The sequence below is a fragment of the Galendromus occidentalis genome, unplaced genomic scaffold (assembly GCF_000255335.2).
Source record: "Galendromus occidentalis unplaced genomic scaffold, Mocc_1.1 scf7180000077469, whole genome shotgun sequence".
NCBI classification, from domain to species: domain Eukaryota; kingdom Metazoa; phylum Arthropoda; class Arachnida; order Mesostigmata; family Phytoseiidae; genus Galendromus; species Galendromus occidentalis.
Genome location: NW_003805457.1, coordinates 234,054 through 304,018, shown reverse-complemented (window position 1 = coordinate 304,018; position 69,965 = coordinate 234,054). Strand labels below are relative to the sequence as shown.

Here is a 69,965-nt window from a genome sequence, read left to right as displayed (position 1 = left end):
TCGATCCGATCGGATAACTTTGATCTAGTGATCGCCGCGCGATGTTTATTCGGCGTTCCCTCTCACTGTCTTTGAGGCTGCTGAGCTCGCCGACCGAGCTCCCTTCTTATCGCCGTGCTCAGTTTGACTGGAGGGCGATCGACTTCGGAGTGGGGGCGGCAGATGACCAGACGGTGAAACGGTCCAACCGACCGCTATATTTTCGTCCCCCCTCTTCATTCCGTCGGTGCTGCGGATGCCACTACTAGAAGGCTCATATCCACTCGGAGCGGAGGGGAAAAACGCAGTTGTCATTCATGATGCAATTTGACGATCACTTTCCTAAACATTGCCGCAGATGTCTAGGAACGTTGCCCATAATATTACTTTGGTGACTTTTCCGCATTCGTAAAGCAGAATCGGTCCCGGCGAGAGCTCCAACCGATGAGAACATATTTTTGTGAAGTGACTCCTTGATCGTTGTCTACAGCACGCTTTTTAACTGGAAATCCTCAAGTCATCGGAACTGTAGCCGTGTGTGAGTGCGGCTAGCCAACGCTTCAACTCTTTAACCCCATTAACGCATCTCATCCGGAGTTCTGTCGGAAGACAAATACTATTTCCGGTTCCTCTTCACCGGGACCCAAACGGGCACTGGGCATTTCAGTAGATGGCTCCATATTCCATTTGCTTTGGAAACGGCTATCGCTGAGGAAACAATTCCGGGCGACCGTTCTCCCACAGATCCGGCAACTTGCCAACGTCAGCCCAAATAAATTCCGCCGCGCGCGAAGAAATGTCTGATTAGAGTGAAGTCCGTTATCAGCAAGAGCCGGGCTATCCGACGACCTTGTGCAGGTCCTGTGGCTGAAGTACCATGTACCGGCTCAATGTGGGCCTTAAGCGATCGTCTTGTGTATGATTGTGCGTTGCGTGGAATCTACAGCCTTGTCCCTCGAGCATCAATGACTGCGATGATCCGATTCCGCGAAAGTCAACTGACCCGCTCGGAGACAGCCGTTGCCCGAGCTCTGTCGGAATCCGGGAACTCTGTTCTCAGACACAGGTGGATCCCCCCATGGATTCGATGCTACCCAACTCAAACCATGTGGAGCAGCGGCAGTGAAAGGAAAAGATGTCCCCGGTTTTTCGCATCTGCTGAAATGCTGCTTTCACGCTGGGGAGGTTCCGCAAGCGATGAGCGGACGGTTTCTTTTCCACCTAATTGCCATCGGAATCACGGAGAGTCATCGATCAGCTGAGCGTTGGGATCGGCTCTGAAAGCGATTGATGATGGCACAGAAACTTGCAGAAGAGTATATCCCCGCCCCGAGCTGGTCAACAAGCATGGTAGGGACGAACGTGGCGTAGCAGTCCGGAGCCGGCTCAAGTCCGCGCGAAGCACTGACGCCGGTCGGCTTCGATCTTTCCATCCCACAGGAATGATGCCTCGGATTCGATCTTCATTCGTGTGGCGAAGCGCGTCGGCGCCTTGTGGAAGATTATTCCAAGTAGCCGTCGCGATGGAATTACCCGACGTTGATTTCTCTGGATGGGAAGTACGCCGGGCGATCCGTTAGGACCTTCGGGAAAGTTTGGATTTTCTTTTTATCCCGGATATCACAGAATATTTCGCGTTCGCTGTAGACCGCTCGCTAAACAGTTGAAAGCGAGCAGCTGGCCATTCCGTCAGAAGATCTGATGTCGACTAATTGCATTTCAATTCTACTTCATTCGTCTCGGAAGAATGAGAATAAAACCCGTGATTATCGATGGAGCTAACGCGGAGCGCGTTACTTGTGAGAGGAACCTTGTCCCTCGATGAGCTGAATGCGAAGATCTTCTGCGAAGACGCCTCTTGTTTTCTCCTCATCCTGAACAACGACAGAACAATCTGTTTTTAATTCGTCCACAATCGATATTCCGGTTCCCCGTACTTTTATAGAACTCATTAATTAATCAGCTCCTGAAGGGAATAACCTCTGGGCTCATGAAGACTACGACTGTATTCATCGCCAGTGAGGAGGATCATCAAAACACAGCACAGGAATCGAGTCAAGAACGGTGAGGCAGAACATTCTCTCACGATGAAGAGCTTCGTTTCCTTAATTTCGACATTGAGAGTCGCTCATCGCGATGGAGAATCGATTCATGGCTCTTTTTCCGCTGGAGCTAGTCGTTGAAAGCCACGAATTTCTCACGCAAATGGGTGTCCAGTGTTGTGAAAATCGGCCCGAGTTTCATCGATTGTCTTGAAAGGCTCCTCCCCCCCCTCTGGAAGCGATGACAAAACCTCCTCATGGAACCATGATGTTCTGTCGTCGCTAGAATAGAAAGCGAGGAAAAAATTGTTCGTGGTCAGCTTCAAATGGCACTGCGACTGGCAGTGAGTGCTGGTATCGCTGCTTGTGCTGGTAGCGGTCTGGGCTTCTTCTTGTGCCGGAACCCAATGAAGAAGGGGGCCAAGGCTTCGGTGGACCGCTGAGCGCCGATGACGCTGTGGACTAAGATGACTGCAGTTAGCCTTGAGCTCCCGAGCTACGGGTTCTTGATGCCTGCTGTCTGCTACAGGGTGTTCCGAATGGGATTCAATACCGAAAAAAAACTGGAATCCATCGGCTGCTTCGATCGTTAGACTGTTACGATTGCTTTCTGAAACTGCTTCAGAAAAGCGTCGACTTCCCAATTTCGTATGCACAGCCGTCTGCAGCCACTTACGGAGGGAGCTGCGCAAATATCGCCGATCAAGCGGAAAACGCCTCGCGGTCTTTCTAGGCCAGCTGGAGACTCTCTTGACAGCGGGCAAGTCTGAGAGCGTCTCTCGACCGGATACTCGCTGAGCGGTACAGATCCTGTACCCGAATCCCTGGCCTGACCTAGACCGCGGATCGAGCCTCAAGCCGAGGGGGAATTGGATGTTCCTCGACGTGCACCGAGAACTTCAAAGAGACCCAGTGGTGAGAGAACTTCATAATTGGCGAGAATGCACCTGATCCAGAGTCGTTCGGGCCCGCGATTGATGCTCGGAGCGATGCCCCTCTCCATCCGTTCGGAGCTGCTCCAGGATCCTCTCAACGAAAATTGGCACAAATGAGCCACGAAAACCTAGAAGCGAATCTTGGCAGGGTTCGCATCGATTCCGAGCATCAGATGTTGTTTTTCTGAATTTTCGACCGTCTACACCGCTCGCCAAGGTCCTTACGGAGTTTGACCCTTTGCTGCCACCGGGGCCAGTCGCGGACGAATCAATGCTAGGCAGCATCAAGACCGGCAGGACATTAAGTTGAGGGCTCATAGACACTAAACGGGTCGCGCATGATCGCTGCTTCAGCTATAGGAGTCTCCAGCTCCACAATCGACCCGCAGTATCTGGAATCGTCGCTGAAGCGTGACTTCCCACTAGGGAGCTGGAAGTTACCGAGGGAGATGGCGCCCAACTATTGCGTAGGGTTGTTGTAGAGAATCTTCTTTTGAATCAAGATTCGATGAGCCAATGAGTTGGATGGCTGTTCAGCTCCTGAGCCCCTCCTGAGTTACCGGTTCTGAGGCGTCTCGTTGACAATCCGGTTTGATTGCGATGCGATTTTCGCCCCGTCGTTCCGAGCTTTCCCATCCCGCGCGGGGGGTTGTGGACTAAAGAGACACCAGCTGGGAAAATAAGCACCGTACACCCGTCGTGCGATCGGAATTCTACCGATGGTCGTGTCCGGAAATTTAAGACTCTCGACCACTAATGATGGCTCTGACTTTTGAATTGAGGGCCTCATGCTCAATGACTGACTCTTCGTCATCATCTGACTGCGCATGTGTTCGGCGGCCGGGTGGTTCTTTCCCTCTTCAGCAAGTCGCCGAAGCAGCAGCTGATCGCCACCGCCGCAGCGTCCCCGCTCTTCCTGCTTGTGTCGCTGGTGGTGGGAGCCGCTCGCGAAGAGGCAACGTTGGCGTTGTCTGTGCTGTGCTTTGTTGGTGAACGCCGTTTGTGCTCCTGAAACATATTGTGATATCTTGGAAAATCGTTCGCGGAATACACATACTTCTACTGGTAGGCCGAATTTCGAATATTCTACTCCGGCTAGATCAGAAATCCAGGATTAACTGTGATGATCAGCTGACCGGGCTTCGGAAGACATCCGGGTGTCCCAATTCAGCCAGCTCTACCGCAGGTTTACGCTCGATGGACGACAAAAGTTTTTTTCCTCCTTGGGTCGTAGTATCATTGAGCGTGGACCCCGTCCCGAGATACAGAACTGAGCTGATCCGGTAAAGAAGCCTCAATGCTGACCGTCTGAACTCCGTCCTCCTTTGGGACAGGTGAAAGGCTTCACGGTTTAGATCGCCGTCAGAAAATATCTCCGGAAGGATCGGTTGGATATTCCGAGATCGAAATAATCCTTCTCCGCGAAACAGTACGACAGTGCGCAAGGCTGCCGAACCCTTGGCTGTCTCCGAGGAAATTCCACTGCCATGCAATCGTCCGTTGAGAGATGATCTGAAAGGTTACAGACCTCTTCCGCTCGGGACTCCCCGATGGCTGACGGATGCACCATGTTCAGTCTTCCGAGCTGGCCATGGGAGGAATTTTTTTAAACACAGCCACCTCCACAAGGAAAAGACGCAGTTCTACTATACGATGATTCGCCTCTGATGCGGACTATCCGTCCAAAGGCGATAAGACCTCCGCGAAAGCGAGCGCACGTCCGTAAACACCCCGGAATACGGAAAGCCTGCCGTAAAAAAAGCATTATCCCATATTTTCCTCTCTTGAGAGTCACCGAAGAACAGATCGCGGTTTCATTCCGTGATGTATGATAAAACTTCTGCCCGCTCGAAGTGTGTACTACCGAAGTGAGTACTGCGGGCCAGCCTATCCAGATCCGCTATCGCTTTGGTTTATCTTCTTCTTGAAGGAAGAGGTGTGCACTTAGCCCAAGTCGACATTGTCGTTATATTCGTGTCAAACGAAATCATCTCCATGGAATCTGTCGGATTTGAATGCGTAACAGCAGTCAGGGAACGATTTCCCCTGCTCGAAGCAATTCCGACGACAACAATATGTCGTCGTCGTTGTTGTTGTGATTATAGCTGCTGCTGACATGGGCCCACAGTTGGTCGTTGAACGTCGATGTAATCCCATCAAAGCCTAACATCCTTCCGAAGCATTGTTCGTAACCATCCTTGGCGAATTTCCTAATTGCGATTTTCGTTTTTGAAATCATCGGAAAGCCTCGCGTCGGTATATTGATGCATCGATGTGTCGTGCATGATCCGCAGCGAAGAGCATTCGACGATAACCTTCCGTTTCCGAGGAAACCCATAGTGGGCCCCGCATTTGGAGCAAAATAGCCTTTGCTGGCTGTCGGTCGGTGGATCCTAGCGACCGACCGACCGACGGTCCGTCGGCGTCGTCGTCGCTTGGTTCGTCTATTATTCCGAGCGTTCCGTATTATGAGCCTTTCAGACGTCCGGGTCTTTGTATTTCTGCTCGCAGTGCGTATTGTCAATATTTTAGACGAATTCCAGATAAGTCGCGCGTCTTGTTTCTTGCACGAGCCGCCCCCTCCCCATGGAAACCTCCCACGAATGTATCCGCTGAGACTCTTCCTTCATTGATTTCCTTCAATTTTCTCCTTCATTCCCCGAGCGTCCGTCCTCCCATTCTCACCGAGCTAGAATGTGGAACGGTCTACGTTCCTCTTTTGTGTCAAGCCATTGGATCGGTCCGCGGCCGACTGGAGATAGGGTAAAAGACGATGATGCAGAAGTTCGAGATAAAGACCGAACTTGGCAGGTGCGAACTTGTGTAAGTTCTGGTCCGCAATAGCTCGAATTTCTAGCGGACGTCGAACGCTCGGAGGATCGGTTAAGCATTTTGCACCGCCGGCACCGCTCCTCAGTCCGAACTGGAGAGCTCGGGTAGCTAGCCGACTGACTGACTGACTGCCGGTCTTGCCAGCTAACTATTCTTCGTTCGTCTTCAACATTCTTCAAGCCAAGCAAGTTGGAACCTGTCGGAGTGGTAGCTGTCGAGCCGCAACGACGATGGGGCTGCCGACTTCGCGGGGATTTCAACAGCGTTGCCGGCCAGCCGGCGAGCCGAATGAACGAGGCAACGTTCGTACCGAGCGCCGCGGTAAGCCGCTTGCGAAGCCGTGGCAATGTTGAGTGGCGGCGTTCCTTCATTCGTCGCTCGCTTCGTTCGCTGAAGTAGAAGACGCCCAACTGCAAGAGGAAATTCCAGAAACGAGGATTTTACCTGAGGAGAATTCCTGATCAAATATCTTCGGTTCAGATAATACCCGGCTACTTGTCTCTAAACAATGTCTACGCGTAGTATCGTCCATCGCCCCGTCATCGCATGACCACCGCTATCCAGCAGCTATCAACCCATAGCACTGGGAAATAGCATAAGATCCCCCGCGTACCCAGTGTATGTTTACGAGGAATACGAGCGGCGTCGCGACGAGCAGCGACTGACGAAGCTTTCGAAGCTCACTTGGATTTTATTACGGGAAACAGGCGTCCACAAGATTCGTTCCGTCGGAGCGATTTGACTCGATCCGTTCTTGCATCTATTCAGCGATGAAATGGGAAGTTGACGAGTGGAGGGTTTTCGGGGTGACTTGAAATGGAAGGAGCGATAGCATCGTTCCCAGGTGGCAGATCGCAAGTTGGGCTCCGGAGACGATTTTTTGACATGAGGCATGTATATGTCCAAGCCGCCGAGATTACGATTGCTGTGGGTGATTGAGGAAACATACCACGATCAGCTTGGGATCGATCGACCGCATCGAAAGTGCTGGATAAATTTTGCACGCATCGGTTCGGATTTCGGACGCTTCGAATCTAGTTCTTTCGGCTTCGACAGTGTAAGAGCAGCAGCTACGAATTTTTCTCGATCGAACGCTCATAAAAAGTTATCCCAAGAGAAATGCAAGCTAGAAGCGATTCCTACGTTGGGATGAAAAGAGTGGTACATCGAGAGAGATCGCTGCAAAGTCAATCGGTCTCAGCCGTACGTATTTCGGCAGAGCCAATTTAGAAAAATCAGGAGAAAGTTCGGCTTTTCGCTTTCAATCCGCCACGCACGTTTTCGATACATGATGATGAAAATCGTCTTCGCCGATCGTTGCGACGGCTCGGTGAGGCAACGATGCTCTATAGATCATGAATACAAACATAACAGCGTATGAAGGAAAAACACGGGGTCTTATGTGCTCGCGATTCCGGGTAAACAACATCATCGGCATTGAGAACTCGAGTGGCAGCAGCCGCTGTTGAAACATCGAATATCATCGGTACAGGTATCGCTCGCGGCAACTCGTATTTATTTCTTCCGACGACGACGGCTCGGCGGTAGACGACTGCGATAGCGATCTGACTTCGCGCGGGGGATCAGCTGTTCAAGAGCACTGAGACTGCCAAAGGGCAAAGGGGGCATTGTGTGCTCGGGCTGCAGCTTCCAAAAATATACAAACATATTTATTTTGGAACATAATTCTTTGGTTCATTCCGGATAATTCACTCTGGGGCTGCCGACTGAACCAAAAGCACCGCCGCTCTTTAGGTGACTTGCGGTTTAGTTGACCGCTTGACTGACTGACTGCCGGGCTGGCTGTAGACCGCTGTTAGCCGAGCCGTGGGTTAGTCCGCGCCGACGCAACGACCCCTTCTGCCGGAAACGCAGGCCGGAGTTAATTCCTGCTGTTCGATCGAGCAATACGTGCTTGAATGCTTGCCATTGTGGCAGAAGCTGTTCCGATAGCGAGCTCTTCGTTGTTCCACGTCTTGCTCGGCTCATCTTCTTCGTGTCCGTGGCGCACTCTTCGTCTTTAATTTTATGAATCCGTAAAGAGCTGCACAAACAGGATATCAAGCTGCTGAGTGAAAGTATTTTCGTAGCAGCGCAACAAGGCTATCATCGCGCCGCGCATGCTCCGGCCGGCAAGAAACGAACTTATCGACAATGGACGCGCATGGATAAACGCTTTTCCACAACTACGCGGCCGATTCTTGATATTTTCTTCAACCATCGACTGCGCAGATGCGTGCGAGCGATCGACCGCACGAGCAACGACTACTGTGAAAGTCTCGTTTATTACGAAGAAAAAACAGTCTGAGAGATCCATCTTATCGGTGATATAAGACAAGCGGTTGCGGAGACATTTTGCCAACCGAAGTCGCCGTCGTCGACGACGTTCGCAGCTGTATGGCCACAAACATAGTGGCCGGTTTTGGGCCCCTGCAAGTCGTTGTGAGGTACGGCTCCGCGGGAGTCGCGGGCTAGGCCAGGCCAAAAATCGATTCATCCGCGAAAGAAGTAGCATCATCGACAGCAACGGCATCGTGAGCCCATTCAGAGGAGCTGAATAGGGAAAATCTGGGCTCCGTGAATTTCACTTCTTCCGAATAATTAGCGACGCTCGAAACAGATGATACTTGAAGTGTGGAAACCGTTCCACCGGCGGGCGGGCGAGCGGAGCAACCAGCCCACCTACCCACCCTGTGACCGGTTTCAACGCGTGCGCAAGCACAGCTCTCACACACCGGCGAGCAGCCGACACACACAAGAGAGTCTATTGACCGCATTGTCTTCGAGGGTCGCGGCAGACTTTCGCAATTATCAATGGATGATTGACTGAAGTTGGTTCAAGTTCTTCTCCTCGCTAGAAAGTCAAATAGTCAGTCAGTGAGACGGACGGGCAGTCATCCAGTCGCTCAGTCGGAGTCACTATCGGCGACGGCACGCACGGCGTCGATGGAAGTCGTTGCTGGAAACTACCATGAGCGAAGCACGGGATACCTTAAGACGCCTACGGATGGGATCCACAATGGTAACGACAGATCCGATTGCGATCTGCACATGCGGATGGGAACGTTCCGCAAAGCGTTGTTCTTCCGCGGCAGTCCAGCAGTGCGAACACCGGCAATGAGCGGATTCGACTTCCCCCCCCCCTTCCCCGCCTTCCTCCCGTAAATACATCGACACGACAAAAAATACCGTTTCATTACTAATACGATCGGCTGATACCGAATTCCTCAACGGCTCTCCGCTCGTTGTCTGTCTCCGTGGGGACGAAGAGCGGAACATCTTGTTACTTCCTGAGATATTTTATAATGGCATTGTTTTTGCTCTGCCGGCTGCTGGATGTGGTATTCTCAAGTTTAAGAGCTCGTAATCAGCTTCGAATTCCCATAGTGTTCATTTCCTGGGACTGCGGGCAAAGTTTCTCTTCTCTATCTTAAGTTCTCGGTCCAGCCCTTCTAACTTCCTCTAGGGATATTCTGATGGGAATGGATAGGCGCTCACGAAGCGGGTAGAAATTCTCTGGGAGATTTGATTTCTCCCCTCTCTCTTCACTTTTAAAAGGCTGCCCAAGGCTTCACCAGTGCGAGCAACTAACAATTGTTTCCCTCGCGGCCACCACTGACTGACGCGGCCAGCAGCTAGTTTTCAATGACAGCCTCGCAGATCGACAGACTTCAACGATGGCTTGTTCATTGCATGAGAATCAGAGGGAAATGCTTTACACGAGTCACGTTCCAAACGGAATTCACTTCGCGAAATCAGAAAGTGAACGTTGCTATCGGGAAATGATTTTAAATCGCGGAAATCCCCTAGAAGAGCGGCCCGCCCATGCAGAGGCACGAGCTAGACCAGCCGGATGACGGAAAAGAGAGAGCAAGGTATTCCGATGAGCAGCGAAAGATAATTCAGCACGATCTCTACTCGTGAAAAAAACACTCCTTGTCGGGGAAAGAAAGTCAGCCAGGATCCCAAAGAAGCTCGCTCCTAGGCTGGAGCGCCCTGCCAACGATGCCTGGAAAAGGAGCAACAATCTGTTGGAAACTTTCGGGATAACGTAAGAGAATTCGTCGGCTCAAGAAGACCGACCGGCTCGGGAGATCGATGCTGTTCGTTGCATGTCGATGTTCTGGGCGCGGCAACGCCTCGCTAGATTCGATACGCGGCGCGCTGGAAAGTCCACGAAGCTGACGGGAGCTCACAACGTCGACTCTTGTGGCGTCAGCGCATCGCTCCCCTTCTTTACCAGTGTCTAATTCTCTTGCACAAGGACATACATATCTAGAACGAGCAGTATTATGTGGCTGCTCCCGCCGCTTCTGCTTTTGAAAGACGCACAGCCGTCATCGCGGAGCGAACAGAAAAAAAGCAGCTTCGCTGCATCCACCTTCAACCCGGCGGAGCGTTTGAGCTGTCGAATGGTGATTCCTTATGATTCCCGTTTATGCATGGCGACCAAAATTATTCGATGCTCGCTGCGAAACGCGCAGCTCGCATCCCCCGAAGACTCGGTGAAATAGATTTAAACTCCCGATCACCGAAAACGTTGAATGTTACGGAATGGAACGCTTTCACGAGGGAGACGTTGATCGAACCGCTCGCTCGCGCTGGCGTCGGGCGCGGATTCGACGGGGCCTTGCCCCTGTTTGACGTTGTTGACTGCGAGCGTTGAATAATTCTGGCTAAGCATCGAGTTTTTTGAGTTGATTTCAAAAAAAAATCGCAACTTTCACACTTTGACTGCTACTTGCCTCACTACGGGCGTCGCTCTAGTTTCTCACGAACAGCTGCTACACTTTCGCTGATTATTTGAATCGGAGGCGGAAATTTTTCTTCGCTTCCCGCGAGGGGAGGAATGGCCGAAGTGGTTGCGGTAGAAAGCTCCAGAGCCGCGGGAACGAGGGAAAGACTCCAGTCGCGAGTCGAGTCAAGGTTCGCCACCAGTCGACCCGCCGGCGTCGGTTGCGAGGCCCGCCGCACGTCCGAAACATCGCTATCGCTATCTACCGACGAGACATTCGGGGAGATAACCACCCAAGAATCGTGGAAATAAAAGAGAAAGAGGAACTGAGAATCCGAAAGGTGGGCGCTCAGTTGCAAATCGTTCGCGTCATCCTGACGCTTAACTTTTCGAAGATCAGATCCGAATGATTTCACTGCCCCGTTTTTTCATGGCTTTTCCACCTGGCGGGGTACTTAAGAGCCCCGGGGAGAGAGAAGAAAAAAACGTCGCATGCTACTTGCGAGATATTCCAGAATGAGGGGAAGAAAAAGACGACGAAGAAAAAACTGGAAAAAACAATGGCAGCTCTGGAACATCCACGACAGAAAGGCGAAGCATGGCAAACGCTCGTGAGACTGATGCGTTGCCAGGTCTGTTCGAAACAATTTGTCTTTATGTTGGCAGCGACGAACTGGTTGGCCTCCCTGCCCTGGCTTGCGACTTCCCACAGAATTCTCTCTCGTTTAGCAGCGGTAGTCTTGTCCCTGTGTTTACATGACGTCTTTTCAGTGAATGGTATCAAAGAGCACAGAAAGTTTCCCGGAACGCGAGCGACCCGACCAGAATCGAGCGGTGGCTGCCCTGACTCCATCAGATTTCCGATCGAGTCGCGAGGCTGACCGAGACCGTTCGCCGCAACGGCTCGACGTCCCATGAGCTCAACGGCTAACGAGCACTCGCAGACAGGATGACTGAATCACACAGAAAATGGCTCAAGTTTTTTTCCTCCCAAAGTTCCATCGCGTGCCCTTCACGGCCATATCCGATGATTAATCATTCGAAGCCAATACATGCGCCGATGAGCGTTCTCAGTTGCGAGCGATTGAATTTATTATCATGCCGCAGCAGAAAATCTATTCATCGCGAACCGTGACGCGAGAGTCCATGAATACGAGTGTAGCACAGCGACAGAGTTGCGCGCCTCTTGCCGCATACTATGTAGTTGACAGATTGTCGGCGTTGCGAATGCTTGCTCAACAATCAGCGGGAGCCAAATAGGTACCTAGTCTCACGCCGATAAAGCCAAAGAGGAATGAGCTGAAAAAGGGTAATAGGTAACTTGCTGGCCCGACGTGAAGAGGCGTTTCGAGCTCTCGGAGCATCCTCAGGAACTGAGTTTTTTTTCTCTTCTTTGCTCAGATCGGGCGCGTACTCAGAATGGCGTCCAGTAGGAGGGGCGCGGCTCTGGTCGTTCTGGCATGGCTGGCTCTCACCAATGCTCAGGAAGTGACGACGCAGACTACCAGCGTTCCAGACGTGACGACGACAACTTCAAGTGAGTTTCTTTCTATTGTCCATAAATTACAGCCGTGGCTCACTTTGCGGATGCGCATCTCTTCAATAGAGAATGTCACCATCAAACGCGACGGTCTATAATCGCGGGGAACGTCATTTTTTTCCAGGCGTAGGACCGACGTGCGCACCGCATACGTGCCGCATGCTTTGTCCCTACGGCTTCGAGACGGACGCTCAAGGATGCGCTCTGTGTGAATGCAAGAATCCGTGTAGAGACGTCGAGTGCCCCAACGGCACCGAATGCCAGGTGGACGACAGTGGCTGCACGGCCGGGGAGCCGTGCTCCCCGTCGACGAACTGCAGGAAAGCTCGGGCCTCGCTCGGGGAGTGCGCGTTCGGCGACCCTCTGACGGGAGCGGGTAACCGACCCCTTCTCTGCGGAACGGACTCCGATAAGCCCAGCTGTCCTTCGGGATACGAATGTTTCGTTCAACAGAAGGCCGAATACGGTCTCTGTTGCCCGCAAGAGCAACAGAACCGAGCGGCGGAATGCCCTCAGAGCGTTCCCGCTGATTTCCGCTGTGATAAGAAGTGTGAGTTTGACGCCGACTGCGAGGTCGGCATGAAGTGCTGTGATACGTCGTGCGGCAAGGCTTGCCTTTCTTCACGCAACTCGACCATCTGCGAACAACAGAGACGGCTCGCGCGTCTCTTCTCCGAAGGGGTTGACGCGCCCGGCTACTTCCCCCAATGCGACGAAGACGGTCAATTCCTGGCCAAGCAGTGCTCGACAAACGGGAAAGTGTGTTGGTGTGTCAACAGCGCGGGTCAGCAGATGAGTGGCTCGATGGGACCGGCTGCCGCAGTGGTTTGCGCTACCAAAGATCGATCGTCCTTCGCGCGGTCCTCGAAGCTCAAAGAAGACAGCCACGACTGTTCTCTGGTCATGTGTGACGTTCTGTGCGAATATGGATACAAGAAAGACGACAAGGGTTGCACTCAGTGCGAATGCGTCGATCCTTGCGAGTCGAAGACCTGCGAAAAAGACGAGGAATGCGTCATCGTGAAGGTGAGTATCTCTCGATCGGAGCTGGGAGTCCCTGATTCCCCGTGACTCATTGCCGCCAATTTCCATTGGAAATTGGAGGGAGACGGTCAGATTTCTAACTCTTAACTCGGGAAAAATCCAGGAGGAGCCATGCACCGGGTCCGTCTGCGCGGTTTCGGCCTCGTGCAGCAAGAAATCCGATCCCGGTCTCGTGTGCTCGTCGGGAGAGGCTCAGCTCAAGGACAACGCGACGGTCAGCTGCGCGAACGCTGAGCTCTGCGACGAGGGCTTCGACTGCGAAATTCTGCCCGGAGAGTCGATGGGTGTCTGCTGCCGAAGATCGCAGCTCGCTCCGAAAGACGCCGAGCGCGAAGAAGAAATGCCCAAGGATAAAGTCTCGACCATGTGTGAATACCTTCGCGAGTTGGGCTCGCGAGGAGAGAAGCTCGCCGTTCCCACGCCGAACTGTACCGAGGACGGAAAATATTCTCCAGTGCAGTGCGACGCTCAAGGGTGTTTCTGCGTCGACGATTTCGGTGTTGAAATCCAGAACTCCCGCAAGGAGAACCAGACGGCCAACGAGGTCGAGTGCCGCCAGATGCGCTCGGCCAAGCCCTGCTACAACCTCCTGTGTCGACTCGGATGCGAGTTCGGTTTCGAGTACGACGAAGAAGGATGCCCGATCTGTGCCTGTCGAAATCCGTGCAAAGCTGCCAGCTGCGGCGAAAACGAAGTTTGTCAGTTGGCAGAACCTTCGACCGCGTGCAGCAACTGGTGGTGTCCACCGGTGCCGAAGTGTGAGTTCTTCGTCGGACGACCACTGGACACCTTCGCCCATTATATTCCGAGTTGAACCCAATCCTAATATTATCATAATCGAATTATTGAATTTCCTCGCAGGTATCAGCAAGAAGGCCGCCCAGAGGAGCATGATGATGTTCTGTCCGGGAAGCTATTCGGGACCTTTCATGAACGCTGAAACGAATGAGGTCGTTCAGTGCTCTGCCGACAGTCGCGAGGACTCCTGTCCTTCGGGCTATTCCTGTATTCCAGTCGGCGACGATGAAGAATACGGACGGTGCTGTCCGGCTCGGGAGAACCGCGAAAACGACGACCAGTGGTCAGAGACCCGGGAGCAATCCGACGTCAAATCGGGCCAGTGTCCCTACCTCATTCCGTTCGACACACCAATGGGCGCCATATCATGCGAGGTTTGTGTGGATTATAATTCATTTCCTCTCTGCCGGTCCAGAGATAAATTTCTCGTGGAGCCCGATCCGCGAACTCTCCATCGGGCGGGGAAGTCGCTCGCGATGAGAACTCCGTTCGTGGCTTAGGAAATATATTCTGAAGAGAACCATTATTTCAGATCCAATGCGCTGACGACAAACGTTGTTCCGGTGATTCCAAATGCTGTTCGAACGGCTGCGGAACTCAGTGTATGCCACCTGTGCAGATGACTGGCTGCGAGCACACGCGCACGCTTCGCGAGCACCAGACACACGCCGGAGAGACGCGCTCCCAGAACCCACCGATACCGTCGTGCGATCCCATGGGACGAGGTTTCGAAGATGTCCAGTGCCACGGAGAGTCGTGCTGGTGCGCCGATGATGCAGGAATCGAAATCCCCGGAACCCGCGTCAACGGCGCTCCCACCCTGAACTGCACGGCAGTCCGCGAGCAGGGTCGCAACGTCAACACCACGTGCAATGTGGAGTGCAATGTCGACTGTGAGTTCGGCCAGAAGCTCGACGCGAAGGGCTGTCCTTACATGTGCGAGTGCGTCGACCCTTGCGCGGAGCTGAATTGTGCGATGAACGAGGAATGTCGCCTCGTTCCGCTTTCGTGCGTCGGCAAAGGACCCTGTCCCAGACAGGCGATGTGCCGACCGAAGATCGAGAACGTCTGCCTCGTGGGTGAGCCCCTCCTGCTCAACGAGACGCTCATTACGTGCGGACCCGGCGAGAACGTCTGTCCCACGAGCCACAAATGCCAGCTCGACATCTTTGGCGAATTCGCTCACTGTTGCCCGAAGCCGCGAGAGGTTTGTTTCGGCCCACCCCCGATGTGCGCCCGTGTGAACCACGAAGTGGAAATCGAGGAGCGCTGGTTCTACGATGAAATGACAAGACAGTGTCAACCGTTCCCCTTCAACAAAGATCATTGTCAAGGCGCCTTGAATCTCTTCTCGAGCCAATCCGAGTGCGAGGGTATCTGTCCAACGAGAACCGAATGTGAAGCCATGCGAGAAATCAAGAGCAACGAACAGTCGGCTTCGGCAGAGACCGCCACCGCCAAGCCCGTCTACGTTCCGAACTGCGACTACCGTCTGGGCACCTGGGACCCCGTCCAATGCATGCCCGAGCTCGGGCTCTGCTGGTGTGTCGACCAGCAAGGCAATCAAATATCGGGGAGCATGGTCCGAGGAACTCCGAACTGTTCCGAGCTACGATCCGAAGGCGATAAGATCCCGCCGCCGGCGATCTGTCCGAACGGGGAGCCCGTGCACATCTGCGATTATCGCGAGGTCTGCAGCCGCAACTGCGCTGCCCAGAACAACGCCACCTGCAGAGTCGATCCGTGCGGAGGTTGCAAGGCCGTATTCTACGACGAATCCAACAACGTCGTCGATTGCAAGAAGGGATTGACCGCCTGTCAGGAAGAATCGCAAATGGTCCGGAACTCTCGCGCGTGGAACAATCAGTTCTTCCACACCATCAGCAGCCTCATCCAGAGGGTCTACCCTGACAACTTGCCCGGATTCCCGGGAGGCAACGAGAGGAGCAACCGAGCCAAGAGAGAAGCACCTTCGGACGAAATTAGCGATTACGACGATCCGGCTGCGCGCGCAATGAGCGCCTACCACCAGAACCGCCGACGACAGTCCCAAGAACCGATCGCTGAGCTATCCGCGCCCCCCAAGGTCGTCGTCCCTCTCCGGGCCCCGATAATCATGATCGTCCACCGAAGGATCCACCAAACGCCCAACCCGCTGGAGATCATGCAGACGCTCTCGTCTGCAATGCCCCGCATGCGCATGATGGTTCAAGTCGCCGACGAACCCAAGGAGGAAGAAATCGTCTCCCAGGAGAGCGTCAACCCCATCGACCCGGCCCTGTTCATGAGCCACGTGACCGCCATGATGGAACGAATGATGGGCGGACAGCAAGTCCCGCAGCTCGCCCCGCAGCTCCCGGAGCCGATGATGCCTCAACCTCAGGCTTCGGAACGCTTCGTCGTCGGCCCCAACTTCGCTGAAGTCAGGATGACCATGAAGTCCGACGGACCCGTGCCACTCGCCGCCATGCGTCAAGTGGAACAAGGTTCCCTGAACCACCTGCTCAACTATCTATTCGGACACCCCGCGGACGCGCGAGAATCGCGTATCGTGGAGAAGACCGTCACGGTATCTCAAGACGATTGTCCCCCCGCCGGTATCGCAGACGCCATCAGTGCCATGATCGGTGGATGTCGCAACGAGTGCTCCGACCACTCCGATTGCTCCGGCAACGAGAAATGCTGCCGGTACGGCTGCTCGTCTTCCTGCACGGCCCCGGTCGCGCGGGAGGCTCCCAGCGACAAGACCAAACCAGGACACTGTCCCTTCCCGACTCTTAACCCGCAATGTCTGCTGTCCGAACAGACGGATCAGTGCATGCACGATTCCCACTGTCCCGGCGCGGCCAAGTGCTGTCCAGGTTTCTGCGGCTCGGTGTGCCGGGCTCCGGTCGAAGAGAACGCCGAGGAATCGATGCCGTTGTCGATGTACGTCGCCCCGCCGGTCTGCTCGGCGGACGGAGGCTACGCGGTCAGTCAATCGCAAGGACCGTTGTCCTGGTGCGTTGATCGATACGGAGTTCCGATCGATTCGACTCTCACCAAGGGATCCGTGGCGTGTGACGTCAACGGGAACATTACCAAGAGGGAAGCCGTCGGTGACGTCTGTCCGAAAGGAGTCGAGGCCCGGGTTTGTCGGGACGAATGCGTTTCAGCTGTTTGCCACAGCCATCCTTTCGCAATGTGCGTGGCCGACCCATGCAACAACTGCGAAATTCATTTCGTCGACGCTCTCGGTGATAAGGTGGACTGCAGCCCTGTCTGCGAGCAGGACTCTCACCAGTCGTCGGCCTGCGAGGAGAACTCGGGCATCCGGTCTCGAAAACGATACACTTTCAACCAGACATCCCAGAGGTGCGAAGAGTTCCAGTACGACTGCAACGGCAACGACAACAATTTCGAAAGCGCCGACGAATGCGAGAAAACATGCAAGAAGCCCAAATCCGTCTGCGATCTGCCCAGAGAACCGGGTCTCTGCAAAGCCAAGTTCCCGGCTTGGTACTACAATGCGATGACCCATCAATGCGAAGAATTCTCGTACGGAGGCTGCGGCGGAAACGCCAACAACTTCGAATCGAAGGAAGCGTGCGATCAAACCTGTCCAGACATGGTCCTCTGTCCATACGACACGATCACGAAAGAAGGCCTCACCCGAGAACCTTGCGATCGTATCGCGGCTTGTGCTGCTAGCGCTTGTCCTGGAAGCCCCAACGCGGTCTGTCGGGTGGATCCGTGCGAGTGCCGTGCCACCTGGATCGATCCCGAGCTGGACGAGCCAGCCAGATGCGAGAAGGAATTCGACCTGGTCGCCAAGGCCAACGAGGTCGAGCCGAAATGCAGCAGCCTTCAGAAGAAGAACGCTCTCATCGGAAACATCTACGTGCCCGAATGCGCTTCCGACGGATCGTTCCATCCGCTGCAATGCATTTCCCTGCCTTCGAAGAAGGAATGTTGGTGCGTCGACTCGGCCGGTCATCAGATCGGGGAGCCGTTCACAGACAAGTCGAAGACTTGCGGTGAGTAATCTTTTCCTAGACTCGAAATTCTTTCGAAGGGGCCAAAAGCCACAAGAGAAATGCCTAATGATTATATGATGTCCTAGTGGAATTTTGCATCGATAGTTAGAATCTGAAAGGGGAACTCTCTATCCACAGGTCCGATCAAGATATCTCGCGTCGATGTCGACATGGCCTTCAAGAACCCGAAATTCGAGAGCGCGGACAAGATGTACCTCTCAATGAAACTCGAGAGATTCTTGCGCTCAACCGACGCCAAAGCAGACGATTTGCGTGTCCTGTCGCCGGAGAAGAAGGACGATATGGTTCGCGCGAAGTTCTCGCTGACCAACGATAATTGTGCGGCGTTGGCCTACAAAATCGAACAGCTGGTGAGTGATCGATTCGAATGATCCTGTCTGTCACGGTCGAACTATGATCGTCGATTTCAATCATCCGTTCGATCTGGTTCGGAAAGGATCGTGCCCAGAATCGAACCCGCTCCGGGCGTGAATACCTAATTTCATTCAATTGTGTATTAGCTATGTCGAACAACAGTTCGTGAAGTAGAGAATCCTTGGCATTTCAGGTCATGGCGAAATCCTTCAAAATCGGCGACAACGTTGCCGATTTCAGCAATTCGAACTTCACCTACGTCGTGGAGGAGAAGAGCGACTCGAAGAACGCACAGGGCGTCGGCAAGGTGGAGGTCATCTACAGTGCGGACAAGAACGAAGTTCTCGCAATCAAGCGACTCCTGGAACCCCGTGCCGTCGACGCTCGAACTACAACGCTGGCCGCGGCCGTCCTCGCGGTGACAGTCGTCGTTTGCATCCTGCTCCTGATGACCATTCTGATGCATCGGAAGCAAGCTGCGCTGAAGAAGATGGCTGTTGTCGGCGCCGGTGACGCTCCTGGCACCATGGCTGTGAGTGGAATTCCCCCTCATCCCGCCTGCGCTGGTCCCTGAGTCCTTTCCCCGTGCAACGGCTCCGGAGCTTGTCCTTCTCGCTCTCCCTTTCCCGTCCTCAAATTTTTCCGATTCCATGAATTACTCTCCTCTCTTGTCCGCTGTCTTGGAATCCTAACCTGCATGCTGACACTCACTACCAATCGTCCAAACGCACCGCTTTAAGCCCAACCCCCGACCCCAGTTCCAGAATCCCGTCTACGTTCTGTGGACAAACCGCGTCATGAGCGCTGTCTGCAGACGTTCTCCCGCTCCTTCACCTCCCAAGTCACCCGACGACCTCGCCCGAATGGAAGCTCAGAACGAGAACGGTATCGAAGATATTGATGACGTTGATGATGAGTTCAACAATCCGAATTACGACGACGTTATCGATGAGCACAGTGTTAAATGGTAGGTCCCCGTTCGGGTTAGTTCTCGGCGAAGTCATTCCTTCCTCGCGAAATCCAACTATCGAGGTCGAGAACTCAAGGCCTGACATGAGCGCTTCCCTAATGGAGAGCTTTTGATAATTCCAGCCCAAAAATGTAATCACCGTCATTGAAGACCAAAGCGAAATTCGACTGAGGAATGCGGCCGGGGACGATTCACCTGTCGACCTATGGACTAGCGGAAACCCACCATCACCAACTACCCGATCGACCGACCGATGGCGCTACAGATCATTCTGAGAGTGCAATTTCCGAATTCACCATATGTTTCAATTATGGACTCTGATGATGATAATGGTGACGAGCGTGAAGAGATGTTGTTGTAAAAAGGCGAAGATTCAACTTCGAGAGATGTTTTATACGAGAATCATGACGGAGGATAATAATAATTATAATGATGATGTCACGCGAAATATAGATGATTTTTGATTTATGTTGTACTCGGATGTTTTTTTCCTCCGGTTTCTCCTATATGCTCCGAGTCTCGCTGCGCAATGACCTACGAAGGTTTTCCCTCAAACGGAGCGCTGCCATCGATCATTGCGAAAGCCTCCGATACAAGCGTGACAGGAAAAAAATCGTCATCAAGCCCCGAAGTCGGTCCTTTTTCTCTGATCTCAAGAGATGAGAAGGAGGTACTAAGATACCTACCTAGAATCCTCCGAGAGTCTGACTGACAATGAGTCCTCCGCCGATGCTCGAAACCTTCGTGGAGAGGTCGACCGGAAAACGGTGATCCTCTTGCTCCGTGCTGCCAAGGAGGACGAGCTTCACCCAAGTGATCCCCTTGCTTCGGTACCAACAGCTCTGGGAGTACAGCATTTGACGCGGGAATATCCGCATGGGGCACAGGGATCCTGCGACATTATCGATCGCTCTACAAGGTCAGAACCCTTGGGCCTTTCACTGCTTATCGAAAGGGGAGACCTCACGTGGAGCGAAACGGACGAGTTCTTCCCCTCGGGAGGTTTGAGCGATAGTCGACTGCGCCGAAGGCAGCAATGCTGAGTTCAAGATAGCTCCGAAAGCGAGTGTGCGTTTTATTTAATTTTTTTTTAAGCTACACATATTCATTATGTACACTTTTGGATAACCCAACAAGGTTCGAGATAATGTACAAGGTGCGGTTGGCAGCTGCAGAGGGTCACAATTCCCTTGCGTATCACAAGATTTCCTTGGCAATTCTTTGGATCAAGACTCTCTTTTGTACACGATATCCAGAATATCATGCTAGATCTGACAGCAGTGTCGATATTTTTGCCAAGTCACTCTTCGGATGATCGTCCCCGTCATCACCGACACTGGAAACTGTCTCTTCCGACGTCAGCAGATACTTTTGGTGGGTAATCACGAGCGAGTATTCGTTTCTCAATCGTCAATGACTAGATGATTCATTCTGGAAGGGGAAAATAGAGGCCTTGAGCTTCTCGGTCTCCGGGATTCCACGCCGCGCTGTCGAGAAGAGTCGTGACTCGATGGTCCCGGGGCGAGTCACTCAGTCAGTCCTAACCGTGGGTACTGGATAAGCATGCTTGCTAAAACTCACCTGTTCGCTGGAACTCTTCGAGCACGACCGGCGAAGTTGACAACTCTACCGATACCGTGGGCAACCAACTAATGAATCGAGACCCATCGAAGTGGAAAACGTGTTGTGACGTGCCGGGTACATTCGGCGCGTCATCGTCCACATCAGGATTAGCGGCTTCTAATTTTGGGTGTTTCTTCTCGATATCGAGATGTAATCGGCATGTCGGACACGAAATGTCCTGCTCCAGCCATGAGCGTAAGCATGTCCTGCGAACGAAGAATTCTCTCTCAATACTCGACCGGTATGATGGATGTTATTCGCACGGGGTTCTATATCGGGGAAACTAAGACATCGATCGAACGGCCACTCACTCATGGAAGAGATGTCTGCACGGAAGAACTCGAGCGGAATGCATGTTTTCCCAACATATAGCGCACGGGTCGTCCAGCTGGTCGGCGGTGGCGCTCGGGTACCTACCGACGAGCAGCTGCGAAATGCGAGCGTAATGCTGGTGCTTTCCGATTCTTCGTTTCAGCTCCGTGAAGGTCGAGTGCAAGCGCATCGAAATAACAACCGATGCCATCGACAGGAAAACGTTGCCCCAGATCTGAAATCGTATATGTGTTGCATGTGGAAATCCCATGGCATAGCCGGCAGGCAAACGCTGAGGTATGGTGCTCACTACTTACCACCATATGCAAATCATGCAAGAATTCCACTCCGAGTATACTGAGCTGCAAGCCAAGCTCGAGGTAGTACGAAACTTCTGCACGTCGGTCAGATGCTGTACGTTCGGCGAAGGTTTCCCACATGTGTACGCCGTATCTGGAAGTGACATAGTCTTCGCTTTTAGAACCGCATTTCAGGAATCGAACACTCAGCTCGCGGCGTAGGGGAAGTGGGGGGGGGAGAACTCAGGCATCTTAGCCCGCCTCCCCTCGATCGAAGAGAGCATCGATAGAAATCGCCTAAAACATATTTTTGGCCCAAGGTGTCGGAGAGAGTCCGTCCCAGACCGAAAATAATCGCCGCCTCGGGGAAAAAATCCACAACGGCGAGTTCTCTGTGCGCCCGGGGAAAAAGGAAAACCGACTTCCCGACCGGATGCCCTCTCCACCTCAACGGTATCCGGCGGACTCGACGCACAGAAGACTGTGAAATAACGGGCAAATGATCCGACGAGTGCGTTTTCTGAGGAAAGCCCCTCGTCCGAGCGTTCACCGGGCATGAGGACAATACAATCTACTCGACGGGAATGTATTTCCGAATCCACAAAAAATGCAGCCTTCGACGGCTTCTTAAAAGGAAGAATTCCTCATCCTTATGGCGAAAAGGAAAAATTTCCGCCGCATGGCCGAGAGCCATGAAGCTCGTTCATCGAATGCGTATTCGACAGCAGCAGCAGCAGCTGGCATGTTGACGCGGTGCCGAATGAACCCGATTGATCGAGAAAATTCTTGATGCTGCTCCGCCGAAAACTTCTGTGGCACAAAGGTCACGACGAATGTCGCAATGAAAGCGCGGCGAGACCTTGGACCCGAACCGCGGCCGCCCAGACATTTCTGCTTCGCCTTCTGATCCGGTCGATTTCGATTTCTTTTGCTCCCCGCGAGCTTCTGGTCGTTACAGAACTCTCTGGCATACGCCGTACTTCGTTTGGAAAGATTACGAAATCTATTCGCAAAAAGGGTCGACGAGGGAGAAGCCGATTCCATGTAATGAATATCCGAGCCATGACATTTTCTGTGTTTGTACGAAAGAAGATCCGATAGCGTAATCCACTCACCTAACGAAGGCATAGGCGACTTTGACAGAGATCAAGAAGACCTCGGCGTCGACCAGCAGAAAGTAGTTGAAACCCTTATTCCTCGCGTGGTTGTAAGCGGCAACGTGCAGGAATCCGCAGGCCGTGAGCAAGCCCAACAAGAGAGCCACGATTCGAACGTGAGTACCTCGAGGCAGCTGTGTTGGCACCGAGATCTAGTTTGAATCGAACGGGCTTAGTTTCTCGCGCCAGAGTAAAGCGATAAGGAATCGCCACCGACGTCACAAAAGCGTTGCGTCTCCATGAGCGACATGGAATGACAATAAGATGTTCGATCGCCATAAAAAAGAATGACTTACATAATCGAATCTGTCCTGACAGAGCTGCGTCAGCAAATGGAGGAATCCCAGGAGACTGAACCAAGCTCCCCAGCTGACGATCGCTTCCGCCTGGGAGACGTTCAGAACGCCGAAGACGAATATGAACTTATAGAATACGAAGTTCCACAGCCGATCCTTGCCCAGGCTGTCATCGTGTAGCCTCAATTCACCAAAGACCATCTGTTGTAACAGGCAACCGAGGAGTTTTAAGAGCACGTCGCACATCGAGATGAATGTCTGAAATCAAAATCAACCTTGTCAGAAATAGCAGGCAAGCTCATTATTCTCTCTAGTTCTCGCGAGCCGGAAACAGGTGGAGCCATGGCGTGTTTTTTTTTCTAATCCCTCCCCCCTGTTGAGAAGTAGAAATGTATCACTGACTGAGTTACTCTGTCGGTCAACGCTTTCATGAGCCCGAATCATTCCGGCTCCACTACAACTCGATCGGCGCCGTTTTCATCCACCCATTTGTAATTGATTCCATTTTCTTCTTGGAGTCAATGGATGGAGACGAAAACAATAATCGGAGTCAAGTTCTCCGAACGACCGTCAGCTCGGATGTCCTCCGGCGGGAGACGTCGCTGCCCTTACTGAGACTCAATGGAATTTCGTTGTCCCCGGCGGTCTTCATTGAAAACATCCGGAGCCGGGCAAGCGATACCAATATGCGTTCGGCTTTGACGTCAACGCCAACATCTTTCGCCGATGCTCTCTCTTCTCGAGGCTCTTATCGAGCGCGCTATCAGACCGTGGGTTGAACACTCTTTCACTTTCTCTCGGGAAGGGTCCCTCACTCGCACCGAGATTAATGGGACTGTTCCGTCGAGATTGAATCACGACAGATCGGACAATCTGGAAGACTTCCAAATGTCCATAACCTGCGCAGCGCTCCATCCTCCGTGTATCCATTGAGTTTGGATTCGATTCTTAATCCGTGAGCGAAGCGGACAGACTCTGTCCGCCGGACCCTTGATTTCAGTCTCAAGACCGTGACATCGACGCCAACTCGGAAAACAACCGAATAGAGACGGCAAGAAATATCGTGTTCCCCAAAAAAGCCAACAAATAAATTAGACGTTGCCACCGTGTCATGTCCATGGAGCGAAACAGAATCGATTGTTTCCTTTCATTTCCTCAAATAAGCGATGTCATTAGAATTTCCGATCTACAGAAGAAGGACATCAAGCGACCGAGCGAAAGGAAGAGCGAACAAGCTGATGGATGATAGGGAGACCGGCCGACCAGCAGATCGACCGACCGATCGACGAAGATGACAAAGCTCCAGCACGTACGCAAGCAAACACACCAATGGTTATAGCCCCGGATATCTACGGAAGAGTCACGAACTCCAGAAGAAATCTTCAATCTTCCCTCTGCAGAGTTTCTGGTTCGAGCCGAGGTTTATTTCCCCATCATTGCGCAAGTTTCCAGCCGCCGGTCGCCGAAGAGACAAGAATCACGTATTTTCCCCGCACTCGGATAGAGCTGACGATGGACATGAAAAAATGAGATACGGCGGCTGGAAGGGAATCGAGCTGCGAGCAACTTTCGCAGGACAGCGTCCACTACCAAAAGTATCAGGTCGACCTTGACGCTCCGGTACAAGAATTCTGAGCCATTTATGTGCACCGAGTAGCGATCGATCAGCTCCTGGAGACTTTTCGGAATTCATTCGGGTTTCGAGCGATGACGGCGCCGGCCGCGACGTCGACAACGACGACGAGAAGAATTGTCTTCTCACTTGGCTGCGTACCTTAATAAGCACTCGGTCACACCCGAACTGCACTTCGCCGCAGAAAATATCTTGGATAAAGATAAAACGTTGGAGAGATTTGATTGTCTGCGAAGCTTCGTGCACGACCTTCGTACGGAAGGCGTACCGCAAAACGCTCCGATCTGATGTAGACTACGTCCCGTCATAGGATTGGATCAGATGGAACACACAGCGCGATGACGAATCCGTCCGTATTGTCAAACTGCTAAGTAAGTGGATCACACCTCCTCGCACAGACTCCCACTCGCATCCGTCCGACGGCGATCTCAGAGCGGTGTTTCGAGCGCGCTCTCAATTTTTTTTCTCACGGAACACATGCTCATTGTGGAACAGTGCGCGCAAACGGCCACAGGGTCGCGCGCGTACCAATAAAACGCAACCTACCTCGAACAAGAGCACGAACATGACACACCAGAACGTCGGGAGACTCAAAAGGGTGAGAACACCGTAGAAAATAGTACTTAGCACATTCCACACCGCTAACATGGTTGCGAACCGTCGTCGAAGACGCCCGCGGCACACAATGTGAATCGATAGATCTCTGGAAGTCTAGGAGTGGCGGCGGCGCGGCGCCGACTACTTCTTCGAGAGACCGTCGTTGACGAGCAACCAATACGTTATCACTGAATCCTCTCGGGCGATACCGCGGACTTCCACTGTAGTTACCGAGTTGGCGAGATCCAAACGGAGGACAATCTCGCTGAGATGCGAGAGGAACGTTTGGATCATCCGCGTTCAACGCTTTGCATCGGTCTCCCGGTCCGACCGACCGACCGTCTCACTGACTGACTAGCGAGCTGCGCTTCTCAGCACTGGAAGGCTGACGGTTGCTGCTGGCGCGGCCGCGACGACAGGGAGCAAGCGAGCCCGAATCGAAAAAGAGAGAAGGATCGGCCGTGAGGGAGGATTGTTGTTGTGTAACACCGCAGCCACCAGCGAAGGCTCGGACTGCGGGGCCACCGGTCATTGCTGTTATTGTTGTTGTTGCTGCTAGCTTGCCATTATGCTGCCGGCTATATATGCTCGACAGCGGATGCTTAGATGGGAAGCAGTACGGGCACCCGCCTCGCCGCCGCGCACAACCAATTCTGGAAGAGCGTGGATGCCCATGGCACAGAATCGCCAGGAAGGACGTTCTGAACACGTTTATGTGATGGGTGGCACCAAGCCCCACGCTCGAGTAATTCAACTCTCTCGAGAGACTCTCGGTCCGGCATCCGGTGATTCTCCCCGATCCCGACGTGTCGCCCTACGGGTGGCTCAGCGTGCGGTGCATCGATGCTGGGCCGTCGATGACCGCGTGAGTGGATAGAGTTGACTGAACTCGCGAATTCCGCACCCGCTCTGTCCAGAGACTGGTTCTTGTGAATTCTTCGATTCTGCGCTCATAACTGTAAATCCATGTCATCGTCTCCGACGAACATCCGACAGAGGCTTGTCAGTTGGATTGATTTCTGTCCGAATTCGAAACGCTTTTCAATCCATTCCGTTCATCCGGTTGACTGACTGACTGACAGTCTGGCAGGCTGGCTTACTGACTGACTGACTCAACGACCTGAACTGATTACGGGACATTTCAACGAGACGGTGCACTGACGGAAGACCCATTATCTCTGGAACGGGTTTCCCCGACGATCTCCAATAACGAGGCCTCTGCGCTCTCGACGATGAGTCATAGCGCGATCATTCGACGCCGGATCGCACATCCCGCACCCTGAGCGAGTAGTGAGTGAACTCTTTCCCTCGGCAGATGCCGTTTTCTCAGGGAATGGGTAATTAGCATTTGCAACACTGATTGTATTGCTGCATCTCGGAGAAGCGTAAGGAACCTGGAAATTCTAACCTGTTCCAGCGTCGTATTCCTCGTCACTTAATTGCGTTAGATGATGATGATGCTCCGTAGAGAAGGTGAAGATCCTCTCTGATAGAATGATCGTGACTGGTGTACGTACATCGTAGTCTCGAAAGGAATTCCTCACGGATGAAAACAGGGACTGACGGGGTAGCTTCTCTTTGAGTAAATCCGCTCATGACAGATTCACCTTCGGGCCGAGCTACTTATAAACGGATTCAACACGTGCTTTCATCGCCGCCCCTCGGATTCTCTTGTTTCGACCCCGATACGACCTATTTGTGCCGAAGGCCAACAGAAAACTTGCTCTGGTCGAATATCGCCAATGAACGGGAGCCTTTGGACTTAGTTACTGTTCGCATATCAGAAGGGAGCGGTGCTGCCTCAAGTCTCACTTACCCACCGAATGCTCGTGGCGGGCCGTCATCGAACCATCTGCCGATCGGCTACGCAGCTTTTTCTGGGCGCAATTCCCGAAAGAATCGAAATCCCAACGCGATTTTGTTGGCCCCCGATATGAGAGCGGATCTAAGGCTAGATCGATATGCTTATCGCTACTGCGCGCAACCTTTGAGCGATTCCAAACACCAGGCGATTATGTCCATAATAGTTTCAAGTACTATCGTCACGATTCACGATCGCTCCACTTCTATTCCGTATCAGAAAAGTAATTTTCTGTCGGTGCGTTGCAGTATCTGGAAGTCTTGCGCAACATTCGCACAGATGCCGCCCGGGGCACTGAAGAGTTTCAGCAAGTTCATCAGAAAATACAACTTTCGTATCCAGAACCCAAGTCTTGAGGTAATTTCGGCTTTCGGTCCATTCGCATAATAGGTTTTGCAACAGGTCAGACTATCGTCTACTTCGAGGGGAACTTCAGTGCTAGAATTTAGTCGGTGAATCCGTTCTATCTCGAAAGGTCTGAGTCATCGGAACAGATCGAACTTCTCGACTTCTGATCCCTGAGCAATATAATCGTTAAGCGGAACTTTTCATGTTCCGCTAGCGAATGGCGAATGACACCGTGACAACAAAACTGCCATGCTTGGATGGGCTCACTGAACTGCGACGCCGGTCAACCATAATCCGACGTCAAATCGAGAATCCTGCTCGAGCTCCCGCATATCGGACAAGGAGGGAATGACCTCCTCGGACGCTGTGCGATCTAGCTAACACGGTGTAGAGATTCTCGCGCGACCATCCCGGTGCGGAGAAGCCTTCCTCCAGAGCAGAAAAGGGCATATAAGGGCTCATCCGCCTCGCTGGGGACAGAATCCGGCCTTATGCTTTCCGGTGTTCTCACCGTCCTTCGTTCGAGCCGAAAAATGAGTGCTTGGGATGATCTGAATCGGGGTCCCAAGCCTCCCTAATGATCCTATCAGTTGAACTCCCTCGAATTTCGGCCAAAAAAAAACCCGGAAGGCAGAGCTCGTTCATTCGCGAGCCCCAATGTGGGAGAGAAAATTGTCGCCCGAGAGCTCTCTCGAGCCAGGAGCTGTCGTCGAAAGAGATGTCTCACGTCGACGATATGCAAACAACGGCAGTGACTTCTTGCTTCGAGAATTCCACGCGGTTCAGCGGCACCGCTGAGTCGGATTCCAGCCATCGGAAACCCGAAGATCTTCCATGCTCTGCTCGTATATCGCTTTCGGATGGAATATCAGCAAGTCATAAAGTTTATTGCAGTGGGTGTGACTCAGAAAGTACATCCGTCACGAGACTTCGCGCACTGTCATTCTGAAGGATCGTATGGGACTCGGATGGTGTCTGATTGTCGTCGTTCACCAGTACAGGTCCCCCCTGGGTGGAGCCATTGGATTTGTCTCCCGCACGTGACAATCACCACAGAAAGGCTTAAGACAAGGAGAGGGCTCAATCGAGACCAGAGACCGGTATTTCCCAATCGATTGACACTAGTCGCTTCGGACGCTCGGGCAAAAGGCACCGCCAACAGATATTGGAGCGTGCCATCAATAGAGCAGCAGTCCTCCTAATATCAAATTATTATTGGACAGTATCGAGCAACGAAACATGGAAGTGAAATAATTGGTGGAACGAAACATGGAATTGAAACCCTTGAAACGCAATAAGCTCGGGTGGAGGACAAAGAACTCCGATTCCGTCTTGATTGAGATGTAATGAAGGTCGGACTTGAGTGAAGGCCGCGGCTATTCGTCCAACTCGCCACCACTAATCAGCCGGTGCAGCATATGAAGCTTGCGGCGCCCATTCGCTCCAGAAATTGATATTGATTGAGTTCCGCGACGTGTAGGTGTTTCTTCCTCAAATCGGTGCGACTTCCCAAGCCATCCAGACGGAGCGAGCAGCCCAATCGCCGAACTTTGATCAAATATACATACATACATACATCGCTGTTCCTCGCTCCTCCCGATTCTGGACAGGAAGTATACTCGTCAGACAACTCGTTAGCAGAACACAGAAACGCAGGCGACTTCATGAAGGCGTAGACGTACCAAACAAGAAAAACAATTCACAGAGGAACCCACTCCCATTCGAGGAAGAGATTCGACAGCCTATTATTCATCGTTACGCTTCGGAGTATATTGCTGCTAATAATGGCTGCTCCAAGACGAGGAATATTGAGCCTCATCAATGCTTGCAAGAGGTGGCTGAGACGACATTTCCTGGATAAGGAGGCGCGGAACGCTCTCCGACCCTTCCGCGAGGTGCTCACCCGGAGAAGGTCCGCGCGTGGCGTGGACACTGTCGATCGTAGCGGCAAATCAGAAATTTGTGGATACTGATGTTACGCCTTTTTGCGTCACCGAATATCAATACGGAACGAGCCGCGGACGCTTTTTGGACTTCCCTTGCAGATGAGGGTTCGAGTCGACACTTCCCGGCCTTAGCTGATATGCTCGTTCTTCGGCACGAAGGAAGTACTTCTGGCAGAAGCCCTCTTGTGAGGGAGGATTTACCGGGGATTACTCTGCGGGGTTGCGGAAGTCTAGGGAAGCTCACAAAATTTTCTGGAAGTCTCACTCTTGACAAGGAGCTTCATCGAGCGTAGGGGGTCTGAACCAATCCGTCTATTTCGGGATCAACATCTATTTTTCGTTGGGTACTCACATCGATATGAGAACAGATCCACGCAAAACCTTGAGCAATCCATATGATAAAGACCTCCATCTCCCCTCCGGGATAAGGTCACCTGGAAGGACAAGACAAAAAGTAGAAATCACGCACCTCGGGCTAGGATACAACACGGTCTCGCGATAGGCCACAGAAGTAGCGTCAGTCAATGCATCAAAACCATCTACATTAGACCAGTCCGGACGGTGTCGAGCGAAGCCTAACTCTCTACTTCGAGTTTGCGATGGGCTTCCCGATAAATCATCGAGATGCCTCCCACGTCGGAAAGTGTGTATATATGTGTATTAATCCGCGAAAGGGATTCTCGATATGCTGGCACAACTACCATGTCAAGTGACTCCCCGGCGGCTCAGAATCCCGCAAATCTATGGGCTTAAAGCGGTGTATTTTATCTTGGAGATATGTACCTCCAATCTCGCGCAAGCGGTGACAAAGCGTTTGCAAGGTTTGTTTGGAGGAGTCGGATAGCTTTTTCTGTATGTATCCTATCATGGATTTAGAAGACATTGAATGACCAGAAACCTGCTGTCCCTTCCACAATTGTTTGATCATATATCAAGGCCTCGATACTCCAGAAACACGAGGCCGAACAGTTTGATTTGCGGCGCGAACAAACGGAACCGAAATTCCGTGTGATCTATAAGGGAAGCTCTCTTTTCCTTCCAGCTGCTCCTAAACCGGAAACTTAATGAAAATCTGAGGCATATACTTTTTCCGAAAGATGTCATTGAACCAGCAGACTTGACCTTGAACGGGGAACGATGCGAAATTCGGATAGAAGTATCGGAAGGACGCGTTTTTCTGTAAAACCCTCGTCTTATCGTCGATTACGATCGAGAAGACATCTTAAAAGCATCAGTTCGGGGTAGATGAAAGACAGCTGACAAGTCTTAACCGGGGATCCGGAGACGCTCCTGCTCCGGCGATCCGAATATTCATATATCGGAACTGAAACGTTGACCTTTCGCCCGGCTCATATTCAACAAAGTTAACGGGTTTCACCGAACTAAAGTGGTCAGTGCTCCACTCCAATTGATCAGAATGAGGAAAATCCGAACCAATCATCTGAGAATAGCTGAATGGGAACCCAGAACCAGCAAACGGCTTCCTTAGTACTAATTCGCGATGAGGAAAAGTTTACAGTCCGCCTCGATGCGAACTTTTGAATATTGAATTATGTGGGGCGCTTCGTGACTCCGCTCTATTCAAGATGGAAATTTAACGGCGCGGCGCGCTGCTTCTCCCGACTTGAAGACCATTTGTTGAAATCCCTCTCATTCCTGAAGGCAACGCGCTCATAAACGCGAGAAAATCACTCGCCTCGGAGAATGTCCAGGATACATGTTATATGTTCTATATGCCGTGAATTTAGACGAGCGCCCCGAAGAGCGACTCCTCATGAGCGGGCAGGGCCGGTCGAACTTCGTCTCGAACTCTAAGGAAAGACATTCGAGATGGAACTTGGTCGACTTAACTCATGAGGATGCAACCATGGAGGGCTTCGGAGACGGCATCGGGGGTGCCCGTTCGACAAAATATCCAAGGTATAACAAACTCCCCCTCCCACCTGATAGAATCACAGCGACCTGCTTCTCAGCGCGGAAATCATGGAACAGATCGGAGCAAAGGGCCAGAGGCAATGAAGCAGGAGAGTCATTGTTACTCCCGAGAGTAGGACGCATCTTGAGTTCAAGCACTCGTGGGATTGCTCTCGTTTACGGATCACAGTGAACTCTAGCTTGACTTTCTCTAATTCGACTTCCATCTCCGTGAAAAACTCAATCAGGTTTCTGAGAATCTATGCTCTTTTCTCTCCGCCTCGCGGTGCAAAGTACGGATGGCAAAAAATTGACGAGTGGTGCGAAACTGATATACTCCGTCCAAGATTGATTATCAATTTTTTTATCAATTTTAGCATGTGTCACAGAGGAGTGAGGCCTCGACGTGTTTCTTTCTCGATGGATGTTGTGCTCTGTGGATTAAGCAACAGGCAGCCATCCATGAGAATTATCCAATCGCATTGATATCGTTCACGCGACAAACAGCAGCTAAAATTCGATCGCAAACAGGCTCTCTTCGAGATATGGCCTAAGATTGGGTCAGAGCAGCACATCGCATTCTCTTCGACGAGGCACCGTCCTCTTCTGCGGGACTCTGCAATGGAGTTGAGCTAGGAGGCGGATAACTCGGATCAGTCCATTGTCCCTCATTCGCGGCCCGCTTCGGCGACTTGGGTAGTCGACGGAACGATCTGTCAAACTCTCCACTCAGAAATCTGTCAGGCAGAAGCCTCGAATAAGACTAACCAGATTGCAACGGGTGTAAGATGGATATTTAGCCGCCTTCACACACGAGATGTCGCTCAGCTGAGATCTTCACGAGACCGACGTCGACGTGCGCTCGTGAAGTCATCACTCATCGCTGATCAGCAGTAAAAACACTCCGGGATACCCGCATCTAAAATTCAGAGAACCAAAGCGTGTTCCCATGTTAGCAAATCCGAAACTCCTCCCTTATGAGTGAGAAGTATCACAGAGGATAACAGCCTATCGGCTGCTGCTAAGATTCTGTACAAATTGCCGTACGGGCATAAAGGGAGAGACAGTGATCTGATTGCATCCAGAATTATCGCTTCTCAGTCCCTGTAAAGGCCGGCTCCCAGCGGAGCATAGTGTTTGTTCATTGGTTATCCGATTGAGCAGAGGAATGAATCGGGACATCGAGGTTCGAATTCCTTCGTTTTCTGTCACTTTCTCGACGACGATTCTCGAGCAACTTTCGCATTGGCATTGATCCGGGAACGACCTTCTCGTAACGAAAGGTTCTATTTCGTTTGAATTAATGCATCGGCTGTCCATTGTTCACCGATGTTACGATACCAGCTAGCGATGAACAATTCCACGGTGGAATAGAAGCACTAAATATTCATTGATGCATAATGACTAATTATATTAGAGACGATACCTTAAAGCGGCGATGTCCTCGACCGCCCGGGTCATCCGCTCTTCGCTCGATCGGAGAAATGGGCCGGTTTCAGGATTCAATATTTAATTATTGTATCGACTACTGTCCGGAGGAAACACTTGGCGGTCCGGTTTTTTTTCCGCCTTTCGCCATAAGAATGTCCGCTCAAGCAGCGTCTCTACTGAATATTGATTCAGCAATTTGATTTTCCGACTATCACGCCGAGAAGCGCCGGATCGAGTACCCGAAAATGCAAATTGCCCAAGTGTTGAATGGAATCCTCAAATTATTCTGTGGCGCTCGACGGAATGAGTCTTCAGAGGTCTCTTTGGCTGTGACTCGCGATCCCGAACCGCGGTTGGCTTCGGGTGACCGCCGGCGCTGCCGCCGCCGCCCTCGACTAAGTACTGGGGGCGAAGTTCTTCCATTCTTTCAGAAAATGTTTTTAGTTTTCTGAGGTCAGCCAGTACCATCCGCCAGTCGTAGAAAATTCAAGGCGAACATCAACACCACAGTCAACTGCAGTGACTGAGACTCGACTCGCGGGTAAATACGGTAGCGGCTATTTCGTTTCGCCCGTCCACGAGCGATCATGCGTGATGTTCTCAGTAGCTTTCTTTGAACGCGGCCGTCGGCGAGTCCGGTGACGGAAGACCTCCCATCGGCTTCGGCTGAGAACGTCTTGTCGCGACGTGAATCAAAGTTCCGTTATCAAAGAGCTCTGCTGTCCGGTCGGGAAAGCTATCTGGAAATGAGCGCGAACCTCTAGACATCGACTCTATTGCAGACGCACTCCGTGAGTCACTCGCCCAAAGACGAACAGCTCGACGCACTTGTGCTCCCATTGGCGCATAGATAATTCGGGTTGATAACGAGAGGAACCATCCGTAGGCTCCCCTCCTCCTCCTCTGGCAGGCATCATTGGCCCTTCCTTTCGTATTCGTTGGTCGGCGTAGAGCGCATACGTCGCTCGAATGTCGGATCTCACAGCCGATCAGCACGATCAGTGAACATCATCCCCGATAATTCTCATGATATATGCGAGCGCGAGCATGATGAATAAAGTTCCGAGAGAGTTGGAGGAATATTTTATGTAAATGTTAAGAAACATAACACCCGTAGCATCGGCGGTCATTTCGCGTTGGGACCTCTTGCGATGTCAAGCTCTTCTCTAGCTGAGCGTTCCTCGATAGAAGTGATGAGAATAATTTCGGATATCTTTCGTGAGAAACATGGTCGATCGCTGGAGGAGTTCGCGCACAAGCTTCGAGACCGAGGTCACAAAATGACACTTTGTCTTCCCTTTGATATTTGTGATGAGCTCGGAGTCTTCGGGAGGAAAATCCGGGGATTACAATGTTCCATTCCCCCGCGGAGCTACCAGGGATGCGAGAGCACCGAAATCTGCTTCCGAGAGTCTGTACAGGCGCGCTTCTAGTGCTCGCAGCGGGGGATGCTGCGTCGAAAAGAATGACTCGAATTCTCGTGCCGTTGACCGATCGAGTCGAATATGGAAGCCCTCGAGCTCGCGCATGTACGCTTTGGAAAGCTCGTGCGGTGTTACCCGGCGATCGTCTGTCCGCTTTGTCGACCGCGGAATATTTACTAGGGCGAGAAACAAATGTGCTCGACGCGTGCCGCTCAAACGAATGGAAACTTGAGTTCTCAGAATTACCGTGAGCGCTCCGTGGCCCCATTCAGAGGAAGGCTCCCTGCCGCCAGGGTCACTTTGCAGGAAAAAAGGCCTTGCGTTCAGCAAGGTATAAGTTCGGGAAGAACAACCCTTTTCAGTGAATCCTGGTCTTCACTAGAATCCGAAATTCCGCGCCGTCTCTCGGATCCGGCTCAACACACGGGTACGCGCTGTCTACGCACACCACGCGTATGTGTTGTATCATCGAAACCAGTCCCTCACAGAAATTGAATGAAGTTACGTCTGGCTTACCAGTGTGCGCTTTAGCAATTCACAATAATTAATCCCGAACCGAGCACGGTCGATAATCCCGAGGAGCCCGCAGTGGATGCACTCCGTCTCGAGGAACTCGTCGAGAATGAAAGGTGGAACGGTGAGAGTTTTTTCGGAAAACGCAGCCTTTCAAACACGAATACAGAACAGAATCAGGCGTTCCGCTGGCGCCAACTCTCCCATCTAATGCTAGTTGCCCCCTTCGTTGGTCAAACGAGGCAAGTGGCATTGGCGCGAGCGCCCTCTACCGACGACCGTGTCAGTCCGAACCAAGAACAGCTTCTGCAGGGCTAGGGATCCCGCTGTCAAACAGGCTCGCGAATTGTACACAATGTAGGCTACTTGTACAAGTATATCGATATACGAGTCCATCCGTCCTCTCGCGAGCGTTCTACGCGGAAGTGAAATTGACCGTAGAGTGATTCCCAAAATCGGCACACAGCTTGACGGCTTAGCATTTTACTCTGCTGAATGCGAAGTCGCTCTCGGTCTTCTGCCGGGTCCGAGTGATCGCCAATCTGGTGGTTTAAATCTGGAGTGACCTCCCCGTCGGCACAGAAGGATGTCTCGGGGTACGGCCTGTAGTTTTACGGTAATCCTTCCATATCCGTCTGCTACAGATATTCAAAAGAAATGAGAGACGATCTGGATTTCCCCAGCGCTGTCCTCTGTCCTCGAGCTCGGCCAGCACGACGTTCGATCGAACCTACAGAAGAAGCTTCGACGCGAAAACAGAAGACAAGGAGGATTGGCAACATGAGATTCCGATTTCTCCGGAGATGATTCGGGATAAATTATCCGTTCCATATCCGAGAAGCCAGCTCACTTTCGGCATCGGGAACCGTCACCATCATTACGTCTTGATCGCGATCCAGAGGCTTCCAGGCTGATTCATGTCAGGCGAGCGACCGATCAACAGCCTTCTCCTTTCTCTGATTTGTGTTTTTCGCACGCAAAATTATCGATCCCACAACCCACATACGCCAACCTCAGCGGCGCCAATCAGCCAAGCCACGAAAATTAAACTCCAGCACTCGGATCGTTGTGTACGTGCCTCAGCGAGCTTTTGTTCGGAGCGAAAACATCCGCCGAACGCGCCTCCCAGTCAAGAATCGCAGTCAATCCTGAAGCGCAGTCACCAAAATCTCTGATCTTGACCTTCCGTATTTTGGAAACTTCCTGTCAATGTGCCTCAGAATTCTACGAAGTGATCTGTTGACGGCGCAGGCTCAACGCTCCCGTCGCGGGGATCGAAGTAATCCCATCGTTTTCGGTCAGGATACTTTTTTCCATCCAATTCTTTATGGATAGCAGGTCGCCGATCAGGCTGGGGATCCTCTTCGGGAAGGGCAGAAGAGGAAAACTCCCAGGACGACAGGAGTCATACTTCAAGAACGCTCATGGAAAACGTTCCGTGGTCTCAGATCTCTGGCTTCTATCTCGCCATACCCAGGATCCATTCACTTTTTGCGTTTCGAAGACGCGCACGCGAATCGGCATGGAAATCGGCGCGCGCGAATTCTTGCATGAAAAATTCGGCCAGATGGTCTCAAGGTGGAAGATAAAAATGAAATCGAGATGGGGAGAAGTTCGTCTCGGTTCCATTCTCCCCTCATGTGACCTGGCAGCCATGCCGAGGATAGACCCTCCTCCAACATTTGGCTAATTCATTCGACGAACTGTCGAGTCGTTCCTATCGGTTTCCCAAATCAAAAACTCAAAATCCACCCACATCGAGGAGCGATAAATTGATTCACAATACGTTGCCCGGTGTCTACGGGCTTCCAAGAGCAGATGTGATATCGATGACCGAGGAGCAACGATAAATCAGCGATAGGAGTTCGAAACCTGGCGAGCCGATAACTTATCGGTGATCCTATCGCCTGAGAAACTCACGTACGCAGCTCGAACCCTCGAATAGGGCATCGCTTCCATCTGCGAAGTCGGAATTTCTCCCAGTGAAACGCGTTTCTCGTACTCGATCCGCTCCAAATCTATCGGAACGGGAGAGAAGGTTTTACATCTCGCTCCGTTCCATTTTCTCTGCTGACCCCAGTCCGTCGTGGCACGACGCGGCTCCGGGGCCTGCAACTCGAGCCTGAGGTACCGAACTCCGATTGGTAAGGGTTCGGGGAATCTGCGTTGAACCTGACGATGAGTGTTGTAACCGCCACGGAATGCTCCGTCGACCCCCAGAGGAGGAAGTCGGCAACCGGCTTGGGATCGGCGGCCTCCCTACCGGAACGGTGTGGCGCCGGCACCAAAAAGGCCATGCAAATTTCTATATGACCTTCCGCCTGCCTTGACTACTAAACTGTACTGACAGATGAGCATTTGCAGAGTGCTTTTTTCTCAGATATCAGCCGAAACAGCCCCAAGTGAGAGCCGAACGACAATCTAGAGGAAAAACAGGGTCAACATCCGAAGCCAGTCAGAGCTCAGAGCGGGAAGTTTGTGAGCATGACAAGGGCATGAATTATTTCCCCGTCAGTCAGTCGCGCTCCATAATGAGCGATTCTTCATAATCGGTAATATGTATCCCCATCGAAACAGATGAGGAAGCCTCTGAGTCGCTGGTTGAGTTTCCGAGAATTGACGAGGCTTGGAGCCCGCTCAGAGTTCAGGAGAGCGATCAGATTGAGGAGCCGGAACGAACATCTATATCGAATCATTCACTTTGTTTCAAAATGTTATATGTGATTTATTCGAATAAAATAATTCTCGTCATAACACCAGAGGTTGGTGATAAGAGATCGTGAGACAAGCTTCTCGTTTCCTGTCACTCATTACCGAGTGCATGTGTCCTTGAAATTAATAAGCTCAATGAGCTTGAATTCGCAGAAAAAGACTATGAATGCCTGTCCGATAGTTCTCCTTCGAACGGCTTACGACAGTAGGCACCCGAGTGAGTCACCACACTCATTCTGTCGAGCGTTTTCCGGAATCACATGCGGTGTTCCGCCTAATCAGGACGCTCGAGTTCGACGGACGGAGATTTCAGTATGCGGAAGTGAGTCGGCCTCCTTTTCCACCTTCCGCGAGTGAATCGTCCCGAGTACACGCATCAGATGACGCACGCTCTATGGAGCGAATAATGGCAGAGGAAGACGGGGTGCAGAAGGCTCCGCGGCATGAACTTTGATTTTGACCGGAAAAGGGATGATGGTGTTTCACTGGGAAGAAAAATGAATCAACTCGGGAGAATTCGACCGCCTGGATTAGGATCGCGCGCTCCGATCTAGGCTCCAGGACACCTTCAGCCGCAATTGATGTACTGAAATTATCCCTGAATGTTGTGCAGGACGCCTCCAGAGCGACAGCGCATTGACCATGACTCGGATAATAATTTACGGGTGCTTTCCGTCGTCCTGAAATCGCGGTCGATTTCAGCGAGACGGGACGGTCGAGCGCTGAATCCGTCGAGCTCTTTATCCGGAAAGGCTCGATGACACGAGCCCGACACCTTCCGAGAAGACTTTGGGAAGCACATGCCTTCAGCCGCTCTGTTCTGATTCGTGAAATTCGAGAAACTCATCGATCAGATCCCTCTTTTCAAAAACCACTGCCGGGTCCTCTAATATTTTACTACGAGCCATCCTGAATTCTGAATAAAGTCATACAGAAGCTCCGCTATTACCAGGGCGTCGCGTGAGCCTTAACTTGGTCTTTATCGTTGTTCCTGTCAGAGCTGCAATGTACAATGTACATATGTATTCCTCGATCCCGTCTTAATCCATTTCTTTCAGCGTCTCCCGCCACACAAGAGACTCGGGCCGGCTGTGCATATATCAACGAACAATCGTTGTGAGCGGAAGCACACTCGGAGCGAAATTCCCTGGTCGAGCGGACTTCATCTGTGACGAAGACCATTCCGAAGGCGCAAAGTCGGGTATTCCCGAGATCGCCGAGGGTTTTCTCGAACCCTGTCGAAGCGAGAAGGACTGAGTGAGGAGAACGCCGTGGCTCGGAAACTTGTGCCTCCTGAGGGCGGTCTGAGGCCAGTCGAAGGAAGGTTTGCCCCGAGTCATTCGGGGGACATGAATCCGCATTCGACAATTTCCGACACTGCGATAAGCTTGATCGAACCTATTAGAGTCTGAGCAGGGAAGGTCTTCGGTATCATTGGGCTCTCAAACGAGCCGAGGGTCCGCGTGACGTGTAAAGCGACGAATAGATGTCACGCCGACGAAGCCTTTCCACATCCCCGCGGCTTAGGATCCTGAAAAAATCACGGGCGATCGCCGAGAAGTCTTGGGCCTGAGACCACTATGCATCAGATGAGGAAGATCCCGCATAGTTTCTTAGATAATACTCGTGAGCTATTGGATCCCGGGATTGAGGAGTCTTGATGTACAGGCGGGAGGAGGATAATACCATGTCGTTCGCTCAGAGCTCGAATCCGCTATGGCTCGGGGCACGCCCCGATGCAGATATTGTTTTTCGGCCGAAAATCGCTGCCTAATTATCGGGACACGTAAATCTGCTGTGTCCTAAAAGACAATCGTATTCTCTCTTTCTCGATCTCCTCTGACGGGAGGATCGTGGTGAAATCTCATCTTTCGAATGAACAATAGCACATATCATCCAATTGCGAGATGGCGATTCATAGCGATTCATGGCGAAGATCATTTTCCCTCACCCTTCACCAACATATCAATTTTCGCAGTCGAGCCTCTAGTGGCTGAACCATTGAATGCTCGCGATGAGTTATGTTTGACCAATCTTGCCTTGCACAGAAACGCCTCTCTCCGCGACAAAAAGTCCGCGATCCCAGCCTTTGTACAACGCTAATTGAAAGTTGTTGTAGTCCGCGAGAGTCCCAACGAACTTGGTCAGCGTGGTCATGCTTGGTTCTGACATTCTCCTCGTTCATGCGGCATTCAGTCGACAATACAAAGGATGTTCACGAGTTTCACTGCGGACACGAGGCTCTCCCCGCTGGTCTCGATGTAACGAGAGGGCTCCGAGAGCCGAACGGAGCGATTTCGTCGAAAAACGGAAATTTTTCTCACCCGGGAGAGCAAGACCTGCTGTTCCATAAACTACCCGAGATCGCAATCTTGTCGGTGATCAAGTCCGAGCAGGATCCAAGTCGGGTTCGCGAGCATTGCGTCGCGTCTCATTTGACAAAGATGAATACACTCGATTTTCGGGACAAGACCTCCCCCGAAGAATGGAATCTCGCTCGTTTTCACCGAGGGTCTTTTCAAGAGAGTTTCCCCCCGTTTGCCGCTTCGGCACTCGTACCAAAGGAGCTCTCCGAGAATCTCCCACCTAATGAGTTTCCCTTTGTTCGATTGTATTGAGGAAAGGCAATGAGATCAACCTCGTAGCAGGGAGTCGGTGGTTGCTTCTATGAAGACCCATCGAAGCCGGAAACATCGCACCGCCTTACGGGAATAGATGAGGAATAAGCGATGATCGGAAGTCTACTGAGAGGATATTTATAGGCAGCGATAGCGGAGCTTCTTTGAATTTTTCCATCACTGCACGGAAACACGTGCAGTATCATCCATGACAATGTATTGTGCATCTGGGGCGGGACCTCGCGCCTCCTCCCCCGCTCTGCTCCTTTCCCATCCCCACGCATAAACGTACACCTTACGGTAGACGAGGATTCGTAGTCTCGGAAGCTCTCGCCTTCGGACTTCGTGAGACCAGGCGAGGCCTTCGCAAACTCGTTTTCCACCCTAATCTGCGCCGCGCTCAGACCTCTCGATCACGGAGAGGTTTCTAAATATGTTGCTCGTCTGATGGATTGCTCGTGGCGCGCGAGACTCTGTTTCATAAAAGGATATTCGAATTTCTAAACTGCAAGATGTCTCGGGGAGCTATGACCGTCGGTGGATCTCGACGGAGACGGCCCGAGTCCTCAGAACTCAGGACATATCTTCATCGGATTTGGAAAGCTCTTCATTCCTCCTGCGCAGATCTCGGTCCGAAACGGACTCTCGACATCAATCGTTCGTTGACACCGGAGCCAAAGGATCACCGTATACCCGCCTCTGAGTCGAGGGTCGAATCCGTATTAGTTCGGTTTCAGCGTCCGGGAGGGACGCTACCGGCTCCCCGGAAATAAGCCCTCATGACCAGAACATTCTAATCCAGGCCGCAGCGGATGGTAGATCATTCTTTTGGAAAATTGCCCAGCACGTTCGCACGGGGAATAAGCTAAACGTGGCGATCATTCTGAATGAGGGTCGGCGTCGCGGCCCTCTCAACACTCGGAACCCCACTATTCCGACTGAGATGCTCCGTACCCCTTTCTGTTTTCTCGCGATTCGTCGATCCAGCATCCACGGAGATCCATCGCGGTGGAGGTTGAAGCTCACAGGGCGAGGCCGAGCATGGAGCGATCTGGTTTCTCTCGAGCAGCGACCAATTTTTGTTCGCCCAGACAACGTATCGGAGAGTTTCCCGCGGAAGTACATGGCTACTTCGGTACCCCCTGCTTCCTGAAGTAGGCTCGAACGAGAACCTTGATTCTCATGTTATATTGACTGAGGAAGCGAGGAAGCTTAGACAGGACAGCGTAGGAAAGCAACACCACTGAAGATGATCCAAGAGCAGAATGAGCCGGTCCCTGGTAGCGCGTGGGAGCGCATTGAATCCGACTATCGAATGAGTCTTCTGCCAAGAAAGTCCTTTTAAAAAATGATTCAAAATTTTTCTTATAAAATTATAAGTCCATAATGATGGAGGAAGATTCCTCGGTCCGCCCGCGACAAGGAAACAATCAGAACGGAACGTCCGAGTTCAGTTCAATTACTTTGCTTGTCGTCTCTCTGCAAGTTCGTCGAGTAGGGCTCTGGCAAACGGAGCGTGTGTCTCTGCCGCGTTCCATGGAGTCCCTCGAACTGGGGGACTTTTATCCAGATCTTCGAAAGTTTTCCTGTCGGAACGAGCCTGCGCGGTTCGGAAGGGAACTTTCCCCTCTCCGGATAGGTCGACGCACCCCCATACGTTTGCTCCTTGTCAGAGTCAGGATCTCATGTCTCAGTGTCAGAGACTTCTCTGTTTCATCCTGTCGTAGCCCCGACCTTGCTCGTTATCGCAGAATATCGGTTGTTCGCCACATTTTAAATCTCTTGCACTGGAATGCAGTAAATGTGATACGAATCGATTCTCATCATATTGTTCTGCTTTATTAATCAGCTCGAAGGCATGCCGCGACTCTCGGGAAAAGGAGAAAACAGCTGTCCCGCAAGGATCGACGACACGTGCCCACCATTGGGCGCATACGGGTTGGCGTGGGCGGATATTCCCTTCTGCTCTCTAATCATGAATCTAGACATGCTCGGGCGTTTCATTATTCTAGTCTGCAGATGCCGTTAATGATTCCGCCTTCTGTCCCCTACTTCCGGCTCTTTACATTCTCGCCTCTGAATCGCTGTTAGCTTTGCCCACCCGCCGTCTGCGCACTACCAACTTGATATTTTATCCTAATTCCGCTGTTCAAAGATTACGACTCTCGAATCTCCTCTAAACCCCTCCCGATCCTCGCGGAAACCCAAAAGCACGAGCGAGAGATTCCGCGGGAGGGAAACGGCCGGAACGAGTACTCTACCGCGAGACTTCTCCGACGGAGGGGAGAAAACTTCGCATCTCGTAGTCGCGTGCGTCTCACTTCCGTAGGAAAAGATGTAGCGAGCTTTGCGGATCTCGAGGCTTCATCTACCCTCGCCTCCCTGACCATCCACCATTGGTGTCGTGCTCTACTCTCTCCCTCTTCCGCAACGGATCCGTTTTCGCGGCTGGACGTTCATTTTCCTGGTTCGATCACTCGTCACGGAATCGATCGACACATGCAATTCGAGCACCGGCAGAGCAGCTGAAGGAGTCACACGAGCTCGACACAGGCAAAACATCCCGAGTCTGTATCCAAAGGGTTCCCTTGCGCGGCAACTCCCGATTTGAGCTCCGAGCGTTAGCAGACTGCTCTTGGTAACAACGCCGATGGTGGCGGTGGTAAGGTTGCCACCGCTGCCACGGCCATGCTCGCCCTTTCCCCTGTTCTCCCAGCACTGGGCTCGTAGAACGACTCTCCCTGGAGTGGAGAGGGTAGGGCCACCGTCAACGGCGGCGGCCGAGCGAGCCACCGAGCAGGCAAGCAGGCCTGCGCCGTCGAGGGCACGCACACACACCCTGGCACACTCGCACACAGCCTCACACACTCACAGATTCGGACCTACAGACGGAGAGACACCCAAGCAAGCGAGTGAGCTAGCAAGCAGCCAGGCAGGCAGACAAGCGAACGAGCGAGCGAGCGAGCGACGATCGAGTTGTGCCCACCACAAACTCTAGCCCAGGTCAGTGGGAGCTCAATGTTGGCCAGCTGGCCAGCTAGCCAGCGAACCCTTGTCCAGTCAGCTGTGCCGTCAGCAGAAGCAGCAGCCACGATATCCGAAGCAAAACACTGTGGCGTTCGCTCCCCAGTGGGCTGATCATCATTTCCGTCGTCGCCGTCGTCGTCGCCTGCGTTGCCGTCGTCGTCGGTATCCCTCCCCGGGAGTCGAAGCTACTGCCCCGTTCCCGGAACCATCGCGGTTCCAACCGCGAAGCAGTGACCCTCGAGTTCGGTTCCACGACTGCGGCAACACAGCTCCCAGCCATTTCAGAATAAGTCGCAACCGAAGAAGAGTACCTACCGTCAACAGCCGCCACAGCAACAACAACAAGAGCAGCAACACAACTACAATAATAGTGGTGGGAACGGTGCGCTCTCGAAACGAGGGACGGGGCTCGCTGGAGTTGTGACCCATCTCCAGAGCGGTGGCGGCCCCAAGTTCATCTCCCGTTGGATCAGGCACAGAGTTAATTCGCGCGCGAACCCGAGAGCGAGCGAGCGCCGTTTTGATATCGCCGTCGATATAATCGCTGATGAGAGAGCCATCGGACCAGCCGCGCGAAATGAAACCGTTCATCATCGATCCTCGACGTAAGCTCATCGTTCGGGGATTGTGAGACAAACCAACAATGCCAAACGGTAAGTTCCCCCACCTTCTTCGTCCTGAAGTTTCCGAATCTTGCCACTCGGAATGAATTCTGTCATCCCGGCTCCTCCTCCTTGATGTTTTGTTTTCGGGAAGAGAGTGGAATCTCGCTCGATTAGAGCTCCCATCGTCATCTCTATCGGGACGATTAGATCCTTCCATTCGTTTTTTATAAATATATCAAATTGAATTTCATTCGCTCGTCCCAACCGCTCACACCGCGCAGTTACTAGCGATCGAGGTCCTCTCCGCGACAGAACCCAACCGCCTTCTCTGTTTCCATGCCCCAGCTTCTCCTTCAGAGCCCCCATGTCTAACCTTTTGAAATCTGCTCCCCCGTCGGCCTCCGAAAATCTTCCCCCTCTATTCACTCGCCAGACTCCTCTTCCTCATCAACTCCCAGCTGCTGACACGGACGTTATCGTCCGATATTCTACCGGATCCCTCCTGAAGTTTCGGGGACGTTCCGAGTTAGAGAAATGGTATCATGGGTAGCAGCTTCGGCTCGATTCGACTCGGATCCCCATCGCGTTCGTTTCGCGGATGGATTTCCTTGCTTCGATTTGACCTCATCCAGGGGAAGACGAGGGCTGACGATGATACTGGATGCTCATCTCCATGCTTTCATGACGAGTCCGACTCTTGGCTTTCGTCAATATTTCGCTTCATTGTCTTTGTCGCTTCTCTTCGTCTGTCTATTCGTGTTCCGTACCATCAGGAAGCTTCCGTCACGAGAGCAGAACCTCATTTTCTCAATGCTCGATTCAAACCCGGGGCCCGGAAATCCTTGCAGGGAATTGCAGAGTCTTGCCGTTGTTGTTGCCACTTCCCTGGCCTGGCTCGAACCTCTCGTCGTAGGTTGTCGAATAACGTGCGTCGTCGATGGCACGGCCCCAAGGTACGTGAATTTGCATCTGCGAAGAAATACACACACGGAGACATTAGGAACGAAAAGCAATTCACCTGCCTCCGGCCATGATTCCGGCAGTTTCGTAGCCAGGAATTTTTACGATAGGGGCGGTCAATTTTTTTTTCGGGTGGGGGGGGGCTGGATTGGACTCCGTTTGCTCCTTGAATATGGGGGGAATGTGGGAGGAGGGGAGTTGATGAGAGGAGGGGGGCGGCGGAGATTCTCGACGTCCAGCCCCCGACAGTACCTCGTAACTCTCGAGGATCGCAGAGGGATTTGCGGTCATTGGTGAGAACCGGAGAGCCTTGCGGCGCTCATGCGATGCTGCTCCATCAGCGACGAAATCGGAGTCGCTCGGGAGCCCAATTTCAATATCCTCCCCATCCGCGATAGAGAACTCCTTCGGAACAGCGTTTAGAGCACCCCGAGGTCACCTATCCTCTAGACCAAACTGGCGAATCCCTCAACAACCTGCCTAGCATTGCTTCTACGCCGATCCCGCTGGAATCGTGGCTCGACAGCGATCCTCTGATTTTGATTGATAACAATCCGATTCGTCACAGAAGCGACACCGCATAGCACTAGATTCATGAGTGCAAAGACACAATAGCGAAACCCTCCGTTCGCCCGAATAGCCGCCGGAGGTTCCGCACTAAGGTCCCGGGGGGGAAGGGGATACATTCGCGATTTTGCATAAAGTTGAAGCACCACCCGGTGGGGAACTGATCGAAGCTGCATCGACGCTCCCGGAAAATGTGTCTGCGTTTGAGCAAAGCCGATGGAAATCGGTTGGATGCGGGTCAAGGCCACCGAGTCAACCGGCGAATCGACCAGTAGTCAGCTTGCTAGCCTCATAATTGCTATTCCTCCCGGCGTCCGTACAGATTGAGTCGGACACGCTTTTTGTGACGTTACGTTTTGCTTTCAGTGCCAAGTATCGTGGTTGGGATAGCTCCGTTGTCTCCTCCGGATCTCAGCGGCAGCGGCGGTGGCTGCGGCGGCGAGGAAGACAACAGTAATTCGGATGAGATCAGCTGCTGCGATGAGCAAGGAGGATGCGGCACGGGGAAGCCGCGCAGCTTACGCCGGACAAGGCTCAAGAGTCAGCGCAGTCTCAATGGCCAGAAATGTGAGCCGAGTAGTCAGGCCGAAACGACGCCTACGAAAAGCAGGAGCACCACCGTGAAGCACACACTCAAGGTCCTCGGGAGATCTCACGCAAGGTGGGTGGGAGCGGTAGAGCTCGAACGTTTCGCACGACTTTCAGTCGGATCGGGGAGAGCGTGGCACGGTTCCGCTCAATGAGAGGAGCCCTCCTTTTTCAAGGAACATTTATGTGTTATTCGAACAGCTGCACGGTTTCCCAACGCCTTTGCTTTTTTTTTCTCCTTCTCCTCTGCTCTCCCCGTCGTGGAGTTGCTAATTCGATTTCGCCCACATGCGGAGGAAAGGTCTAAGCGTTCAACTAGCAATGAGCGGAGGGGACCCTTTGACTGAGTCTCGACGTCTTTCTTGTGTTCCATATGTATGCAGAGATGAAACTTCGCCGCCGCCTGAAGATCCTCCGATACAAAAGCTGAGGGCCAGCAAAAGCGAAGACAATGCCTGCATTTCGTCGGCGTGTGCAGTTCCAGCTAAGACAACTCCGGCAATACACGTCATTGGGGTCGGGCCCTGTGACGGCGTTTGCTCTCCGCAAACTCCCCCGTCAGTCCATGTGATTGATTTTCAAACTCACGCTTTAGCCATGGCGGAATCCCTTCCGATAGTAGCGCAGTCCCCGACCCAAGACGGCAAGGAGCTTTTGGGGGTGGGCGCCCCTGCCGTGAACGTCATCTGTGCTTCACCCAATATGGTAGGCTCGATACCCTTATCTCGCGAATATCCCGTGTCGTCTTCCTATGTCGTGACATTTTTCTCCAAGTCTCCGATGGCTTCACATATCGCACTGCGAGCCGATTCGCGATCGAGAGCGTTGGTCTCCTTTCAGAGTGTGAGCAGCGCTCATCAGCGTCGCCACAAGTTTCATATGGGATACCTGTCGACGTGGTCTGGGGGATCTCAGGGATCGAGCTCGGTCGAATCTTCGTCGACCTGGCCTTTGTCGAGGGATTCGTCGACCGACACCGCGTCCTTCACAGACAGGTGAGACTTGAACGGACGACTTTCCCGCAACGTTGTTGTTATTACACTTATCGGCTTTGCGAGAAAATCGGCGATGCCGAACTTATATTCCATCCCTGATACTACCGGCTCGGAGGAGTATATCAACGGAATTTCAATTCTCGTTCCCAGCACCGGTGCCGACCTCGAAGCGTTTATAGTAGAAACTCTCCACAAGAATCAAAAGGAAAGGGGTATGATGTTCCGGCTAGAACAAGATCTCATCGCACTAATGAACGATTCGTCTCGAACTTCCCACAAGTTCCTGCCGATGACTTCCTACCACAGGATGATCGTACATCGCTGCGCAGCTTTCTTTGGTAAGTTCGTCGCGAAATTCTCCTCTTTACGGTGTTCCCGTATCGCCGGTGTTCGATCCGTCCAGGGTTCCGAGATCGACGAGAGCTGTAGACGCGTTCGGTGGGTGTGGAATACTCTGCCTCCTCTGATGAACAGTCGATCGTTGCAGGATTGGACCACAATGTGGATACAAGTGGACAGTCGGTTATTGTCTCGAAGACGAAGTTAAGCCGCATTCCTGAAAGACGTTTCCAAGAATACCTCAGGTGTGTTTCTCCTTGTAGAACGAGGAAGTTTTTCTCTCGGCAGTCTTCGGAAGTACGGAATCTAAGTGAACTCTGTTCGCGTAGTCCTTCCATTGATCTGTATTCTCCGAGAAGAGGAGGCTTCGGAGCCACTCGACAGTCGTCTTCCTGTCAGCCCAGTCATTGGACAAGGTTTGGATCATCAGCAGCAAGAGATAGATCCTGTAGTTGCACTTCGCTACTGACTGAGTCCAGAGTAGTTCAATTAATGCTTAAAAGTCTGAAGTACTGACGCTGCGCGTTCGTGAATTTCCCCACCGAGCACACCCAACTAACCCCTAACGCGAGGGTGCTCCAGATCTACTGCGTTCGCTGTCCCCCTCGCAAATAAAAGTCCCGATTCGTCTGGAGGATCGCTTGCGTGCCGCCAATACTGAGACCCGTCGATTTCCTCTCCTCAGCGATCCCGCGATGTTGACTGTCAAAAAATTGAACATTCTCAAAAGGGACAGCTCAAAGGACGACGACAAGGACAAGGCTTCCGCAAGGAGTTGGTTGACGAGTGGTTCTAAAGGATTCCAAGGCTTGGAAGGCCGGAGGTGTCGTTCAATGGAAGAGCGTGAGGAACATTATAATCTGATCAGGTGAGTGCCCGACCACATCGATGGACCTGTCCGAGAATCCTTGAGAAATCTTCTCTTAGTCACGCTGGACTGTTCTGGACTGTTTTCTATCGACTCGCAGGGAACGTATCTTCAAAGGAGGTTCTCTCGACGACCGAGCCACTTCAAGCGTCTCCCACCAGACGGTACGCGGCTCCGAAGTTACGATCGTTGGAACCCAAGAGCCTCTGACCGTTCCCATTGTGCTGATTCCTCAAGAACAACATCACGACCAGAACGAGTACGCCTATGCGACCAACGAAGTCGACGAGGTCGACGACGCGAACTCAACGAGTAATTATCGGCAGCATGGATCGCATGAGTCCGAGTCTACGAAAGAACAATCTCACACAACGGCTGACCGATCCAACTCGCGATCGCCAGCTAACACTTGTCAGGACGCTCAGGATACGGCGAATGAAGACAACAACCCGCTGTTCGCGGAAAATAGTCCAACGCAGAACGAGACGATCGCAGACAACGTCGAGTGCAGGAAGCGAAAACGCGAGGAACGCCGGATTTCTGCGGAAGTTGGTGAAGCACGGAGCAGGGCAGCCGCTCACGAGACGAGCAGCAGCCTCGACAGCAGCTGCAGCACCAATCTCCTCGAAAGTTACGAAGGCGACAACGATGGCGAAGAGCTCGACCATCACCAGACCGCGACGAATCTCGAACAGGACAGCACGATTAATTCTAGTCAAACCCCAGCAGCAGGAACAACTCCCGAGCGGATCAACGAATGCTCAGAAACGTCTAAATCATCTCCAGACTGCTCTGACCAATTGATTGTTTCTATGCAAGACATTTCTCTTGATGTGAGTGCATAATTTGAAGACCAACCGCCGCTCATATCTAGAAGGATTTCAATTTTCACTTTGCTTAGATTTCCCAAAAACATCGATAGCCGTAATCACAAGAGCCTTGCGTGATAATTTCAGGAAAAGACGCGGGACCCGTCGACGGACTGCCGACGCAAAGGCGTCCCGCATCATCAGCAAACGCAGTCACAGCAGCAATACCAGCAGAACAATTGTAGCAGCAGCGGCAGTAGTCAAATGCCTAAATTCCGTCAACAACACCATCAGCAAGCAGCTGGAGAGAGCAGCAAGAGCCATCAGGATCAGCACAACAAGCAGAGGATTGCGGCGGGGGGATACCATCGGCAGTACCCATCATCAGGAAATCGAAATGTTGCTGGAGGGTTCAACAACAATAACAGCCGTAGCTATCCCAATAACAATAATTTAAATACTGTGAACAGCAACAATCGAGACCGAGACGCACAACAGCAACAATCCTTCCGTACCGGAGACAACCATGCTCCAGAGTGGCGTGGCGCATCCGCAGACCAAAGAGCAGGAGGTTATCACCTCCGAGCCAAAGGACCACCCCTGATCAATCATCACCATCATTACAATCATCATCATCATCACCACCAACAGCAACAACATCATCTCCAACAGCAGCAGCAACAACAACAACAGCAGCCCCAAACTAATCATCATCACCAGCAGCAGCCACATCATCATCAGCAAGCGCCGCATCATTACCAACAACAGCAAGCCCTCAATCAGTACATCGCTGTGCAGCCGGCAATCACTCACGACGGGACTGGCGCAACCGAATGGATTTTCCCGGTTAGTCCCGCTCAATACGCTCAAGGGGGCCTCGGATCGTCCACATCCTACCAGAACCCACCGACCATGTACTACGTGCCGGCAACGCACGGCACCGCGACAATGTGGCCTCTACTTAGTCCGAGCGGTTCCGTACCCTCCTCGGGCCCTCCACAACAACAATTCCAGCAGCACCAGGTCAGACATCAACATCATCAACAACAACAGCATCATCATCATCATTCGCAACAGCAGCAGCCGCAGCAACAGCTACAGCAACAACAGCAGCAGATCCATCCGCATGCGATATGTGCATCGACAGGTGCGGAGATGGCTCCGATTATCGGGCCTCTGCTCACAACTCACGGTTCTCCTCTCACGTTGGCTGGTGGCTCACTCATTCAGACTGGAGGCATTGGGCAACTCATTCCGGCAGCAGCTGCGATCAACGGAGCGATGCTTCCGTCACCCCCACCTCCGCCGGCCACTCATCCAGCTGCCGCTGCAGCGGCGGCGGCCGCCGCGGCAGCCGCTCAACAGTCGTCAGTGAGAGCGGCTACTGTTTCTGGTCAGTGTCTCCTGCCCACCCCCTCGCCCACCAGCAGCAGCACTGGTGTGCCCAGTGGCCAGCACGCACACCACCCCTCAGTACCTGCCAGCAGCCAGTCTATTGTGATCGCTCCTCCTAATTCCGTCTGGCCGCAGCCGGTTGCGCCTCCGATTTATTGCTGCACGATTCGTCCCACAACCACCGGCCAGTATTATACTTTGTCCTACCAGGCCCCTAGTCAACCTCAGCCAGCGCCAACGATAGCGTCTCCGCGTCAACTTCAGCCTGCGTTCCCCTTCGTCAACTCCGGATACGGTGAGCTGAGGCGTTCGTGCTCGGCGAACGGGCGTTTCCCTCGATTTCGAGCTCCAGGCCCCGTCCAATTAAACCTCGGGCTCTAATTGACGATGTTTCTCCGATCGTTGCAGGAGTGCTGTCGATGAACGCAGCAGGTCCCGGAGGTCCGGTTCATTTCAGTCCATCCCTACATGCGGCGACGCAATTGAACTCGTCTAGCATTGGCAACCTGTAAAAACCAATGACTCATCGTTTGTGTCATGTTCTTGCATTCATCTGCCGCATTTTTTCTTCGGCAAAGTCATTTTCATCTTCACGTTCGAGCTCATCTTCATACCAGCATCGTGGCAAACATCGAGAATGAAAGAAACCGAACGAGAGGAACAATGAGCGAAAGGAAGAATTATTGTACGCGAGTGGAAGTCTCCCGAGAGAACTCGGATGGTGGAACAGCTTCCGCGGGCGACCAAACCCAGCGGGGCCACTGTATGAATGATTCTTGTACCGACGAGGATTCTGATTCTATAAGTGAAAATACAGGCTATGATAGAAACCGAAAATGACGGTAGGGCGGCGACGACGGCGTTGATTCGGAAACTTAGAGAAATCGCATGGGGGCTCTATGCAAGCAGCAGCTACAACGGTTGAGGTGGAAAACTGCAGCGTGGAATCGAAAGGTACGAGTTTGGTTTGGTTCGTCTTCCGACTTGAACAGCCATGTTTTTGTTCCCGAGCTCGGAAAGGAAAGTTCAAGAAACCGAGAAGATGAAAGCTAGCATGCGATCTAGAGAACAGACAGAAAGCCAGAACGCCAGCCAGTGAGTTCGCCGGGCGGAACGTTATTTCTCTCCGAAAACGATTGTAGATTTCGTTAGTCAGTAATATTTAGCAAATTTCTTGTTGGCTTGTTTCATTTGACTTTCCGTTACACTGTTTCGGCTGATAACAATAAGTCCAAATTTACAGCCAGCACTGTAAGCGTCTCGTCCTAAATAAAGTCTAGTCCTTGTTGAATTCAGTCCGAGAGTGTTCTTTCCTCATCGCAACTCCAGGCCGGCTCTCGAGAGCTCGAAAAATCCCGGCGGAAAGTTCCAGCATACGCTTGACCTCGTAGACAGAATACGTTCCGGCGTCGGAGCAACGGCTCGAAAACTCCTCGCAATGATTTATCGCTCGGAGCGGCTCCGAAGAGGGATGATAAATGAAACGAAACCTTCGAGGAATCATCGTGCAAGCTTTATTCCCGATCGAAAGAAATGTACAGTCATTGTTTCTTGACATCCAGTCATGCCCTGACAGCACAAACACACGCATTTGCCCAGATACCGTCGCCGGACGATTTCCTCATAGGACGAGAAGAATATATGTAAATGCTTGAGTTGAGACCATCAGATTTTGCAGTCCCTAGAGGCAGTTGGAGGCGCTCGCTTGCGTACATACATAAATAAGAAATAAGTATCCTTCTGCTGCATTCGCATATGAACTTCATCGGCGCGACGCCGGCGCGGAGACTCTGACCGTCACGTGAAATCTGAGCTCCACTCGTCTCGCCAATCAAAGGAGATGAACTTTCTGATTGAAAGCTTACGACTTACGATATACCATCACCGCGACCGAGCAGGAGGAGCGCGCTTATGCCTGCCGGAATGCCGCGATCAGACACGTGACGATGAGCGCGATAGATGCGAGGGTCGAAGACGAAGCGCATCTCATGCCTTCGGGTTGGACAGAGTATACCGCAGAGACGGGCGATTCGCAGAACGGCGCTGAAACCAATCGGATTATCAGAAAGTTCCGAAAGATAATACCCATAATCAATAACCGATTTTGCTGCATTGAGGATTTAAGGTGGGTTCCGCGGGATTCGCACCACTGATCCAACGTACGATGCAAGTGCGGTTCGTAATAAGGCGAAAAGGCACTTCACGCGAGCTTACCTCTGCAATTCTGAGTTGGTCTGGAAGTGGAGTCGAGCCCGACGACTGCGTAGCGCAGCGCAGCGCAACTCCTGGGTCCGTCGTAACAGCGTCTCGTGTAATTGTAGGTGATGGACCTCACTGGAAAGATATTGTACAACTCGAATTTTAGAGAACCTTCGGAGCCAAAAGCTGAAACTTCTCGCCGGAAGAGGAATGCCTCCCTCTATGATACGAGATCTGGCACGAGCTCGCACCATAGATCTTGAATCGGGGATAGATATAGTAATAAGAATGAGCGATTTTATGAGTCCGGGTCTAAGTCAAGACTTCTAGCCGAGGCTTACGGGAGCTACTTGTTTGGAAGCAGAATCGATTTGGGTCGTAGTTGTTGTTGATGTTGTTACTATTGACGTTGTTGTTATTGTTGACGTTATTCGGGTTACTCAATCCTTGACCGGGATTTGCGTACTCATAATCGGCTGACAGGTCGCAAACCTTGATGTTCCCGGCGGAAGCAGTCTTGAACTGAGGGATTTTCCGAGAAACCGAATCAGAAACCGTTGACTCGTCAATCCATGAGGCAACTTACACCGCGAATTCGCATCGGAAAGCATTTTGTTCGATTGTCCGGAATGAGCTCCCACCTGAACAGTGAACTGGTCACTCCCGGAGAAGTAGTGCGAATCGTAGGACACAAATTGCACACGACGAGGGTTCACTCCGGATGAAAACTCGCGGTTCGTACCTCCAGTACGGAACCTATTATTATTATTATTGTTGTTGTTGTTTCCGTTGTTGACATTGTTGAAATTGTTGTTGTAGCCACATTCTACGTTCTGTAGGTTTATCGGTGTCTCACAAATGGCTCGCTTGATTTGCTCGAAGTGAGAATCCATTGGATCTCTTCGGCTCTGGAATTAAAGCGTTCGATGAGCATCGGAATTCTGGCGGATGTAGCAGCTCGAGTACTGAATATTCTGAAACCTCGTCTCCCGATCATGAAGTTGCCTCTGAATATTGTCTTACCGAGCGCAGTTCTGAATCCAGAGCCGACTCGTCGAAGTACGGGAGTCCACCCGAACGATCATTGATTTGTTTGAGCGAGGCCTCGTCACCGATTCCTATGATCTTCACTTCGGGATGGGCTATCCTTAAGCTGATCAATGCATCTCCCGCGGCGGCTGCGTCCTCTATGGGCTGGCCCGACATCCGGAAGTACAGAACCACCTGATCCGAATAGGAGAAAATCAGTTCTCCGGAACGAAACTTGTCCACTTGCCGAGTTTCGTTGTACAAGAACTCTCACCCGTCCGGCCGACGCGGGCTCTTTGCTCAAGGGTTTCGAGCTGCTTTTCAAGTCGTTGAGGGTTCTGTTGAGTGCGATGAAGAGCTCCCGTTCGCTGCGACCATCTGGAAGTCGAGCATATAAGAAGAGCTGAGAAACTGATTCTCGAATCTGGAATTTCTATCGCTCCTGATAATGATAACAGCACGAATTCTCGGGCGTAGGTTTCCCCCTCACCGAAATTCGGTTCCATGTGATGCGCGAGACAAGCTGGGCAGCCTGATGCCGTGAAGCCGAACGTATCGTTTTGTTTCTGACTCTGGAAACTGAAACTGGAAAATAACTTGAAAATTGATTTCTTTAAAGGAAAGTACGTACGCGCGAGCATTGCTTTGGTGCTGCGTCATCGAGTCTGAGATGAAGGGCTTGCGGCGGCAAGGATCACGTGATTTTCATTTGGGAGGAACGTACTTCTCCGGATATTTGCGGAGCCCGTTCCCGCTGTAGCCGGAGTAGACGTGCACCGTATTCCGCCTCTCACGGAAATCCATTCCGTTTACAATTCGACTGAAAGATTATCAGAGCAGCGGATCAGTCTCGGTATCATGATCTGAATCGTGTGGGGAATACCTGCATCGATTTCTGCGCTCTTATGTCGAAGTTCGAGTTGTACCCCAATATGTTAGCCTGACGTCTCCTGACGTCCACGACTTGGCTGCTAGCATCGAGTATCACGTGCAGGTCAGCTTGGCCGGAGCATTGCTCTAAGTTGTTCCTCGGACATAATTCCGGCTTGTATTCTAGAATGGAGTTTTCGCATCAGCTCAGGTGGAACCATTCCGCTAAACGCGCGACTAAGTCGTTCTTTTCCGAAACGGATGGAACAAAAATGGGCTATAGAATAGTGCATATGTGCGCCAGGGCGCACATATGCACATTTCTTTTGGCGGATCTGGCGATCGAGATTCTCGCTCCACAACGGTGGACCCCGAGGAATCCTGAGCGGCCGAGACAACGAGCAAAGTTTGTAGAGTTGGATCATGCCCACAATTCGTCGCCGAACCGCGATGTCTCTAGAGCCATGAAGGTACGATACGTCGAGGCAGGATTCACACCGAGCGTAGTGGGGTTTAATCAGCAAGAGAGTCAGATCGTCGGATTGAGACCCTGGTTGCGTCTTTCGAACTTTGGGGGGAACTAACCTGGGGACAGATCCGCCTCGATTCTTCCGATGACTCTCGATACGTATGAACTCGTCTGGCCGCCGTAATCAGCGAGCGCATCCTTGCCCACCAGGTGCTCCGCAACCAGCAGAGCTTGTTGCGCTATCGCCGTGCTGTCGAGTGTTCCGTACAAGGAGGCACGATTGCAGACGCTCGCGACTGGAGGAGATGACCAGTGGTAGAACGCAGCTTAAAACCTTCATCTGCTCAACCCACGCGAGGCTCAAGGTACGTGGTATCTCGACATCAATCATCCCTGGTGACTCACACTGAGCGTCGGCTTTCACGAAGTTGTTCGAGTAATAGAGGCGGAGAAGTTCGGCCAGGGTCAATCCATCGAAGTTCTGCTTGTTCAGCAGCGAACCGAGTATAGCACCTGCAGAAGACCCTTGCTCAATGGAATTTCTTCCCGATGGAGGAATCCCGTGGATACTGGATCCAACAAAGAGATAATGAGTCGTGGAACTGACCGTCGATTGCACCACTCATCTGAGCTCGGCTGAAGGCCACGCTCTGTTTTGTATTCAAGTAATACGCGAGGAGACATCCAGGGAATTCCCAATTTCCGGTGACGTCGTACTCGTATTTGTTCGCGTAGCTCGAGCCACGCTCCAAATCCTCCGCCAAGCTATAGTAGGCTGCCATGCCGATCTCAGGAGAAAAATCAACGTGAGTCCCCTCGTGCATTCATACGATCCATTCGAAATCGAAAGTGTGCGAGCTCGCTGTAATTATGTAGGAACTCACTTCTTGGCCCAAGGTTGCGAGATACAGAGGATTCGCTTCGATATTGGATCCTCCTTGATCGTCGAAGCTGCTGGAACGAAAACGGTGGTTTCGAATATCGCTCACTGAAATTATCCCTGAAGTGTCGGTTTTTTTTCAGTATTCAAAATAATGATCTCTCGTTGCGCTGCGTGAGAATATCTCTTGGAGGTCTTCCGTTGGCGTCAAGCACTTTCACGTACTTATCGCTCGGGTTCCACTGATCTCGTCCGCTGTACTGCATTTTCGATGCGGCGATGCCCATGAGCACCGGTCCGATCGCGACCGCGTCCTCGCGGAGTCCTGTGATACTGACAACTCCTTCCTCTTTGAGAGCGCAGTTTTGCTTGTTGTTCCGCGAGAAGGAAAGCAGATGAGCTTGAGAATTGCGCAAGTTCGGCACGGCCGCTTGACGGTTCGGCATTTGAGGGTTGTAGTTGTTATTATTATTATTATTGTTATTGTAGTTGTTGTTGTTGTTATTGTAAGTGTTGAAATTGTTGTTCGAGTTCCGGTTCGCGTTGAAGCCTCCCAGAGGGGAGCCTCTTTGACGCTGGTTATTCAGACTGGAAGATAAAACCTACATCAGACGAGTCCTTATCGATCGCTGATCGATTTCATCTCATTACTCCTGATGCCTCCGGTATTTGTGACAATTCGCAATGCGAATCACTCGGGGCGACGCACTTCGACTGGAACCTCTGCTGCTGCTGCTGGGCCGAATCCTGCTGATTGTTGCCGAAGGGGTCTTCTTGGCCATTCTGGCCGAGGGGTAGTCTTCCATTTGAAGTGTTGTTTTGTGGGCAAACATCCTCGTACGTGTGACTTAGAGCCCGTAGCAGAAAGCATTGGTCATCCAGGTCGTCATTCTCCAGGTTCTGGAGCAGAATTCTCATAGAGCTCAGAGATCCACAAGCTTTAGGTCATTGTTCCGTACCGAATATCGATATCTTAATACCGAAAACCGCTGTGAATGGGCGGGAAGAGTGGTACCCACATTGTCGAGATCCCAATTGGAGACGCGCGAGAACTCATTGTTGAATACTCGTCTCACGAGTTCGTAGCGCATTCGAGCGATATACGGCTGCTCGGGTCGTTTGTCTCTCAGAACGAAGTCGGGCAACGCAAACCTGAAATCGACTCGAAATCATTATTTGGTCGGCGTACATCTCTTGTTGATGAGCGAATTCGGCGGGATCACCCACCAATGTAGGAGAGCCAACGCGGAGTCACGAGCAGCTATCCCGGGTTTCATGAATTTTCTCTCCCAGCGTTCGACAGTGCTGATGAAAGAATGCATCGTCATCCCGGTGGGGATCACCTGACCCGCCACTCGTTTCAGGTCTTGACCCATTTGTTGATTCATAAATTCTGGCTGGCATCGCCTGAAGCGATTGTTGAACGACGATTCGCTGGCCAAGGGTTCTACTCGATGCTGTGATAGGATCCCGAGCAGGGCGAACCCCAGCAGAAGCTCCGCCCTCATTTTTCCGCTGAAAAGTCATGGAAAAAGGCTCTGAAGATATGATATCGAGTCGAGATGACGAGAGATCGATCACCACTCGTGTATAAGGAACTCTGACAGCCTCGAGAAGGATCAATCGAATTTCTAGACACGGACATATGACTGATAGAACAATATTTGGTATTGTGAGTCACATTTTCCGGCGCGGATGAATCATCTCGGTGACTCAACCCGCAAGGCATCCCTGCCGTGAAGGATTTTGTTCAGCCGATTCCCAAAATCACCCTTTTCAGAATTCTGCGATGGAGTATATCCTAATGGAGAAGTTCATGCCCCCATATCAAGAACGTAGTCTTCCAGACGTGGAGCGGTCGACTCCAATATTGGAACGAGAACCTTCTGAGTTACATTATGGAATGCGTCATTGAACGCGTGCGGAAGACGGAAGATAATCCATGGATATTCTTGGGCGAGATCATCCGAGGCCCAGAGATTCTGTGAGCACAACGTTCCCGACCCCAAACGCCTCGATTTCCGATCTTTGCGCGCCCGAGGAGCATTGGGGACAGCACCGACTAGCATGAGAGGGGATAAGTCACAAATGAGGGAAGAATTCACTGAACAATCGCTCAAACGACGACGGAGCTTCTGATTTCTATCGAGTTGTTCTTGCCCCTCCTCACCTAGTTATCCGACTTTAGGAATGAGCGACCCCTTATTGAGGCTCACGGTCCGAATATTCATGATTTTCTGAATCGTATTCGTCTTCCTCAGATCACACAAAATCGAGGAGCACTCTCGGCCGCTCCCGACGACCACAAACGGGATTGTTTCCACGACCGACCACGGCAGTCGCCTCAAGCAGTCTCACGTGAATCTCTTTGTCTTATTGGTAGAACTTGGTACGGAGCATCGCACCTAGAAGCATCTCCCATCCAAAAACCTCAACTTTCGTTTTTTCTTGATTTTCTCGAGAACGAAAGCTCTAGAGCGAATTCTCGGAAGACCGTCCCGCCTATTCCGAAAGTTGAAGCCGGTACGGAAGGCACAGGGGAGCACCGAAATCACTTTGAGCCCCTCGGGATAGCTTGACACCTCGGGTCGGGCGCACCACATTCATCTTGTTGAGTCTTGGATCACAAAACAGAAACTCACCGATGCTTAGAACTTATTCCCGGAGCTCAAGGAACCACCTAGACACGATCCGCAGCCGAAAACGATCTATAAGTCCACTGACTCGTGCTCTTGGCTAGCCGAAATGATGTCCTAGGCTTTCGAACGCCCCTTCAAGAAACAATGGATTCCTCTTATCGTGCGGCGAGTTTACGTCGTTTACGATTGGGCGTTGGTCTCCAGGCTAAAGGAGATGCTCTCTTCGGAAGGTAACGTCAACTATAGCAGCTTTACGCGGACGTCAGCGTCGGCCTAGAAGAATGCTCGTTCTGGGAGAGGCTCGAGCCGGCTCGATCATTCACACGGTATTCAATTGTCACCACAAGGATGACATCCCGTCCTCCAGGTATCCACAACCTCAGAGGGGGGCCGAGTAAGATCGAAGTGAGGCTCGGAGTGGAAGCTCGCACGAAAACGGAACGCTCTACGGGGAGCTTCTGTCGGGACGAACGCTAAATCCGACTTCTCTTCTCACCTGTAGTAAGACTAAGCACGTTCGGCTTACGAAGCCGTATGTTATTTGATGACTATGGCGTCGATGGGACTTTGAACTCCATTCTTGTTGGGTCAGCTCGGGATGGAAGCAAACGGGAGACGCGCTAGCTCGGGAGACCTGCGTTCACTTTCCGTCCTTCCCTCTAGCTTCACGAGCGGCGACCCCGAAAGGACCTACAATCATTTCTGCATTTTCAGGGAAGATAACTCCACGGCCATCGGAGTTTCGGGGTCGTTTATCCAATATCTCTCTTCGCTGCACGGAAACGTTCGTTTTCTCAAAGACTTGCTCGGGGAGCGCGGACTATTCGGTGGGACACGGTTCCGGTTTGGAGTTGCTCATTCGGACCCAGATAAGTTTTCAGAGGCCAGTCTGCCAGCCGCACTCGACGAGTCGGTAGGACCTCAGCTCGGCGAACGTTGACAGAGCTCGCTGAGATCGCCGAATCCAATCGTGTCGAGTATCCGCCGAGAGAATGCACCGTGAGAGATCGAAATAGACCCCTGTTGGAGCAAGCTACCGGAACTCTTGAGAATGTCAGGGATTCATTTTGCTTACCGCACGGAGATGTTCATTCGGAGATCCCATATGTGCGAGCTTGGGTTTCCAATCTCACTGGGAGCTCTGGGGTGGAATTCCGCGAGTGAGGGACGTATCATATGAGCAACCTATCCATTGAAGCTTTTGGGACAGAACTTCCCTTCAAACATGGAATCTATGAGAGGCCTGAGGTTCCTCATACGCGGGACATCAGATTGTGGGACACATGGAATTCGAGCTGGCTCTGCGTCAGTCATCTCTACCAGCCGTAATTCCTGAAACAGATTTCCGAATAGAGACAAACAATCTCACCAGCCTCGTTTGAATTCCAATGCTGACTCCGAGAAGAAAGGAAATATTATAAACAATCGTTCAGTCGAATAACGCGGTTTTTGCACATTCAGTGGATTCGGGGTGAAGAAAGTTGTATTTTGCCGGAACCTTCTGCGCGGGCAAGGCGTATCGTTAACGAACTTAACCAGATCCGAAACCCAGACAGCGCCTGCTAATTAGTTTCTTTTTCTCTCTTCCATGCCCAGTCTGCTCCGCAAGTCGGACATAGACTGATTATAATTGGCCAGAATTAAACTGCTCGCTTATATGCGCATTGCCTCAGGATTGAGGAACCTTGCTCGGCGCTGCGCTGACGGTTGCCTGACTTGTCGTCCCGTTCATTGTACTGTTCCCATCATTGTCGAACGGTCAGTTGGTGGAGGAAACGAAATCGGAACTCTCGAGCAGAAAGGCAAGAATTGGGAGCCACTTGAGCGTATACTTCTAATGCCGATTTATGTTGAGAAAAAATCGGCTAAAAACACGCACAAAGGAGGTCCCCTGTTCTAACAATGCAAGCGCTGAATGGAAGCAGAAAACGCTCGTGCATGATTTTTTGTTCTCAATTCGGTATCCGGCTGCAAATAAACGCAGCTTTCTGCTTTCTCATTCCGGTGGATCTTGTGTCTCACGCAGCGGGCTTCACGTCCGATCTATCGAGCAGCACATCGATAGCAGTGATTCCTATCGGCAGGCTCTGAGGCCATTCGTTTCCGGTTTCCCTAGAAGAACCACATGACTCTCGAGCTCCGAGAGCGAGCATACAATGCCGTCCGAGAGCTCCGAAGAGGTGCTCCCGATGTCGAGGTATCTTCCGAATCGTACTCCAAGGGAGACGAGAGCTATCCTTGCGTGCTGACTGTCTTCCACAAACTTTGAAGCTGAAACGAATTTGACAGGAACGAGGAGAAATCGGGGAACAACCGCAAGTTCCAATGTTGCTTTTTATGAAAAAAGCCTCCTGATTTGCGAGATATCCACCTTGAACTTTCCAATCGGAGAAGCTCTAGCGAACGGTTCCAGGCCCGCGACGATTCTCGCCCCGTTCCTCGAGGTTCGCGGACTCCCCCATAGTAAGTATTCATAGGTCTCGCGCAGGTCATTCCGATATTCTGGATGTATTTTTTTCTGTCGCGACACAAGCATTTTCATGCATGATTTTTCTCCCCTTCCGATTCCGAACATGCGGAACGACGAACAACAGGAAAACGATAACTAGCTCGATATCAGTTTCCCGGCTCGCGAGAAGCAGCAAGTCGCGTGAAAATGTTGATAGAGGCGTTTCGGTTTTTCAACATTGCCTCGTCCGAGAGTGATCCGAGAGTCTTATCGGGTCCCAGAAGAAACTGTGTATGCTGGGAGCAGCAGCAATCTCATGCTCCGGGCGACGCAGCTCGCACCGAATCTCAGCTTCAGGCTCGCGGCCTCGCGGATTTCTCTGGAGTTCAGAGGTTTACCGCTTGTTCGCGATCGATGTTCGGAAATCCCGCCAACTTCTTCGGAAACTTAGACGAAATTCTGATCATGGATGTTCCGCCGTTTCCGGCTTGTGCTCACTGCAAGAGCCGATCGCCTGGAGAATCAAGATCTCAATGATAGCTCACTGTCACCTCGAGATCTGGTGATCAAGCTAGCGCCGGAAAGTCGGGGGAAGGGCAAATGGGAATATCGGAAACCATTTTCCGCCAACAAGTCTGTTAGGGTTGATTCGTTGTCTCAATTCCATCTCATCTGAAGCGTCTCGTCAGTCACGCCAGATCCATCGGTAAAGAAGATTCTGGTTATCGGGTCCACATCTATTCATTGGGATTGTTCAACGAGCGAATTGTGCAGGACTCGCAGGTCGCTCATCATTGTCCAAGGACGACACCGCTGAATTTCTCACCTTCATTTCCCTCACGATGCTATCTGAATACAGGTGGCTGGAAAATATGTCAACAGAGAACCGTTTTGCAACCCGTATGCGATTTCGTGAGAAACGGTCTATTCTGTAATCGTAATTCCTGAGACGATTTTCCACTATATGCGATCTTATTCTCCGCGTATTTAAGTCACGACATTTTGATTCATTCGAGCGGCGATGACAGATAAATCCTAAATTCAAACGGTTTGTATTCTCTCAGCTGAGCACCTTGCTTAGCTTCCACTCCCGTTCTTGCCCCACGGAACCCTTGCCTCCAGCTCTTACCGGCTTTCTTTCCGAACACCGACCAAGACGTGTGCCATGGCAGTCAAATATGTGCCAGACGTGAACGTGTTTATAGTTTGTCAGAATTAAGGTTATCCATCGCTCCGATCAAGGATCTCGGCGGGAACTGAATTCGTGCCGGAGCCTCTGACGATTCCCTCCCTGCGATTTGTGACTATGTCTACCTGTTCTTCAGAACTTTGTTTCCAGTGATTAAGGTCGAAAACTTGAGATAAGTCTTGATCGTGCCGTAATTCATCGCTGAGCAACTTGCCTCCATTCTCGAAGAGGGTGGGTACCTGATTACATCTCTATCACGGTTTCGGAGACGATAGCTCTCCCTAGGTGTGTCTAAATCTAAAGGAGCGAGGTTATGCTGGTCGAATAGCGGCTGTGCGGATGAACTGCGGAGTGCAGAGCCTTCTGGGAACGAGCACGCATATAGAGAACATATTTCCGCAATGGAAACAAAGTCTCGATTATTTTCCGAATGATTCGCATCGTCGGGACCCGGGCTTGAGTTGCGATCGCTTGGGTTGATGGCAGGTATTCATCTATTATGTTTTCCCGGGTTCGGATGTTGGGTGCAGAGGCCGCTGGAGTTATCCGTCATCTGAACCCGCATTGTAGAGAAATTTCGTACACAGAGAAATCATGAGGGATCTTAATCCCCCTCGGAGAGCGTTCATGCGGCTATCGAGTGGTGAGTCATAATCTCGGAGGGTCGGATTCCGAATACCGGACATCGGAAGCGTCGCGGAACTGTTCGAACAAGCGCGTTGTTCTCGATCTTTGAGACTTGAGATTGCTCCCGCTCCATAGCTGACGCTTACTCGATGCAGTTCCCCATCGCATATCGCGCGCGACATCCTAAACGAGAGGTTGTACTGTATAACATGCTAAGGACGAACCGTATCAGAATTCTCGCTCGAGCTGACGATTGTCTCCTAATATGTCGGTCGATGTTCCGCAGACCTCAGGGTCGAAAAATTTCGCCTCAAGCTCGAACATTCACTCGACTGAAACGTTTTTGCTTGCACAAGCGTGCTCGTTGTCGCGAGCTTATACTGTAATAGGCAACTGAATCTCCGGGGGTCGCTCAGGTATGCCGAATTGACCAAAGTGGTCTGATTCCCACGGAATCTCGACTACGTGGATGGCTGCATCCTTTTCCCCCGCCAGAATTCATGTGTCTTGATTTCCGATACGTGCTCGATGGCTTAATCCCCATCGCGATGAATGAGGAAGAGGGGTGACTTGGCTAAAGAGACGAGAGAGATGCAGCAATATAGTTCCCCATCAGATTTTCGGATTCACTGCTTCCTGCTCGTTTTCTTCAGATCGGAAAAAGCCACCGTATTCGCGACGGAGTTGTCATTCCCCGTTCTGTCTCATCCTTGTTCAATGGACAGACCATTCATTCAAAAATATCTCATTCGATTACCTCAGATGAGTATCGATCAGTCCGACTGTCTCCCATTGATCTAATGGCTCCTCGGGCAGCATGTCCATGGCATCCGTGGGGGAGTAAAGCTTCGTGAGCGACATGATTCGGTTTGCTTTCGAACGTTTCCCATCTACCGTTACGACTCACTCGACATCGTTCGGGTAACGGTTGAATGAAACGGGTAAGCGATAGCTCAACTGTCCGCGAACCAGATCGTTTCGGCGTTGAAGATGCTTGGACGGAGCGGTCGCGGGACGCCTCCCGCAAGAAAACATATCCGACCAAGCTGAAAACAAACTTTCGAATGGATGGGTCTCGGAAATGACAAGATTTCATCATTTCATCTTCCTTTCGTAAATTACGGTACCTAAACGCTCTCAGATGTCCAGCGTGAGAAACAGGCCGGCGTGAAACACGGCGACAAATGAACACGATCTCAGCTTCAGCAGCAACAACGGCAACAATCGGAGTCGTAAAAGCAATGGAAATAAAGAAAGATCCTTGGAGTAATGTCACGACTTGTTCATCGAGTGCTCTCGCAGTTTAGTCGGGGGCAGCGCCGTCGGTGGCTCGGGGTGCAAACCGACGGCCGGAATTCAGAAGAAAATAATAAAACAAAGGAATGGGCGATTGAAGCTGCAAGCGAGCGGATACGCGCAATTGACAAGACACTAAAGTTCAAGAAATCGTTCGTGACGGACTAATCGGTTGCCTCCTCCATTGCTTCTTTATTGCGAAACCCTCTGCGTGAATCATCGGTGGACCCTGCGCCGTGCCCGTGTAGCCGGAAGCTGTTCAGTTTCCAAAAGAAAAATAAAGTTCGTTTTCTGTCGGTCGCTTGTTTGGGCTACAATAAATCTGAACAACGGCTAAGAGTGCAGGAGTCGATGAGGTTGACGAAATTGCCGTTTAAGATATGACACAGAGTCAGATCCCTTCAAAAGCTTTTGAATGAGTTCATAATATGTGATTTTTTCCCGGTCAAGCCATCTGACTCGCCCACCCTCCATCGCTCTTATCCGCGGGCCAATTCACAGACGGACTGGATCAGGAACGGATCAATCATTCTGTCAATCGGTCCGTTTGTCAATCAGACGTCGCCGCGGTTCTCGGCGGTGCTTTTCCGCGCCACCGCCGTGAGCCGCGGCTCATTTTTCTGCCTTGCAGTACTTCAACGATCTAAATCTAATTATTCCCTGCTTCCATCACTTCTCTTCCGACGATTCGCTCCGTTCGAGTACGCTCGGTCAGATGCTCTATCTGAAATATGCCGAATTATCATTTTGAGGGCCGAGTGATTTCGGGGCTAAGATCTGACCTTCGATTCACGGATCATTTCGACGAGACCGCCATCAAGTCCGTCAACAATTCGTTGACCGGAGTTGGATCAATACTTAAGGAAAGCTTAAGTATCGGTCCTTCGGCGAAATCGTTCTGATATCGCCTTCAGCGATGTTTTCGTGCAGCTCTCAGATCCAAGATCCTAAGGGAAGAGGAAATGATTTCTAAGATCGACGGCTCGAAGTTGGGACTCTTCGGATTCTTTCTAATGTTTGGATGCTGCCTAATTTCTCAACGTTTTGCCTTTTATGTCAGACAGACAGACAGAATCTGCCGGGAGCTCCTTTGACAAAGCGATGGCTCCGGATCGGTTGACTATCTCGTTTTTTTTTGTCGTTTTTTTGCTTATTGAAGCGATCCATTGTTCTTCATATCTCGGGGCTCGGTTATTCAAAGAGGACGAATAATAATTTACAAACACGGATCCATAGCTTTAATGTTTTGATTTTGCGTAAAAATTCGCTTGCGTGTCTGAGTAGCGATTTCCTGATCGATTACTCGCGTTCATAGTACCGTCAAAGTCTCCGGTCGGCCAGACACTAGGGGCGCTAGTTGATGGTGCTGCCTATGTCGTCGACGCCAATGTCGTTGTTTTCGTAGCCGCCATCGTCGCTCTGGGATCTGACCGAGATGAGATAACACGTTTCCGCTCAATCCGTTGGGCGACACGCCTAAGTCGATCGCCAGCTCGATCGACAGACCGTCCGCCCGATCGATCTGGCCTTCCCATAAGGCACGGTCATTCACGATCCGGGGTTGTGCGGTTCGCGGGAAAATGCAGGGGAAATCCCTGGCGACCGCGTAATAGGCGGGAACAGTCCAGAGCTGCGCTGGTCCGTGCACTGACCCGCGATGATCGCCCGCTTAGAGATTCGGAAAAAAACGACAAGAGAAGGTATTCCGTCGATTTTGATCGAACTAATCGATATCCGAGAAGGTCCCGATCTCTGGAGAGTTGATAGCGGGTACAGTCGGACTCTTCCCACCCATTCGGTCTCTGATAGCCGCTCCGCACTCTGCCGGAGCTTTCTGATTGAAACTAATTGGGCCGAATCCACATCATGTTTTCCGGAAGCTCTCGAGAAGATGGCCGGTCTCGGTACGCCGAATACTTGGGAACACTGTTTCAGAGGGTGTTTTCGAACACATGTTCCCCGAATACCGCAACAGATGAATCCAGGCTCCCTTTCGCCGATCTTCGGAGAGCAACGATGGAGTACGAGACCCGAAAACAGCCAACGAGCGGTCGGTCGACGATCAGAGGATGTCAGAGGCCGCTTCAGTTGCTTTCCGTTTTGTGCGCATTCCATCCAGACGGCTCGAGTCCGGGCGGCGGGATGAGCCGTCGGATGGTTTCCTCGCAGAATGTTTCACCCGTTTCTCCGAACTCGAGCTGTTCGGCTCATTTCTTTTTTTTTCCTCTCGAGAGGAGATACCGATCGCCGACGTTTCGACCATGAATTCGAATCCCTATCGGCCACGAATATGTTGGATGCATGCATCCCGAAATTTTTCGCATGCTCTCGACGTCTGTCAAAACTTATATCTGTGTGCATTGGGACTGGATATGTTGTATACGTTGGTTATTCACTATTTTCCTATCCTTGACGTTGAGCGCCAATCGGCTCGTCAAGCGAGCCGATAAGTATCCGAACCCGTTGTTCGTCAGTGAGCGGCATCCGTCGCGTCGATGAGAGTCCAACGGGAAGATTTGCACGCGTGGTGAAGCGAGCGAGAGTTGGAACTGCGGGGGAACTTGAGACGAGCGAAGCGGTTACGTGGAAGCGGCTCTGAGACGTGACGAGTTGTTCAAGAGGAAAAACTTTCACGGTGTGTTTTCTTTTGGCTCGTTTCGGTGGTCGCTGCCGTTTCGGGTACTGGTGACAACAACAACAAATACATGCAAGACGTGTTTCTTTTCCTTTTGTTTCCGTCTCGGAGCCACCCCCTGACGCTGAGCGGGAGCGTCTCTCCGGGATAGCTGCTCGCATTCGTACTCGACGGTCAGTCCCTGGGGAATTATATCGCGAGCTTTTGTCCGATCGACAGTCTATGAGTCGTCGACTACCAGTCAGTCGGTCAGTCAGCCAGTTAGTCAATTCCTGAGTCATGGCCAGTTTCGCTGATGGAGAACGCATAAAAACGGTGGGCGCATCCGCATCAGCGACTTTCAACACTTGACCAACGACGCCGGGGAGACATCGGAAGATGAGCCCAGATGACACCCCGCGCGCGCTCAGGCTGCGAAATATCCTTGTTTCACTTTCGTTTTTTTCCAGCCCAATATATTCAAACGGCACATTACAGCCACTGCTACTACTAAGACGACGGCGACGACTTCTACTGCACTCACTAACATTACCACGACAACGTCGACGATGATGATGAGTATGAGCATCGTCGTTATTTCTATTATTATTGCGGGTCATTATAGGGAAAAATGCTCTTGGAAGAGTGCTTTATTGACGGGTAGGCGACGGAGCAGCCAATCTGGATGGATATATGAATGAATGGTTGGATTGACGGACGGACGAACGAACGGTGGCAATAAAAACGCGTTACCATTTCGGCCCACTGACCACCTGCCGCATTTGCAAGCGGGCTTCGGTCACGGGATTCTGAGTATGATGATAGTAGGTACTTCCGATGTGCTTGCGCTCAAAATCGATTTTACAATATCCTTTGTTTTACCCCCTCGTCCGTCCGTTCATCCGTCTGTCCGGCCGTCCGTTTGGTCGGTCGGTCGGTCGGCTGATCGTTCGTCCTCCTTCCGAATATCCATCGCCTGTCCATCTTGGCATCAATCCATCCAAGCGGCCAGAGGCAACCGAGCGTTAGTTTGCAATTCCATCACACTCACAATCAGTCAGTCAATCGCTCCCTCATTCTGCTTTCCCGCAGTGGCTCACTTCGTCACCCGCCCACGAGGGGATTTAGCAGGGGTCCCACGGAAGAGCCCACAGGGATGAACCACGTGCGACCGCTAAGTGAATCTGAGCCCTTTCAGGAGCTCGCCGTTTCGATAGTCGCTCACGGAATCGAATCGAATAAGTACGAGGCTCGGACTGAAAACATGAGAGCTAAGTTCAATGTCAAAGCTCTAATCTGCGGTTCCGCCGTATATTTTTTCCGTCGAAAGCGAAGGTGTAAATACTTGTTCGTGGATAGCGCGACGGAAACAGAAAGCGAGCGCCGAATGTCTCAAAGAGGAATTTAATCTTGATCCACTCGGGGTTCCAAGCGAGTTCGTGCAATGTCATCGAATGGACCCTGAACGAACAGGTAGAAAATTTCCGCTAAACAGGCTTGCTACGGCAGAGAAAGTCGAACCTGCATTAGTTCACTCGCTTGTCTCCGCCCCGGAGCGACTGCCTGTCCGTCTGTCTGTCCGCTTCTGCCCGCCGGTTCGGATCGCTCGCACGCTGCGTGGCTTGATCGTTCCGTTGAATCTCTGTAGGTGTAAAAATACCGTTATCAGCACTGCTGAGAACGACACAAATTAGACGGGCAATCCGGTGGCGCGTATTGCCTGCGAATCACCTCATTTCTGATTGTCGGTCGCGTCGGATGCAACCCGTGAACCGAATGTGGAAGTTTTGTCTTCGCCGCTCAGTTTCGGGGTGCTCCAGTCGGGCGCGTACTTGTCTGTGCGCGCGGAGGTGCGCGCGTGAGCGTGTGCTCGATTTCTGTTAACCGCTCTTCAGATCCCGTTCTTTTCTGTTTTGTGTTCTTTTCCGCTTCTGCTGACGATCAACGGAACGGCGGGAGATCCCGTCTATCAAGGGGTATCGGTGTCGGTGGTGATCGATTCGGCGCCTACAGCACTATAATCGAAATCTGCTCGGTCTGAATTTTAGATAGTCGATATTTGAAGTTAGAGTCCGATCCAAACGCGTGTAAGAGCGTAGGTCCATGAGAAAGTTTGCCGACGAAATCACCACCATTGTCTCCGGATGTTAGATTGGCAGCTGTCTTCACTGAGGGAAACAGTCCGCTGGATACCTCACGTCCAATTCGGATGATCGAATCCTGAGATGTTGGCTTCGGATAGTTCGCTCTCATTTCGGTCCACTATGTTGAAGCGAAATCACATTTTCACAGAACTTCACCGGGTTCACTCTGCGTGAGAAGCGGCGTGGGCGCCACGACGTTTGGACGCGGATGCGTGCGCATGGATCCCGCTCGTGATCTGGCATGCATGAGTGAGTGGACGAATAAATGGAAAAACAAAGATTTTATTCGATTCTCCGCTAACCGGGAAGACTCACTTGGCCATTTCCACGTGAACTGAATTTTCCCGCGGCCTTTACAGCTGACCTCAGAGCTCACAAGGACGGCTGGGTTCTTTTGAACAGTTTTTACTCGCTCCTCGAGGGCAGAGGGGTGAGCAGGGATACCCGCGACCGACGACAAAATGTTTTGGCGATATTCGAAGTCCGTTCAACGAACTTATCGAACCTGAATACGGTTTCATAACAGAAATTTCATATCGAAGGTGAAATGATACGCCCAGATATCGGCGCCAGAGCTCCGCCGTATTGTTTGACACTTGAGAATCGGAGTTTCGATCAAGAATGCTTCAAGACAATCAAACGTAATTCCTCTGGGCTCTTATACACATTAGTTGTAGGAACGACAAAATTTCTGCCCTGGGACGTCATTGTTCCCAACGTCATCTGCGTCCTTGTCGAAATCTTTTCCAATTGGCAGCGATCGGAAAACTCGGCACGTGACGAGAACGAGAGCGAAAATGAATGTTGCATCAGTCGTTATTTTGAAAGTTCCGACATTCGATGAGGGTCTCAGGGTGTGTCAAGAATCCGAAAAACTCGTTCATTCCAAAGGAGGATGGTCGAACTCGAACAAATTGGATTCCTGAATCATAGGATCGTGTGAAGATCCGATATGCTGAGTGAGCTCTACATCTTGGCTTCATTCGCGATTTCTAGACAAGGAGAAGGGACTCCGGCCTTGGGTGTTTGTTTGCTCGTCGCTCCCCTGGCCCGTATCGTCCAGGACGAGTCTCGTCGGTTCTTCATCTGCTTGTTCGGGACCACCGCAGCTAGGTCATTCATAAATCAGGTAGGGGGCGACACCAGGAGCTCAAACGACGCAATCACAAGAAAGAGTCGTGACTGGAATATCACACTGCATGGCGATCCGCCGGATGTCTTGTGTAAACGGCTCGTTTTTCCCGCGCGACCCCTGTCTATCGTTCTAGCATACCTACGATGCTGGAAGTTGGCCAGAGATTTGGTTTTTAGCAACCCCCCCCCGCAATTGAACCTCTCGGCAACCGTACTCCGGACTGTTTAAGATTCTCGTTCTTCTCACTCGGTTTCACTTGATTCGAACGTGTTTTGCTCATTTCCATCGTTGTGTTCGTTTCCTCGAATCCTGGTCGCGAGAT

General features: G+C 51.8%; 4 protein-coding genes across 4 annotated transcripts; 2 read left to right on the top strand and 2 right to left on the bottom strand.

Moving 5' to 3' along the window:
• Positions 1-12,029: 12,029 nt before the first annotated feature.
• LOC100903276 (uncharacterized) lies at positions 12,030-19,565 on the top strand. The gene is made up of 9 exons (XM_018639984.2): positions 12,030-12,060; positions 12,188-13,089; positions 13,211-13,865; positions 13,969-14,279; positions 14,438-17,921; positions 18,060-18,292; positions 18,490-18,828; positions 19,055-19,263; positions 19,389-19,565. Exons 2-9 carry the CDS (start codon positions 12,223-12,225, stop codon positions 19,399-19,401), a joined length of 6,111 nt encoding a protein of 2,036 aa, XP_018495500.1. The 5' UTR covers positions 12,030-12,060; positions 12,188-12,222; the 3' UTR covers positions 19,402-19,565.
• A 766-nt stretch (positions 19,566-20,331) lies between these two features.
• Positions 20,332-25,554, bottom strand: LOC100903132 (E3 ubiquitin-protein ligase AMFR). Its single transcript, XM_003744477.2, has 7 exons — positions 25,133-25,554; positions 22,954-23,211; positions 22,616-22,809; positions 21,519-21,654; positions 21,201-21,436; positions 20,848-21,095; positions 20,332-20,697 (listed from the first exon to the last, which is right to left on the bottom strand). Exons 1-7 carry the CDS (start codon positions 25,232-25,234, stop codon positions 20,693-20,695), a joined length of 1,179 nt encoding a protein of 392 aa, XP_003744525.1. The 5' UTR covers positions 25,235-25,554; the 3' UTR covers positions 20,332-20,692.
• A 20,740-nt stretch (positions 25,555-46,294) lies between these two features.
• On the top strand, positions 46,295-50,615 carry LOC108864404 (cAMP-regulated phosphoprotein 21). The gene is made up of 11 exons (XM_018639983.1): positions 46,295-46,402; positions 46,538-46,692; positions 46,843-47,030; positions 47,180-47,276; positions 47,717-47,899; positions 48,000-48,732; positions 48,856-49,272; positions 49,384-49,731; positions 49,939-50,079; positions 50,239-50,398; positions 50,512-50,615. Exons 1-11 carry the CDS (start codon positions 46,295-46,297, stop codon positions 50,613-50,615), a joined length of 2,634 nt encoding a protein of 877 aa, XP_018495499.1.
• A 986-nt stretch (positions 50,616-51,601) lies between these two features.
• Positions 51,602-58,630, bottom strand: LOC100905583 (uncharacterized). Its single transcript, XM_003744491.2, has 18 exons — positions 58,193-58,630; positions 56,778-57,065; positions 56,570-56,702; positions 56,260-56,450; positions 55,776-56,138; positions 55,555-55,621; positions 55,278-55,458; positions 55,076-55,183; positions 54,787-54,966; positions 54,258-54,384; positions 54,056-54,151; positions 53,822-53,916; positions 53,606-53,709; positions 53,326-53,526; positions 52,944-53,210; positions 52,644-52,824; positions 52,318-52,437; positions 51,602-52,146 (listed from the first exon to the last, which is right to left on the bottom strand). The coding sequence occupies exons 2-18, from the start codon at positions 57,056-57,058 to the stop codon at positions 52,013-52,015; spliced, it is 2,829 nt and encodes a 942-aa protein (XP_003744539.1). The 5' UTR covers positions 57,059-57,065; positions 58,193-58,630; the 3' UTR covers positions 51,602-52,012.
• Between the last annotated feature and the right edge of the window lie 11,335 nt (positions 58,631-69,965).

Excerpts from the sequence above, each read along its gene's own strand:
- LOC100903276 (XM_018639984.2), top strand. The coding sequence starts at position 12,223 with ATGCTTTGTCCCTACGGCTTCGAGACGGACGCTCAAGGATGCGCTCTG. Across the intron at positions 13,866-13,968 it reads GTGTCCACCGGTGCCGAAGT|GTATCAGCAAGAAGGCCGCC; the intron begins GTGAGTTCTTCG and ends ATTTCCTCGCAG. Across the intron at positions 17,922-18,059 it reads AGACAAGTCGAAGACTTGCG|GTCCGATCAAGATATCTCGC; the intron begins GTGAGTAATCTT and ends CTCTATCCACAG.
- LOC100903132 (XM_003744477.2), bottom strand. The coding sequence starts at position 25,234 with ATGTTAGCGGTGTGGAATGTGCTAAGTACTATTTTCTACGGTGTTCTC. Across the intron at positions 22,810-22,953 it reads GTCAGGACAGATTCGATTAT|ATCTCGGTGCCAACACAGCT; the intron begins GTAAGTCATTCT and ends GATTCAAACTAG. Across the intron at positions 21,096-21,200 it reads TGCAGACATCTCTTCCATGA|GACATGCTTACGCTCATGGC; the intron begins GTGAGTGGCCGT and ends CTTCGTTCGCAG.
- LOC108864404 (XM_018639983.1), top strand. The coding sequence starts at position 46,295 with ATGGCGGAATCCCTTCCGATAGTAGCGCAGTCCCCGACCCAAGACGGC. Across the intron at positions 48,733-48,855 it reads TGCAAGACATTTCTCTTGAT|GAAAAGACGCGGGACCCGTC; the intron begins GTGAGTGCATAA and ends TGATAATTTCAG. Across the intron at positions 49,273-49,383 it reads GCGCATCCGCAGACCAAAGA|CAGCAACAACAACAACAGCA; the intron begins GCAGGAGGTTAT and ends CTCCAACAGCAG.
- LOC100905583 (XM_003744491.2), bottom strand. The coding sequence starts at position 57,058 with ATGAGGGCGGAGCTTCTGCTGGGGTTCGCCCTGCTCGGGATCCTATCA. Across the intron at positions 55,459-55,554 it reads TCGCAACCTTGGGCCAAGAA|ATCGGCATGGCAGCCTACTA; the intron begins GTGAGTTCCTAC and ends TTTTCTCCTGAG. Across the intron at positions 54,385-54,786 it reads CGAGGCGGATCTGTCCCCAG|AATACAAGCCGGAATTATGT; the intron begins GTTAGTTCCCCC and ends ACTCCATTCTAG.